The sequence below is a fragment of the Xenopus tropicalis genome, chromosome 3 (assembly GCF_000004195.4).
Source record: "Xenopus tropicalis strain Nigerian chromosome 3, UCB_Xtro_10.0, whole genome shotgun sequence".
Lineage (NCBI taxonomy): Eukaryota > Metazoa > Chordata > Amphibia > Anura > Pipidae > Xenopus > Xenopus tropicalis.
In genome coordinates, this window is record NC_030679.2 from 37,781,061 (window position 1) to 37,850,996 (window position 69,936).

The following is a 69,936-nucleotide window of genomic DNA, read 5'->3' on the forward strand; positions in this document are numbered from 1 at the left end:
TCTATATCATGTAGGGCGGCTCAATAGCAATTAATTTAGTTGCAGAATGTACTGGTTTCTGAGCATTAAAAAACTTTTTTCCAGTTTTGTTATAATAACCCCCTAAAATGTGGAGCTGCCAAGCATCATACCTTTAACATGACAGTCATGCATTCTGTTCTGCCCTCACACTGGTAGGGCTGGAATTACACAGTTCTCAGGTCCCTGCTAGATGACAGTGACATACCTGTAGCAGAGACCTGCACACTGCACGAGGAGAATCAATTCAGCAGGTGTTCGCACAGCAAAGTTTAAGAGATGCTTTGTTCAGTCTGTGTATGGAAGGTCTCCAGGTCTCAGCTACTATTTAAGTCACACTGGTGGAATTTTATGTAGGCATGATTTTACTTTCTGCAGGGTCAGATTGCCTGCCAGAGCAGGGCCAGAATGGGCCATCAGGACATATTTGCTGACTTGTGGCTATGTGTAACATGGCAGCACGTCAGCAAACATGTCTTAGGGCTTATCTCCATAGGAGATTTTGATCAGATTTTGTGTCATATTATATTGCCATGCAACAGCACAAGATTTTGTAGGACCCTACCAAATCTGATATCCGTGGGCCATTATGTAATGTCGGATCAGATAAAGTCGAAAGGTGTGTTTTGTTAATGCAACTACATCCAACAGTCAATGTATTTCAATGAGAATAAAAAAGTCTGTCAGACGCCATTAGATTTTATCTTGTTGAATGAATACGCAGTGTTCACTTCCAACAGATATGTGTTGTGTCAGATAGCAAATCTTTTATGTAGTTTACACATCAGATATTTCAGTCCCATTATATTTTAGTCCATGCAACTACATCTGACTTGTAGGATGCGGTTTGTCAATCCAACATCATCCTAAACAATCTCTTGTGGAGTTTAGGCTTCACTGAGAGGCATTAGAAAGGCTACATCTATTACAGCATCTATTTATTTAAACTTTGAAAAAGTTATAGTTGCTTAAAGGAGAAGGAAAGTTTAAATCACTGGGGTGCCATAATGTTAGGCACCCCCAAAGTGATTAAGATCTCTTACCTGATACCCTGGGCCAGTGTATCTGTTCACTAAAAACTGCACCAGCCCAGGGTATTTCTACAGAAGATCCTCGTCACCATCTTCTTCAAGTGTTCTGTCTTTTTGTTTTGGTTTGTGCAGGTCTGCGCCTCAGTGAAAAGAGGAGAGAAGAGGAAGAAAGATCATGCTGAAAAACTTTTACTCCTGCTAATAGAAGCACCGGCCCCAGGTATCAGGTAAGCTATTACAATCACTGGGGGGTGCCCAACATTTCAACCCCCCCAATAATTTAGCCTTTCCTTCTCCAAAAAGGAAGTGTAATCAGACCGTCTTCTTTCTCTTTCCAAATTGTGGTGCCGTTATGCCTTATGTTAAGTATCTGAGATAACAGGAATTTAGCAAGACAATAGAAACGACTCCAAAGCAGGTTTAAAATATTTAGAATATATTAATATAAACCTACCCAGCACCAAGCAGAAGCGCATCAAATTATTTCATCTATGAAAACTGTGTGGTGATATCCCAGATACAGAAACTCTTATCTGAAAACCTGATATTCATATAAAATCCTTTTTTTTTTAAAAAAAAAACGATTTCCTTTTTCTCTGTAATAATAAAACAGTGCCATGTACCATTTGGTTGCAATACAATTATTTAATGTTTAAATGATTTTTAGCAAACGTAAGGTATGGTGATCCAAAGTATGGAGAACTCCTGGTCTCAAGAATTTCGGATAATAGATCCTATACCTGTATTACACTTTTAAATAGTGACTGAAAAATAATTATGCCAATACAAGACATTAGGTGGTGCTAGTGTTTCTAGCATGTTGCTAACCCTCCATCTTTTAATGGACTAGCTTCATTCAAGTTTCCTGGCTTGATTAAATGATTAAATGGTAGCCTGCGTTCCTTGACCGTGTTCCTAAACCCTTGTTCCTGGCTATTGGATCCTGCTTATTGTCTGTGCTTTTTGAGTTTCTGTTAGGATTTGTCTGTTGTGTATGACACGACCTGCCAGTGTTCCCGCAAGACATACTTGCATAGAATCAAGACTAATTTTATTATCATTCCTGTCTAGCTAATCTCCATCGGAGATGTTGATCACATTTTGTGGGTCAGATTTTAACTGATCTTGTCATGCAACACTATGCGACACCAGGAAATGTTGTAATCTGTACTCCACAGCTGTAATGTAAAGTTGTCAGACAGAATGTTTGGTTCCTGCATCTCCATCCCACAGTCCATGTACAAACCGGATTCCAAAAAAGTTGGGACACTAAACAAATTGTGAATAAAAACTGAACGCAATGATGTGGAGGTGCCAACTTCTAATATTTTATTCATGATAGAACATAAATCACGGAACAAAAGTTTAAACTGAGAAAATGTACCATTTTAAGGGAAAAATATGTTGATTCAGAATTTCATGGTGTCAACAAATCCCAAAAAAGTTGGGACAAGTATCAATAAGAGGCTGGAAAAAGTAAATTTGAGCATAACGAAGAGCTGGAAGACCAAATAACACTAATTAGGTCAATTGGCAACATGATTGGGTATAAAAAGAGCTTCTCAGAGTGGCAGTGTCTCTCAGAAGCCAAGATGGGTAGAGGATCACCAATTCCCACAATGTTTCGCAGAAAGATAGTGGAGCAATATCAGAAAGGTGTTACCCAGCGAAAAATTGCAAAGATTTTGCATCTATCATCATCAACTGTGCATAACATCATCCGAAGATTCAGAGAATCTGGAACAATCTCTGTGCGTAAGGGTCAAGGCCGTAGAACCATACTGGATGCCCGTGATCTCCGGGCCCTTAAACGACACTGCACCACAAACAGGAATGCTACTGTAAAGGAAATCACAGAATGGGCTCAGGAATACTTCCAGAAAACATTGTCAGCAAACACAATCCACCGTGCCATCCGCCATTGCCAGCTGAAACTCTACAGTGCAAAGAAGAAGCCATTTCTAAGCAAGATCCACAAGCTCAGGCGTTTTCACTGGGCCAGGGATCATTTAAAATGGAGTGTGGCAAAATGGAAGACTGTTCTGTGGTCAGACGAGTCACGATTCGAAGTTCTTTTTGGAAATCTGGGACGCCATGTCATCCGGACCAAAGAGGACAAGGACAACCCAAGTTGTTATCAACGCTCAGTTCAGAAGCCTGCATCTCTAATGGTATGGGGTTGCATGAGTGCGTGTGGCATGGGCAGCTTGCATGTCTGGAAAGGCAGCCTCAATGCAGAAAAATTTATTCAGGTTCTAGAACAACATATGCTCCCATCCAGACGTCATCTCTTTCAGGGAAGACCCTGCATTTTTCAACAAGATAATGCCAGACCACATTCTGCATCAATCACAACATCATGGCTGTGTAGGAGAAGGATTCGGGTACTGAAATGGCCAGTCTGCAGTCCAGATCTTTCACCTATAGAGAACATTTGGCGCATCATAAAGAGGAAGGTGCGACAAAGAAGGCCCAAGACGATTGAACAGTTAGAGGCCTGTATTAGACAAGAATGGGAGAGCATTCCTATTCCTAAACTTGAGAAACTGGTCTACTCGGTCCCCAGACGTCTGTTGAGTGTTGTAAGAAGAAGGGGAGATGCCACACAGTGGTGAAAATGGCCTTGTCCCAACTTTTTTGGGATTTGTTGACACCATGAAATTCTGAATCAACATATTTTTCCCTTAAAATGGTACATTTTCTCAGTTTAAACTTTTGTTCCGTGATTTATGTTCTATTCTGAATAGAAATATTAGAAGTTGGCACCTCCACATCATTGCATTCAGTTTTTATTCACAATTTGTTTAGTGTCCCAACTTTTTTGGAATCCGGGTTGTATTTCAATGAGAAAAAAAGTCTGTCAGATACCATCAGATTTAATCTCATGAGATGAAGATGTGTTCTGTTGATCTGACACCGTCCTACAAAGTCTCCCATAGAGTTTAGCCCTTAAGTTACTGCTACATATCTATACTCTGAGCTTGAGTTCTTAGCTTGCCGTGTCTACCAAATCACCAGACTTAAGGCCTCCAAGCCCATGAAATAAAATTTTCCATTGTTATTACATTTTTGCAACCAATTAATCATGTCTTTTAAAATCGATCAAGTGAGTTTGAGCCGCAATAAATCAGAAAGCAGTCTATAGTTGGGAATTTGAATAGAATAACACATTGGCTGTGCTTAAAAACACAGGCATTAAACAGCTACATGCAAGATTTTTAATTCTAACAGAACTGGCTTTAATACAAACACTTTTGAGAAATAAAGATTAATAATCAATTTAAATGTGCACATACTTTACAACCATGCTTTTACAATTGCCTTCATTAATGGCTGTTTATTATTTATGCAGTTAGTGGACTCAAAATAGATTTTATTCTTTTCTGCTGAATATGGCTGTCTTTTAACAAGAAAACAACATTGTTGCGAGGTCACTCCACTTGCAAAACTACATTTTTCTACACTGGCAACTACACTTCAGCAGGTGAGGCCCTCTGTGTACAGCCGTCATGCTCTTTGATACTCTATCAGAGTGACAAGTATTAATAAGTTTGAGACATATTGTCTGAGGCAAGTAAACACCAACAATTAACTTAATTTCTCCATGACTGATATTATACTGTATAACTGGGATTATGGATTCTGCAAATAACTGAATAGTTGTTGTAGTGAATATCTTGCCAATAGCTCTCACTTGCATTCTGGGCAAAGCTGTACCAGGGCAGTGTCCCCATAATAAGTAATACCAAAATGGACTTTCATTTTTTTAACTCCTGATGATTGCTGCCCTTTCAGACCAAGATGGCCCATGTATAGGGCCCAGCTGATATCATTAGGGTTGCCATTTCTTTCAGTGATCTATACCGGACGGTGGGGGGCAGGCACAAAAAGGGGTGTGTCTGTGATGTCACTGGCGGGGTTATGAGCTACATAGTAACATAGTAAGTTAGGTTGAAAAAGGACACACGTGCATCAGTTTCAACCTTAATGGCTATATATAACCTGCCTAACTGCTAGTTGATCCAGAGGAAGGCAAAAACCCCTTCTTGAAGCTATCTAATGTTGACTGATTCGAGGAATTTCACAACTCAGACAAATCCTTTCTGAATATTTAGACAGGACCTCCTTTCTTCTAATCGGAGTGGGTGCCCTTGTGTCAGTTGGAAGGACCTACTGGTAAATAAAGCATAAGAGAGATTAATATATGATCCTCTTATATATTTATACATAGTTATCATATCACCCCTTAAGCGCTTCTTCTCTAACAACCCTAACTTGGTCACTCTTTCTTCATAACTGAGACTTTCCATACCCTTTACCAACTTAGTTGCCCTTCTCTGGACCCTCTCTAACTCAATAATGTCCCGTTTGAGCACTGGAGATCAAAACTGAACAGCATATTCTAGATGGGGCCTTACCAGCTCTCTGTAAAGGGGAAGCATAACACCTTCCTCCTGTGAATCTATACCCCTTTTAATACAGCTCAAAACCTTGTTTGCCCTTGCAGCTGCTGCCTGGCATTGCTTGCTACAGCCAAGTTTATTATCTACAAAGACTCTAAGGTCCTTTTCCATTATGGATTTGCCTAGTGCAGTCCCATTAAGGGTATAAGTGGCTTGCATATTTTTACATCCCAGGTGCATGACCTTAGATTTATCCACATTAAATCTCATCTGCCGCCCAGATTGCAAGTTGGTCAAGATCCTTCTGCAAGGATGCCACATCCTGGATAGAATTGACTTGGCTGTAGAGTTTTGCATCATCTGTAAACACTGATACATTTCTTATAATACCCTCCATTAATGAACAAGTTAAATAAATGCAGACCCAGTACACAGGGGTGGGGCCACAACACTAACGGGACAAGCCTCTTCATCAAATGTGGAAAGGGACAGGCTGGGTGCAGCTAAAATGTAAATCGACCAAAGTCTGCATGTGTTTAAATGTACGGTAAATCTTTCTAGCACTCCACTTAGTTGAGAATTAGAGGCCAGGCAGTAGGTACAGGGCTTGGCTCCATAGTGGCCTACATCCACTAGCACTACCTAACGTATACGTACAACTTGTCACGGTCGGCACCCAATACCAGAGCTAGTGCCAAGCACCCTGGTCTCGGCTCGTGCTTCACCAGTAGCGTGACCGCCTTTGGCTTCGGGAGGAGCCCTCAGCTACTCGGATGCCACCTGGACTTATACGAGAGGTGCAAAGCAGGAGTTCTGGCTAGCAATGGGGCACGACTGTAGAAAGTCAGTTAGGCCAAAGATCACGGTACAAATAGGGTTAAACAAGGTCGTCTTCAGGCAGGCTAGGTCGGGGCGGGCAGCAATCAAGGAGAGTCGGACAGGCAAGGGTCAAACCGGGTAATCAATACAACAGGATGAGACGAAATCGTAGTCAAGGTATAAGCCGAGGTCAGATATGGATGATCAGAATAGTCAGGAACAAGCCGGGTCAAAACAGGAGAAATACTATCAGAATTACAGGAACAAGAATGCACAAGGCTCAGGAAGGCACCAGGAATCGAATCCTATCACGGGCAATGAATGTAAACAAAAGTCCCTTTAAATAGTTTAAATTTCGCGCCATTGCGCGATGACGTCATGACGCCAGCGTGCGTGCGCCTTTAAATTGCGAAAAATGCGCGCGCGCGCACACTAGGAAGGAGCCGGCACAGGGGAAGAACGGCGCGGCGGGCGTCCCCGCCGATGGCAGCGCGGTGGGCGTCCCCGCCGCGCTGGTAAGTGTTTTGTTACACAACTACTGGAATTTTTTATAGTGTAGTGCAGAGTGCTGAAAACATTTGTATCCTGTTCTGCACATAATAAATGACCCCTTACAAGGTACATTACGTATGAATGGTGCATTCTTTAACATTACACAATACACATTAACAATACAATACACAGTAAGTATAATTTATATGAGGAAAATTACATGTAAGAGTACATTTAGTAAAGGTGAACCTTGTGCACCAGAAATACATTGAATCAACAAATGATAAATACCTAAGGATGAAAAACATAAGAAACCTTCCACAACATTTCTCAAGTGCTGGATGGCCCAACAATCCTGATGGATTTCTGAACCATAAAATAGTCATGGCAAGACCAATAGTACTACTGAAAGACATTAAAAGTAAACTGTATATAATTAAGAATAAGAAGTGTGTAACCAGCGGGCCCTCTGCTTGCAAGAACTATAAATACTGTCAGCACAGAACATTCCTTCAGTTGGAACTGCAATATTGTTTGCCTCTGGTGACACAACAAAAAAATAATTATCTTTTTTTTCACTAAAAGATGCTAGAGCTCATTTAAGTTCTGAACTGCACAAGTACAGTTGCCAATAGAAACCAATCAGGTTATTTCTTTCATTTTCTAATTTGGAATATGTTCAAATAAATTGCCGATTTGTTGCTATTGGCAACTGTACCATTGGCAAATTGTGCAATTTAGCACTTATATTCATAATTCAGCCTGCTGCTGTTATGTTTATATTTATGGGCGTTGCACTGGTAAAAGTAAACAACAAATTAAGTCAGCAAGAGCATTAGATGGCCACAAAAGAAATGCCTTTTAATTGCTAATATAATCTTTTCATAAAATACCAGTTTTTTAAAATTGTCAATATTCAAAAATGGTATTTTTTGGAGAAAAAGGATTTAATCTTTTACCATAATCTAGAGATAAGAATAGCTTAGCAAATAAATGTTTCCAAATCTTTCATTTTCTGCATTCCAGTGCCGGGTGAACTAGTATAGCTGTACAAATCTATGCAAAGCTAACATGCCATTAACTGTAATGCTGCTGGGAAAACTAATGTACTTGTTTCTGCATTCTAAACGCCACATTAGCTTAGTTTTACATGTGAAACAGTAGTCACAACAGAACTATTTTGACATATTTGATCTTTCTTAAGCTAAAGGCTAACAATTTTTCTTTTAACTACATCTGGATGTCTGTCAACCATCAATTTTAGACACGACCAGCCCGGTTATGGTATCATTGCTTATATTTGCTAATTGAAATATAACAAAACAGAACTCATCAAACAGACTCATCAAAACAGAGCAGAACTATTGTGGATGACAAAATGGAAGGGAAAAGTCACACAACTGAAAATTACTGATTAGTGTGGGACAGCCATATAGATTCCTTTAGCTGAGGCATGTATTTTATACACAAATAAACATTGCAACTTTAGTAGTCATCAACAGATGAAACTGTATCAATATCCATGCACATCATCCTGGGTTACATCAGCTCAGGCAAGCCATATAGGCAGAGAAGGATTTTTCCATATAATAACACCTTGACCTCTCGCATTACTCTTTTGTGCAAAAATTATAGCTATGTTTCCAAGTCTGGCTTGATATGCAATTGTAATTGAGATTACAGTATCTTTGCTTTCACCTTTTATTATGCATGGAGATTTCTAAATTCATAAAAGCCACAGTTTCTATAAAAGTCCTGAATGAGAAGTTAATTACTTCACATGGTAGGCTACAGTTTGCAAAACACTTTGATATGAAAACTGACTTGTGAAGTTGGGGGTTGTTTATATAGATTATATTGTTGTTCAAGTAGTTTTTCTCTATCCCACACCTAAGCATTAAGCTCTTAATGGAGATATATGTAAATGTCTAAATATTAGCATACATTTAAACCAAATATAGCTATGCATAGGATAAATATATTATGGAGGGTTGTACTAGAATGTCAGCAGAACTCCATTTCTTGCATCCATCTTTAAACTTATACCATATCTGTATATAAAGGTAGCCATTCATGGGCTGATATTGTAGAGTATGCAACTGACAAGCCCATATACTGTACAAGGGTAGATACTAATATCACTATAGCCTTGCATATTATGCTTGTCCAAAAAGGCATTAATAGAACAACCATTTTTGCCGTTTCAAATAAATGTTCAGTTCCCTAAGTATAATGGGGTGGGCTCTAGTTCTCTTCTATGGGAAAATTACCCCCCCCCTTTATCTGTCCATAATGTTCTCTAAAAAATAATCATATCATCTCAAAGATGCCTTTATTCAAGAGAAACCAACTTCAGCAACTGCAACTGAGCCCGCAGCTCCTTGAGACCCATCAGAGATACAACAGCGCCATATTGCGGGTTGGGGGGGGCAGATGTTCAGATGCTGCACCCAACTAATGCAGTTAATGGGTGCAGTTCGGATTTCAAAGTGCCATGGGAAAGTTGTCTGATGTGGTGCTACCCTTAAAGGGAGTTTTTCTTCTTTAATAACACTATTGTGAGACTGCAGAAAGTTCCATACAGCCCTGCACAATGTAGTATTTACAAGCATTACCTATTTGAAGGGGAATGTTGAAAGTCAGTACTCAATCAGTCAGGAATTACATATGCTTAAAGCTATGGAGTTAAATTAGGTAAACTGTATATAATAACCTTTCTTCTAAATACAGAAAGAGAGCAGGCCAGTTCTCACATCCCAGAACACCCACACCCACATCCTGCTGCTTCAGATATCTCATATAAAGTCAATGACCTGATCAACTGAATTAGGCTTTGGGAACAATTTTAGCCTTAAAAGGGAGTATGCACTGGGCATGCTTTAAGCTATTAGGGATATATATGCAAGATTTACTATAGTTATATTAATCCACGTTAATTTTAGTGCCATATTTATCAAAGTGTAAAAATAGTCTATTTTCACCCTTCGATTAACATACCCCTAAATATAATATGAAAGTTAAAAGAGAACAGGGTCTTTATATTTTCACTCTTTTATAAATATCTCCCCAAGTACTAAAAGGTTGTATGTTGACAGACTGTGGCATGGAATTAGAAACAAGAGTTTAAGGGGCAATTATGGCATATATTTAAGCTGAAACTCTTACATTTATTTTGCCTTAGGCAGTAAATACAAGGGTATAGCTTACTGTATTGCTGGGAATGTACATATCCCAGGCTAACCTTTCCAGTTGATCCTGAACTACAACATCATCAGTGTATTGGTCCTATCTACATTTGTTGATCAGATAATAGAAAAGAAGGTGATCTAATTGCTCCTATAAAGTTTACTAGATGGAAGATCTAAAACCCAAAGAACACGGAAGTATTTTCTGGGCTATTAGTTGGAAAACTGTTAAGAAAATATTGCACAAGTTGAATTCCAGCTAGCAAGTTTCAGGCACCGCTCCATAGTTAATCATTCCTAATTTTGTTTTATCTTCTGTATTGTAAGCTCTGAGCTTTCACAGACATCCTGTTAAGCTTTTTCAAAAAGACCAGAGTCCACAAAAAGAATTCTGCTATGTTGCACAGGCAATGTTAAAGTCTGCCTTGTCCATTATCTATATAGACCTACTAAAGTTATTATTATAAACAGATTATAAACTCATAATTCTCATAAAGACCGCTTGTCTTTATGAGAATAAAGAGTAGTAATGGAGAGAAGGCTAGACAACAGTATAGAGATGCATGATAAAGAGAAGTGAATAGGAGTATAAAGGTGCTGAGTGAGGAGAATAGGAAAAATAATACAGAGAGTGGACCCTTGGTCTAAGGCTTTCTGGTGGGCCTCTGGCTTCCCAGTCTGATGCTGTATGTAGGGCCCGAGGAGCATCTGCAATTCAGAAACATTGTAGCCACCATCTATCCCTAATTCTATGAATGGTTCCCTCGCATTGGTACAAATAACCAAGTGTACATACCCTTATTGTATAGAGTCTTCTAGCTGGTATCAGTAAATGATTTTTGCTCATTGCTCTTACTTTTTGCTAGAAATGTTTGCTGCAACCCCTCTGATAAGGAATAAATAAAACATGATTAAAAGATGATAAGTATCAGCACCCTGTTTACTAAATCTTAAGGTGCCCATACATGTTAAGATCCGCTACAGGTGGGCGATATCGGGAGAATCCAGGCTAATTTGATCGATTGAATTATAATGATGGGCATAGGCAAAGTCGGTCCGGGGACCGCATCGGCTCGTTGATGCGGTTCCTGGACCGACTAGATATTCTAACCTGCCCAATCGAGATCTGGCCAATTTCAGGCCAGCTATCGGTCGGGCAGGCCCGTCGGTAGTCCCCATACATGGGCCAATTAGCTGCCGAATCGGTCTAAGGGAACGATATCAGCAGCTAGAATCGGCCCGTGTATGGGGACCTTAAGTTCTTAACCTTATTTTGAAGTTTTGTTAATTGTGGTTACCAAGGATACTTGCCAGTACTTGGAGAACTTTGATATAAAAATATAAAATGTTAAATATAGTTTCCTCTCAAGGCAACTTTGGCAAATCGCGGCGACATGTATGCCATCCCCCGGCGATTTACATTCTAGCCGGTGGGATGGCATTGCTGGGAGATTAGTCGCCTGCGATAACGGAGATTTGTCGTTGCACTACTAGTCTCCCTGTGTACCCCTGCCCTTACACAAACTTACACTTGTACCAAGGCATCCTACATACTGAACAGTCAACAGCAGACCTTTAATAAAGTTGCACTACAAAGCAATGTTCCCTCTAAGGTGTCTGCTCATGCGTCCACACATAAATTTTGATGCCAGCGCACACAACAAATTGTGGTGCACTCAAAGGATTTTGTGGGTAAACACGTTTTGCATTTATTCTGAGCACATAGTTTGAAAATGTGCGCACAAAAATTTTTTTTTGAGCATGCAGCCAAGAAGGAATAAGTGGGAACATTGTGTCTAAGTAGCACTTTCTAGACAGTATACATTGAGGATGCCAAGCCTGGCTATTAATTATATACAACAGTGAGACTGCCTTAGTAGGGGGCACAGAACTGGTTCCCTTTCCTAAAAATCTTTAAAATGTCTCCAGTACAGTTCAGCTGTTCCTTTTTGAGATGTATCTATAAAATATATTAATTTTTATAACAGAACCCCTTACAAACTATGGATATTTTTTTTTTTTTAAATTTGCAATGGTTCTTGTTTAAGTTCATTCCTCTTTATAACATTATGGAGATTCCAGTGACTTCTTGTTACAACCCCAGTGTCGGACTGGCCCACCAGGATACCAGGAAAACTGCCGGTGGGCCCAGGTGTCAGTGGGCCCTCTTGCTTTTAACTATTTCATGGCCATTCCCTATTTCTGTGTGGGAACAATGAAACTTGAAAGATGGTAGTATAGAGTATAGTATGTAGAGAAAAGAGACTAGGATAATAAAGAGTTTGAGGGAGGAATTAAGAGTTCTGAGAGTGGGCCCATGGTTCAGGATTTTTGGTGGGCCCCTTCCATCTCAGTCCGACACAGCCCTGTAAGAACTACTTCATCTTTAGGACCTCACTGACGCTACCAAGCTTACATACATCCATCTTGGGGAGGGTTTCATTATATTTATTTAAATATACTGTACTTTATACCTTAAAAACGTTTTGCAATGAAATGAGTACTTTTGAAAAATTGTAAAAGTAGAGCATTTAGGTAATCGACGTTAATTGTTATTCATTTGTATAAACGTTAAGATTAACCCAAAATATATTTTAAAGTCCGACGTTCTTGTCTCTTCCCTGCTGTACAGGAACTTCAGTAAATACACACCACAAAGCCCCCTTCTCCCTTTAAGACCTGAGCGCACATGGCCCCTTCCTCAGAGATGTTTGGCTCAGGTTAAAATGTTTCCCGTATTACGTCAGAGTTTCAGGTTTTTGCAGCCTGATAACCCCGCCCCCGGCTTGTGATTGGACAGAGTGCCCAAAGCATTCCGGTTACCTACAGCGAGAAAGTAGTCGGTGCCTGAGGGAGAAGCGAGAGCGGCGGATTGTGTGTTTGGAGTGAGGGCGGCTGAAGCGATTCCTTTCATCCCATTGCTACACCGACACTGAACTGCACCACTTAGAACTGGGGGAGGAGCTTTGCTTCAGCTGCCGATGAGTGAAGACAGATATGCAGGTAACGATTTAAGCTGTTGCTAAGATTATTTTGTATATTAACCAGCAGTCACGCTGCTTGTAATGTATTAAGTCCAAATGGCTGACATCTTTGCCTGAGAGCATCTGCTATACGTAGGCTGCTCGCCTTTACCATTTCATTATGTTTCCCGTGTTATATAACTGCAATAAACTGGGAGACACAATGGGACCCGGACACTTTATGGCCACAACAAATATTGTATGTGAAACTAGCTCTGATAGCCACTTAACCCCTTCTGTGCCAAGGCAGGAATTTATAGGCATATGGGACCCAGGCAGTGTATGGCCACAACACATTCTGTATGTGAAACTAGGGTTGCTAGCCACTTTCAACCCCTTCTGTGCCAAGGCAGGAATTTATAGACATATGGGACCCAGGCAGTGTATGGCCACAACACATTCTGTATGTGAAACTAGGGTTGCTAGCCACTTTCAACCCCTTCTGTGCCAAGGCAGGAATTTATAGGCATATGGGACCCAGGCAGTGTATGGCCACAACACATTCTGTATGTGAAACTAGGGTTGCTAGCCACTTTCAACCCCTTCTGTGCCAAGGCAGGAATTTATAGACATATGGGACCCAGGCAGTGTATGGCCACAACACATTCTGTATGTGAAACTAGGGTTGCTAGCTTTAACCCCTTCTGTGCCAGGGCAGGAATTTATAGGTATATAACTTAATATTGTACGCTGGAAAATATTTTCAGTTATAAACTTTGCTTACAAAAATTGCTGTTTCAATGATGATGGTAGAAAAACTGGAGGAACCGATATGTGATTTGCATTGGTGTTACTATCTTACACAGATGTGCTGTGTTTACAGTCATTTCAATTGTAAGCTCTTGTGAGCAGGGCCCCTTTGGTCCAATTTTTATTCTTTAACCCTTGATTAACTATTTTTAAGACTGTTTTTTATGCATTGTTTGTAAGACACTGGGTAACTTGCTGGCGCTATATGAATAAATGATGATCTAGTTGGTCGGCAGCAAAGGGGTGAGGGCTAGAATAGGCAGCTCGGTACAGTGCACCTACCTTGCCTCCTTAAATGTTCAAATGGGTGCTGGCACTGTGATCCTAGTAATGTATGGGCAGATCCTGCCAGCTGCTTTGGTTGTTACTGTCCAAACTGGCCTAATTTTGCTGTGTATGGGTTCCTTGACCCATGCAAAACAGATAATGGGACTAAAGGTTTTGAAAAGTTGCATCTGACAATGTGCATTATAAATGGCATCTGTGAAATTGAGTCAAAATTAGATAGGACTCTAATTTCCACTCAACTAGAGTGATACCAACGTACATGTCAAAGTATCCCATTTATTTTGCTGTATGAAGACGACGGGGAGCTCTGTGTCATTATCAGAACTGCATTAAAATGGCAATTTCTATGGCGAGAAGGATGTTAGACATGTTGTACTCAAGGCCGGTTTGGAAGCCAGCATCTACAAGCAAATTGTACAAGATAGGCAGGTGTATGGTACTTGCAGCTTTGAATGTTAAAACTCTTTGTCCTGTGTACAGCTAGTATACATTATGATAATATAATAATTTGGGTTGAAAATAGCCCATCATGGTTATTATTTTGGTGAAACCTGCCTAACTGCTAATTGACCTTGAGAAAGGTAAAAAAAAAAAACATCTGAAGCCTCAGTTTGCCTCAGAGGGGAAATATACACACTTACACCAAGATGGCAATCAGACTGGTCCCTGGAACAGATATATACTAAGACATATTTTCAGTAACTCTATGTTTTGAATATTCTGATGGAACCACCTTTCTTCTAATATCCATGGGTTTCCTCATGTCTCCTGGAAGGACCTACTGGTAAATAAAACATCAGTGCATTGTGCAGTCCCCTAATATATTTATATATAATTAGCATATTTCCTCCTTCTCCAGTGTTCCAGTGTAAAAAACCCCAACTTGGCCAGTCTTTCTTCATAGCTGAGACCTTCTATACCCATAACCAGTTTTGTTGCTAGTCTTTGGACTCTCTTTAATTCAGTAATATCCTTTGAGCACTGGAGACCAAAGTTGAACGGCATATTCTAGATGGAGCCTTACCAGCACTTTAAGGGGGAAGGATGGCCCTCTCCTCCCACTTATCTATACTTCTATTATAATGTAGGTTAATATCTACAAGAGAACAAACAGTACAAAATAAAACATGCCCTTGGAGCTTTCCTGTATTATACTTGAATTATAGAGTAGTGATGCCAAGTTTTAGTTAGCAGTTCAGACTGTTGTAATATAATTATAGGCCCTGCCTCAGAAACGGAAGTCACCAATATAGTGCCCACATAAACTTGTGTAAATGTTGTTTGACATTTGACGTAGTGAAACTCACCTGTGCAGTTGATCCTTGAGGCAAAAAAAAAAAAATTTCCATTCAGAGTTAGTGGAACAGTGCTCTTAACTGAATTGTATGCCTGCTCAAATGGTCGAGCCCAGTATTGTAGTAGCCCCTTTCATACACAGATAGAAGAGTGTGATGTTTCGAGCCACAGCAGAGTGGTCTTAGCAGCATTCTCCAACTTTTTGTTACAGCAGTTGTACAGTGTGCACACACATTTGCTAATTGTGTCTCAGTGCGATGGTTGACATGCTTGCTAAGTCATGCACAAAAACCTCAAGCCTCCTCATTGTATCTAGTGAATAATTTACTGAAAACATTCAGATCCCATCTCCGCCAGTATGGCAGTCTGTGTTTGTTATGGCCAGACATAAGAGGTGTTACAGTATAATATCTAAACTTTATATTTTTACTATAATATAATAAAATATACTGACACCTGTGCCTAGTATGAAACACTCAGTGCTAAAATATTAGGATTTTACAAGTATCAGTGGCAAGACATAGGGAGAGTATTTCTTTAATGCCACATTATTTCCAATGCAGCTAAATACTGATCTAGATTCAGGTTGCATCACATGGCATATAGGTAATAGTTAGAAATAGGTACAAGACCTCATATAGGCCCTGTTTCCTGATGAAGTAATTCACAGATGCACTTTGCTTTCCTTTTTACTGAGCAAGCGCCTGAGTCATTTCTAGGTTGTTTCCAAGTAACTGCGGTCACTCACGGCATTTCTCATGTGGGAGTGTCACAGATGGCAGGTACAGGTGGAACTAGAAAATGAATTACCTGGAGCAGGGGGTGTGTTTAGTAATTTTTAGTAATTGCTTCACTTTCTTTCGTCCTATACCGTGACATCTGATGACACCCCAGACGAGACATTGTGCTTTTCTTGTAGTGTGGTAGTTCTATATTTTCTGCTTTCTGACGTGCTCCTGCGACCATAACCATTCTGTTTGGGTGCTGAGTCTGAAGGCAATTGTTTGGTTTACACCCTATTTGCAATCGTTGTAGACAGTAGACCTGATGTTGCATTGTAGCATATGGAGCATGTCCTACAAAAGGTAAGCAATAAATTCTAATATATATTTGCACAAAAGGGAAAACTCCGAAGATATTTCCGAGTGCCTTGACCTGTATAGAAGCACCTGAGTTGCGGCCTTGTGGTTTTATATTGACTGAGAACTCTTTTGTGACTTCTAACAAATATATATATAAACTCTGGATATGAAAGACCAACATACTCTGTACTTTTTGTGTTATACTTTATGCTAATGTGTTCACATGGGAGCAAATGCATTTTAAATAATAAAGAACAAGTAACTACAGGTATCGGACCCCTTATCCGGAAAACCGTTATCCAGAAAGCTCCGAATTACGGAATGCCCGTCTCCAATAGACTCCATTTTAATCAAATAATTCAGAATTTTAAAACTGATTTCCTTTTTCTATGTAGAAATAAAACAGAACCTTGTAATTGATCCCAACTAAGATATAATTAATCCTTATTGGATGCAAAACAATCCTATTGGGTTTAATTAATGTTTTATTGATTTTTTAGTAGACTTAAGGTATTGAGATCCAAATTACGGAAAGACCCCTTATCCGGAACACCCTTGGTCCCGAGCATTCTGGATAATGGGTCCTATACCTGTACTAATGAGTTTATATATCACTACTTTATTGTGACTACAGCAAATGTCTGTTTTAACTGATGATAAATATGCATCCGTGTTTTCATTATCTTTGCATTGATTTGATGCTTATCTTTCAGAGAGTATATCTATCCCAGGGTTTTGAGTTGTATAGCTAGGCTTATGGTTTGCTAATACTTTCTTTAATATATCTGGTGTAATTTTAGAAGCTTTAGAATTGGGCTGTCCAACTGGAGGTCCATAGGCTTTGTAAGTTCTATTTATTTCCCCTCTGCCTGTCTGTGGATTCCATAGACCCTTGAGTATGACATCATGATGTTAATATATTTCAGCACCGAAATGTGCAGGTATGGGATCTGTTATCCGGAAACCCATTTCCAGAAAGTTCCAAATTATGGGAATGCCATCTCTCATAGACTCTATTATAAGTAAATCATTTTTTAAAATGATTTCCTTTTTCTCTGTAATAATTAAACAGTACCTAGTACTTGATCCCAACAAAGATTTATTTAATGTTTAACTGATTTTTTTAGTAGACTTATGGTATGGAGATCCAAATTACGGAAAGACCCCTTATCCAGAAAACTCCAGGTCCCGAGCATTCTGGATAACAGGTCCCATACCTGTACTATGTTAAAGGGCAACTTTACCCAAACACAACGTAAGATTTTTTTCCAAAGATAAACATAATTTCAAGCAACTTTGCATTATACATCAATTAAAAAATATGCAGCCTTTTCTTGATTTTTAATGTAATAATATGGTTTGGAACAGTTTCCTAAACCGGGCCCCTGTTCTCCTGCTGATCTGGTTGACTACTTTTTTTTTAAAAAAGAAAAAAAATAATAAAAAGTAATAGTAGTCGACTTTCCTCAGCCTGCCTTCTGCCTGCATCCACCAAATCCTACAATTTCCTGCTCACGTGATGTCTATAAGGAAGGGAACATCACAATGCAATGCATTGTGGGTTATGTAGTTTGTGCATGTTGTCTGTAAGCTGTGAGGAAGTTTTTACAATTTGTAACATCAATGTTTTAGTCCCTCCTCCATCGCCAGGATTTCGTATGATGCAGAAAGAGAATAACCTTTATGCATCCAGATTTTGGCATATAAAATAAGAACAGAATACAGTGATAGGTATATTAGGGGTTTTGTGTTGTGTGGGGAACAAATTTTAACCTTCTAATGTCAGAAACCTGTCCGAAGATGTGATTTTTGTTTGTTGTCTACAGAAATGTAGGATCACTGTGCTAATTTTTATTGTTATAGTCCCATACAGATCTATATCTCTTTATTTCGTTTTCTTATCCTGTCAAGAATAGCTGTTCTTGCTTTTGTTATCACCATTATAGTTGGTAATTGATATGCTTTTATAATAAGATGTCACATGAGATAGAGTCATATATCCTTTACTCCCTGAGGCCATCTCATCTGTAAAAGAATGCTAATAACCCTCAACAATGGTGTTCAAAATTGCACCACACTGGAGCCCTGCAAACCATCAGGGCCTTGACGTTTCCTTCTTTGGTATTACCCAAAAGGTTGCACTGATATCTAGTATCAGTGCTGTTAAAGGGAAATCTACCCCCACCACACTCCTTCTTTTTTTTTTTTTAAGTTTTAGCTTCCTTTCACAGCACATAGCTCCCACTACATAAAACATTGCTGGCCACCCATGTCTGCTCTGTAAATGTAGGGTTAGCAGCCACCATGTTTGCACAGTCAAATCCAGCGTCTTCCTGGGACCAGTTTGTCTTCCATTGCCTGTGCTTTGCAATCACTGCCAGGGAGCCATATGCCAGATATGATGTGGCCAAACATGGTGGGTGCAGATTACCTGTAACTTGTCCTGGGCCCTTTGTTTCATAGGCCCCCAGGGGGAGCTAACATGGAGAGTGTGGGTTTAGTATTCCCTTTAACACACATGGTTTTTATATTGCAGATATCAATAAAAGAATACACCTATATACAAAGTTGATGTGATATTTTCCTAGTTTATAAGGCTAAATAGGAATATGGGAAGCTGCCATGTTTCAAACAATATTTAATTCCATCGCCATTCAGAAGATATTGGCACAGTGGCATATACGCCATCACATGGTAAGCGAGGATAATGAAATCCTTTGTGATGATAAAACAAAATGGGCATCTTCGCTCCGTCGTTTATCTCCATGGCAACAGTAAATAGTCTGCTTGCTTCAAAATGATGGGCTCCTCTCATCTTCTAAGCAATCTATTAAAAGGCTAATAAAAGGGAGGCAAACAAGCATCCAGTTAATTATTTTTGTTCTTTTAGATCATTTATTTCATTGAAAAGCTCTTGATCTAGATGAAGCTGTCGTAGAAGAAATTACAAACTCCACTGACACATTTTATTTCGTTTTTTTTTACCAAAGTGCAGAAATAGAAGACAAGGTGAAATTCTCCCCTCTGCCAAGTTATGTGCCAGGCTTTTAATGGCTTGTTTATAAAGGCCACTTTAAATGCAGTGGTGGCAATAGCACCAGACTTACACAGTTATTCTGGGGTGAAATGTTGCACATTTTATGTAGCCAATTTTCAAGGAAGCTCTATGTGGTAGGACCATACAGTAGGCTTGAAGCACAGTTCTGGGGTGTGCTGACTAAACGCCATCTGTAGACCTGTGTTACCCTTGTTAGGGATCATGGGAAAATGAAAGGAATTTGATCAGATTGCCATATAAAATATCATATATGTCTCGGGTTGAAACTTTTGGAGCAGTTGTTAGCTTTGATCCCATTTGTTCACGCGGCCGGAAAGCTTACATGGTGCTCTGTGGTATGTAACACACAACTTGGTATGTCCCCCTCCCTCGTGCTTTATATTCACCGCACAGCCGCTTTGTGCTGAGCAACATAAAACTTCATTTTTATAGCCGGTCATCAGATTTCATCCCCACCCTTCTTTGGCATGCCTGCCTGGCAACTGCCCGTGTGGTACGGCAAAGCCTCTACATTCTGATGCTCTGATTAGGAATTCCAGAATCTGGAATAATGCGCCTGTTCTTTTGCCCTAAAGAGTTCAGTGTTAATGACCAGTCCAGGCATAGTTCAAATCTCTGAGAGATTTATAGGGCTATGGTCTCCTCAATAAAATCTTCCCAGCTAAATTCCATTGCTGGATACCTCTGTAATGAGAGCAGGACTATTTTGTATTCAGCTATTGTACTAACTTATAGAAAGGCACAGGCTCTCACCATCTTGCATTTTGTTTGCTTAGGGTGCAGAAAGGTGTAGGCTCTTACAAGAACACTGATTTAGAAGAAATCTAAAATGGAAGTATATATTTTTGACAGGAAGAATAGTATTTGTTATATGCAGGAATTTGGAATATTTTTTTTGTACTGATAACTGATTTTTCAGATTAATATACCATACTTATAGTCTTACATTTGCTGGCAAGGGACAATTACTTATGCTTGTTAGCAGGGAAATAAAATGTGCTTTCCCTAACTGAAACTTGTTTAAGTTACAGCGTTTAGGCCTCGTTCATATACGTGGTTTTTTTTGTGATTGCAGTCATAGTAACTGCCTCTATGTAAAGTCATCCTAGTGCTTGTATGTGTTGATTTCTGCTGAAGCACAGTGTTGTATGTATATGTATGTATATCTTTATTTATAAAGCGCTACTTATGTGCGCAGCGCTGTACAGTATAATACATTAATACAAACAGGGTGTTAATAAGATAATAGATAAATACAAAGTATAATAATAAATACAGATAAATACAGCAGCAATAAGTTAAGATTCGAGGACACAAGAGGAAGGAGGTCCCTGCCCCGTAGAGCTTACAATCTATATGGGAGGGGTAACTTACAGACACAAATAGGCAAATATAAGTGCTGTAGATCACAGTGGGTGACATTACAATATAAGTGCCAGTTCCCAGATCAGGTGATGGGTGAGTGCCCCAAAAGGTAGTCTTTAACCTTAGTTTTAAAAAGACTGGGGGAGGATTCTCTCCGGAGGAAATCAGGGAGGGCATTCCAAATGTAGAGGGCAGCCAGGCAGAAAGGTTTAAGGCGGGAAACCGCAGTAGTAGTGGGGGGCGCAACCAAACGATTGCTCTGCGAGGAACGAAGGAGTCGGCCGGGAACATACGGAGACACAAGGGACGAGATGTAGTGAGGAGCAGAGGAATGGAGGGCCTTGAAGGTTAGGAGAAGGATATTAGGAGGATATTCTTTGTTTGATAGGAAGCCACGATAAGGACTTTAGCAGGGGAAGGGCCTGAACTCTCCTGGATGAGAGGAGGAGAATTCTGGCAGCAGTTTTTAATATAGACTGTAGGGGGGAAAGATGGGAGTTAGGGAGGCCGGTTAATAGCAGGTTGCAGTAGTCCAGTCGTGACAGGATGAGAGCATGCATGAGCAGCTTAGCTGTTGCAGGAGAAAGAAAGGGACGAATTTTGGCAATATTGCGTAAGAAAAAGTGACAGGTTTTTACAGTGGTGTTAATGTGGTTAGAAAAGGAGAGACTGGAGTCAAAGATCACCCCCAAACAACGCGCCGAATCGACGGGGTTGATGAGGGTGCCATCAATAGAGATAGAAAAGGGGGGGTAGGACCAGGCTTAGGCGGTGTAACTGGATGTGGTCCTACTCATAATCACAATGGCACAAGATTTGAAGCATGTTCTTAGTATCTGAACCAAAGTTTTAAATATAGCTTCGTAGGAAAGCATGCTTCCTTTAACCCATCATGGGTGGTGAAAGGCTGATAACCTGAATGTATACAATACGTGGCTCTCATTTATGGTATGTGGGCATACTGGCAGGTTTCTAAAACCAGCTTCTTGCAGATTTGTGTCTACAACTAAATGTGTGTGGTTGTTGGATTCATGGGACTAGTCTGCTGAGTACTCTTTAGGCTAATACCACACATGGCGGATTGATAGGCCAATAATCTGCCCTACAGTTCATTCAGTGCTCTTCTGTGTCTGCACTTGGAGCCACTGTGTCGGTGGATGCATATCGACGCTGAAAGCCAATCTTTGTGCCTGCACCCAGGCCCGTGTTGAGGCTCTGGGTGCAGACACAAAAGAGCACTGATTCAAGCGTATGGTTAGATTTTCGGCCTGTGTTTATACTGAGAATCCTCCACTTGTGGTATAAGATTTAGTGCTCATGTTTAGATTTATGCTGTTGGCTCACCCCTCTGTGCTGCCTCGGGCTCACCCCTCTGTGCTGCCCCTTTCTTCCTGGGATGCTCCTAGCAACTTCTCACATTAAGAGAATAAGCACTAGCACCATTTGACCACCCCCTTTTTGTTTTCAGTCTTTGGTGTATCAGCCAGCAAGAATAATATTACAAACAATGAAAGTCAAATAGAAACTAGTCCTAGTGGAAGAAAGTGCCTCACCAATATGTTTGTTTCACTCCCTGCACTACTTTTTTAAAAATGTTTCCCCTTTCTATGTAGCATATACCTTAAAGCCCTATTGCATAAGTTTACAGTGGCATCCAGATTATGTGGGAGTGTCAGCTCCTGCGGGATTCTCAAATATCATCCATGACAATTATACCCGTGGCTGCAGGTGGAAAGGATCATTTCAACACTTGCATCTATTGTTAGAATAAAGCTCCATGGATTATTTAATCCTAGCGAGGTCACTCGATAATGTTATAGCTCCCAACAAGACTTCTTGTTTTATTGGGTAACTAAATCTGCCCTAGAGACAAAGGAGTTTTGCATATTTTTATGTAGAAACATGTTTTCTGTAACTTCGGGGCTTCAATGAATAATGGCTGGATTGATTCTCCCCTCCTTTAATTTTCTGCCTTCCAGTATGTGCAGCTGCAATACAAATAGAGCACTGTAGGTTTTTAGTTTAATTAGCAGCCCCACATGGAGAACAAAGATGGCTGATCATTTTATGTTCCAGTCAGACAGAAATGTATCATTTCACCTATCCCAAGATCCTTTAACTTGGCATCCTTTCAAATTAAAAATGGGTTTAACTATGACAAGGGAATTTGCTCCCTTTCCAATCCGGATTAGAAGACGCCATAACTAGTACATTGGGCTTCTGGTATGAAAGTGAAAAACCAGATTTTAGAATAAAATATCCAAATTTGTGACATAGATTATGTACCCTGCCATGATACATGATACACCCTGCTTTAGCTTTCTGTCACTACTTTAGCTTATGCATCTGCCTTTGTTCCAGTTTGTTTTAGGGAACCTTTAGGGCAGTGGCAGACGGTGAGATTAGTTGCCCCGCGACAAATCTTCCTTACCGCGGGCGACTAATCTCGCCACAATGCCATTCAACCGGCAAGAATGTAAATCGCCGGTGGGATGGCATACGCTTTGCTATGGTTGCCCAAATTTGCCTCTCAAGTTGTCTTACGGTCTGCTTCTTCTGTAACAGTGGGGTTTGTCAGACTCTTGGGTTACTCCCAATTGACCAATTGAAAAATTGTTGAGAAACCTCTTCTTTTCTCTTATGTATCAGCTGTTATGATGCAATAGAATTTTATTTGTATTAACTTTGTCAAATTACTGTTGGCTCTAGGAAAGAGATGATATGACATTTCTTTGTAAGGTAAGGCAGACTTCTTGGGTTAAAGCTCTACTTTCTCAACATTTGATTAATATTTATATATTTATATGTAGGTACATAAAACTTTTAACATCCTGATGCAGTTATGAAGTACCCTTGAAGACAAGACTACTGTAGGTCTTTAGGCTGCCTCTTTCATTGCTCTGGGCTCTCTTGGGGTGAGGGGTTGCCTACCATATTGGAGACCTAAGGGTTTTCTGAGCATTTGTATATAATGTACTGGTAAAACTGTGTATTGCCTTCATAAACGCTACTATGATAAGTATACATAGGCTGCTCTGTAGCCATAGAGGGAAATTGATCAGATAGTAATGTGTGGCCGGCCCGATAACCATGGGACCCGTGGGTTTGGGCTGACCTTGGCACATCACTTGCGGGTCGTGGGCGGGTTCGAGCTTTTCTACTCACCCTCCCTGCCTGCAACCTAACACTGCTGACTTCCTCTTCAGGCTTGTGAATTTATAGATGCGTGCCCAGCATGCCCTGCCCCTTTTGTGACATCCTTGCGGGGCAGACAGGCACGGGTCTATAAATAGAGGGGGGAAACCGGGGCGGGTAGGGTTTTGGTTGGGTGCAGGTTGAGTTTTTCTCAACCCGCACATCACTGATAGCAGATGTAATATGGGGCGGGTGTTCTCAAGAAATACTTTATTTTTAGGAGCTAAACAAACTGATCCAAACTGTAAATGTAAATATGAAAAATCATTTTATGAAATGACTGATCCTGTGATTCAGAAATGTTGATACAGGTTTCCAGGTATTGTGGTGTGTTGCTGTGTGGTTCGGTGCCCGTGGGTTCAGATGCCATTATAAGAGCAGATGTAGTTTCTCCTTGGTTAGCATCAAGTGATCCCCGCACACAATGCCTTGGGATTCTCACCCAGCTGCTACGGAGATGCTCTCGCTTCGCACATGCCAAGCTCAATTTGATACCAGTTATTTTTTTTTTTTTGGTATTTTGTTGACAGGTGCTTTTGTTCCCAAGGCTTCTTTCATGCTGAAATATAACAGAGGTCACTTCTTAGAAAGAACTTTCATAGAGTTCAAAATTAGACTTTTTTTATAATTATTTTTTTTTAATTGTAAAGCATAATAGTATTTAATTAATATTCTAATATGGGCCTCAGGTGTGTCCAACCTAAGGGCTGTTAAACTTCAATTGCCAAATCCTACTGATGGCTGTTGGCAGGGTTGCTGGGAAATATATTATAATATATTTCAAAAGAAGCTGGAATTGTTCACATTTATGCAAATTTTTTCTCCATCCCTGTTAAAAAATGCATTTGTGTAGTGTGCCTTTTTCTCTTCCTCCAAAATACGGTTTCAATGAATGGGGCCTCCATGTCCAAGTGCCATAGGGTGCAACATGGTTCTGAAAAAATTAAGTATTTTCCCTGTAAGTTCCATTCATTTTGATGGCATGGCATGCTGCACAAATAGTGCATATTCTGCAACAGCCTAGGGTGGCACTTGTGGGCGTGAGGGGGCTGTTCTGCATGAATAGCAAGAATGCCTGTCCAACTAGACCAGCCATTATATGGCCAGCTATTCTGTTATTTCACTACGGCAGCAAATGCAGTTATTCTACAATAAATATTGAAAGGCATGTTGAGAACCATGACTTAAAGCCTTTTGAGTAGTGAATGCTTGCGAGTAATGGGGTTTGCAAGAATACTGGGTATTTTAGATTAGTGGCAAAATATTATGTAGTCCTGTGGACATTTCATGTATTCACTATTATGCAGTAGCATTTTATTACTTTATCTATTGAGTAGTCCTGTTAGGTATTTTTCTTGCCTTGTACTTATAGTCAGGCGATGAGATATTGTTCTGTATATTTCATTAGATTATGTTCTACCATATCACTGCACTGTATCCCATTTTATTTATAATATCCAATACCCAAGGACAAATTTTAATTTTAAGATACTTTAGCAAAGAGCCCTGTTCAGTTCCTGCGTCCCCTGCTTATGGAGCGATCTTGTAATTCCATAGAAGGATTCTGTTTATAATATAACTCGATGAACAAGGCAGAAATGTGAAACGTATTAGAAGGCCGTACTGTGCAGTTTTCTTATCGCAGGGGGATTTGGCCAAACAGAACGGCCTCCATAACAGCTATTTTGAATCTTCTCCGTAACTAAATGCCGCTTGCCTTGTTTTATAATTTATTTAAGATGAGCTCACAAAGGCTCCTTTGTCCATTATGTTACGTGTGCAACAGGATCTCTTGTAGGTTCTTTAGCCTCCTGCAGAACCATGGGGGGAAGCATCTGACGAAAGTTAAAGTAGGTTTTGGCCCATTAATAGCATTAGAGACAAACTGCCTCTTTATGGGGCCAGTATTTTATTACAATCCACAAATCAGAATGCAAAGTAGGAAAAATAGCATGTCTTATAGCAGGCCTGCTGGGTATTCTTGTTTCCCTGCCCCTTGATCATCTTGTATAGGGTTTTGTGAAGCATGAAATTGGTGGAACTTTGGTTTCTTTTACCATTTGACCAATGACAGGTGTTATACAAAGTTACAGGGAAGGGAATATTGTTCAGCTGACTTTTTTACAGGCAATGTTCAGTTCAATTTCAAATAAAAACAGATTTTGTATCTTTTGTTTAAGAGAATGATACAGTTTCCTTTATTATTAATTAATTATATCTAAGTTAGGATCAAGCACAAGGTACTGTTTTTTTAATGCAGAAAAAAAGGAAATTATTTTTAATTTTGAATTGTGATCTATGGGAGATGGCCTTCCTGCAATTCAGAGCTTTTTGAATAATGGATCAATTACTTATTTAGTAAATATAAGAGACTTCTGCTGCAAAATCTGCACAACCCTGCCTTCCCTTAGTGCCATGGCTTCTGTATAGGTTAAGGTGGCCATACACTGGCCGATTCTAGTTGCTGATATCAATCCTTTAGATCAGTGCTGTCCAACTGGCGGCCTGCGGGCCGCATGCGACCCCCCTCTGTGTGGCCCCCCACCTGTCTGGCTGCTTTGATGGTTTACTCTTGTGTAAGCTTTAAATGGTATCAGTACTGTGATTAACTGCCCCCCCTGCATGGTTCTCACCTCAGATTCAGGCTGTAATCAGGCTGTATTGTTTAAATATGTAATCCCCTGTGTTGTTCACACCTTTTAATCTCTGCATTGTTCTCCCCCTGCAGTGTTCACACCTCAGGCTCAGGCTGTAATTGCCCCCATTGTTCCCCTGTTCATACCTCAGGAGCAGTAGAAACCCACAAATAATCCCTGCATACTAAAAAAGAACATATACTGAGGTGGTACTGCAATTAAAAAGTTTTTTAATATATAGTTATTGTGCAGACTGTAGGAGCAGTGCCAGCATTGTGTCACTGTAGGCTGCCTGTGTGTGCCATACAGTATGGCACACACAGGCAGGGTAGGGAAGGCTGAGTATGGCACACACAGGCAGAGTATGGCACACAGGCAAAGTTTGGCACAAGCCAGCCAAGAATGGCACACACAGTGAAAGTATGGCACACGCAGGCAGGGTAGGGAAGGCAGAGTATGGCACACACAGGCAGGGTAGGGAAGGCAGAGTATGGCACACACAGGCAGGGTAGGGCAGGTAGAGTATGGCACACACAGGCCAAGTATGGCACAAACCAGCCAAGAATGGCACACACAGTGAAAGTATGGCACGCAGGCAGGGTAGGGCAGGCAGAGTATGGCACACACAGGCAGGGTAGGGAAGGCAGAGTATGGCACACACAAAGGCAGGGTAGGGTAGGCAGAGTATGGCACACACAGGCAGGGTAGGGCAGGCAGAGTATGGCAGGTTTTTGCTGTACTACAACCATTAATATGGGTATGGTCATGTGATAACATGGGTGTGGTTTCAAGTGGGTGCGGTTTCAAAAAGGGGAGTGGTCAAAACTGGCTTCGATTATCGGCCCTCCACCACGTAGGTCGGAAAAATTCCGGCCCTCGGTACAACAGAAGTTGGACAGCACTGCTTTAGACCCATTCAGCAGCTTATCTGCCCATGTATGGGCACCTACGGGCCTGCCCTACCAAAATATGACCTGTAATCAGCCAGATCTTGATTGGACAGGTTTGATTTTTCCGTCAGATTGGGGACCGCATTGGAGCCAAATGACTGAATTAGCTCAATATTGGCCATCCGTAGGTGGGGGTATCGGGAGAAGATCACCAAGTGAGCAGATTTTAGTGTGTATGGCCACCTTTACTCTTGTACAGTACGCTGGAGAACTGAAATAAAGTGTGTCTGTAGGCCTTTTCCCTGCTCAGCATGCATGCAGAATGGACAGCGCAGCCGTGGAAGGGTCAGCGCCCAGAAAAGAAGAGGCCAGCCTGAGCAGTGGGAAGGGGATCAAGGCTATATTTATAAAAATCTCTGTAGTGCATTTTGAGCATACTGATACAATACTAATGTTGCACAGAGATGAAGCAGACTTGGTGCTGCTAGTTCATTCAGCTTAGTATTCATTTCAGTGGGGCTGTGAATTCTTCTGTCAAGTCTGTTTCATCTAGGTAAGTAGCAGTATCATTTCAATTTTGACCAATAGCACATTTTATTGTCTCCTCTTTCTTGTGGACTGCAGAGTCAGCGTGATTGGAAATGGAATCATTTTGTAACAACATCCCTCCAAGTTGCTTTCTTCCAATATCAAGGTCTCCAGTCTGGCTTTGTGCTGAGCTAAAAGAATATTCTATAACAAAACCTAGGGGCAGTTATTTGTGAGTGAGCCAACAGTGACATTCCCTTAAAGCTGTCAATATAAGGAGAACCTAGCTACAACTAAGTATATATTAATTGAAAACCACCTGAAATTTTTTTAGCATCATTCTGAGAGAGGGTTAAAGGGGTCACCCTAAGAAATAATTCAAAATTCTTTTCTGTTGTGTTTGTTAAGCAAAATAAACTTCACTTAAGTAATAAGCAATATAAATCCTGTTTCCTTCAGTCCTGGAATTACACAATCACATCAAATAGGCAGGTGCCATTTTGTGGACACTGTTATTAAGGCAAGTGTTGTATCACCCCAAAATCTTGTGTATGACCAGAATGGAGGACCAGATGCCCATGCCCATGCCCATGCACTGGCTACATAATTAGATGGTTAGGAGGGAGGGGGAAACTGAGAGCTGAATTGAAAGTTAAAGGAAATGTAACATTACATTTTTTCAAGTAAAAAAGCTATTCTACTTTTGATTGATCGAGCCTAGCCTTCTTTCTGTATAGGAAGGAGTCAGGCAAGGCTCGATCAATCGATCGTTGCATAGTGGATGCAACTCCTTCCTTTGCCGTATTGACGTAGTTCAATTGACAGGAAGCCAAGTTTTAGCAGGTATGTTCTATTAAAGCATTTAAAATACTAAGTGGTTTGCAGGATAGGGCAGTTATTGGTGCAGGGTAGAATAGGTAGAATTAGTGTTACTTTTCCTTTAAAGTACTTGTCTGCCTAGAGGCGGGGCAGGCAATGTATGATTGACAGCTGGGATTTTTTTTTTTTTTTTTTGAAAATTCTTTATTTAACATTTTGTAAATATGGGGAGGGGATACAGAAGGAAAGAAGGGAGGGGTAGGGAGGGGAACATTGCAAATGTTAATCTTTACATTGTTTTACAATTTTATTTTCAAGCAAGCTGTCATCAAGCCATTTCTGCATTTTCCAGTAAATATTCAGTTAGCTATACCTTGTGAATCTTACTTGTAGAATGCCCTTTGTAGATGGCTGTCTTTCGATAATGTGTTATAGTGATTTTAGATATTCTATCCAGGGGGTCCATATTTTCCTATAGTGGTGGCTTTTATTTTGTATCATGAAGGTTACTTCCTCCATTTGCCTAATATCCTCTGTGTTGGCTAGCCATTCTATGAATAATGGGGGGTTTATAGATTTCCATTTTCTTGGAATGATTGATTTCGCTGACTGTAGTAAATGTAGCGTAAGAGGGTCTGAGATGGTGGCATTACTGCGTAGGCGGACATTAAGTAGGATTAGTGCGGGGTCTCCAATATCGAGATTGAATTTCGTAATATGATTTATTGAACCCAAAACCTCAAGCCAATATTGTTGTATTTTGGGACAGGTCTGCCATATATGTGTGTGAGTACCTCTGTGACTATTGCATCTCCAACATAGGTCAGAACTGTTGGGGTACATTCTACTTAGTTTCGCCGGTGTGTAATGCCACCTTGTTACCAGCTTAAAGATCGCCTCATTTGTTCTAGAGGCTCTGGATGTTTTATGCATGGTACTAAAGATTCTGTTCCAGGCTTCCTCCGGTATATTGGTGGCAAGTTCCTTGTCCCATGCTTTACAAAATGACCTGGGTGGTAAGGGCATGGCATTTAATTAGTACCAGTATGCTTTAGAGAGTGGTTTATTAATCATCTTTGAGTCTATCATAATTTGTTCCCATGGGGTCAGAGGTCTATTCCATCTCTGGGGCTTATTAGCTTGTAAGAAGTGGTGAATTTGGTTATAATTCCACGTGTCCCTTGGGTGACAGCTGGGATTTTTAAATGCCTTTATAATGGGTTTGGATGTGTTAATATAAGAATGAATTTGGGTTTCTTGTTAAATTTGAAAAGGACTTTTATTATACAGCTTTTTATGTCTGGGTGACAGATCCACTTTAAGTTTTAATGGCACATGACTTATTCTCTGCTACCATTTTTCAGTCTGAAGATGCAGACTTTATTAATACACAAGACAAGCTGCCTGGTGTTTGTGAATCCCTGAGCTGGGAAAAAAATGCATCAAATCACCCCAGTTCACGCCCAGTTCAGTTTCATGCATGTGATTATTCCTTAAAACTCTTGACTGGTAATCTCCCACACTGGTACATTCATCATCTGCACATACTAGTGCTTTCAGGTGAGGGGGTGTGATTTTTTCCCTCCTATCTTGGGGGATACAAAATGCTCTCAATTACCCTGTTTGTTATTGCTCTTACATTACAATTAATTTCCCGGTATATGTAACAACTGCAAGTTTCTATGAAGTATGTTTATATAACATGCACAAGGTGTGTGAGTAGATATACAAATTTTTTTATCATTTCATACCATGTTTTTGGCACTACATGCCGAGATTCCATTTTCATTCTCGTTTTATTATATTTTATTGGTCACAACATAGGTGTGAAAACAACCCTTGTGTATCAAATCCATCCTTTCATGTCATTTGTAAGGTCTAAAGGTGGCCATACATGCACCGACCTTATTGTATGAAACTACGATAATTAGTGTGTGTATGGTGGGAGATGAGGCAACAGAAATCGATAAAAACCTTGGATATCGGTTGCCTCATCGATTGGGCAGGACTGAAAAATTTCAGGCGCTTTGAAGGTTCCCAAACATCATAAACTTAATGCGGAATCATCAGATAAGGGTAAAGAATTCCTTTGTTTTTACTTGCATATCTGCCGATTCAGCCCTTAACGTTAGTAGAGTGGAAGAATGATCTTTACTACAACCAATGGTTGTGGGAAAGATCATAGTTGTTGCATGTACGGCCACCTTAAATCTAACTCTTTTGTGGTCAATAGCAGTTAAACTTTGGTCTGTATTTATCCACCTTATCGGAGGTCTAGAGTTGGGAGGCCATCACCTAGCTTTATATGCACATGTGGCATGGAATGGCACAAGCACAAATGCCAATATGCCAATATACAACTCTGCAGAAAGTGTAGGTTTGCAGACCTCACACAGCTGCTGTCTCACAGACCTAATGCACAGAGGCGTCTGCTCAGCTGTTACTCTTTTGGATTTGTCTGCGTTTCACAAGCTGAACACTATATTAAACTCAAAGCTATAAACTATTAATGGCAATCTTTTAGTGCAGGCTTTTGTGATAAAAGGAGTGTCACAAAACTATAAGCCACTACAAATGAGGGTTCAGTGAGATCTACTTCTCTGCAGTTGGCCCAGGTTCCACATTATTCAGACAAATCCCCTTTTCTCTAGAACAAAGTGACATAGGGTTGAAAAAAGACCTGAGTCCATCAAGTTCAACCTTTCCAAGTATACCCAGCACACACAAACCCATACTTACCTATCTATACACTCACATACATAAACTATATATACAACCACTAATACTAACTGTAGATATTAGTATTACAATAGCCTTGGATACTATGCTTGTTCAACAACTCATCCAGGCCCCTGTTAAAGGCATTCACAGAATCTGCCGTCGCAACACCACTAGGAAGGGGATTCCCCAACCTCACTGCCCTCACAGTAGTGCACTAACTTCATTTATGGGTCATATTACTCCAAGGATGTCTAGTGTGTCATCAGCACAAGAGCTGGTGCCAAAATCTGTTGCCTTGGAAGAAACTGGCTAAGAATCTGGTGAGAATAAAAGAGAAGGCTGAGACTGAGAAGTAAATGGTGTCCCTTTACTACTTGGAATGCCATGCAGCAATGCTGTCAAACATCAATCTTGGGCAGGCATATGGGTTGGATTTATCTTTTAAATCCATAGTAGGCTCTTTTTTGGTTGCCATTCCTGTGTGGTGACACAATGAAATGCAAATCAGTTGCTATCTTTTATTTAAAGTTATTTTTTCGATTTTCCTTTTGATGTGCTATCTGCCACTGTTAAAATAAACCTACCATTGAAATGATACTGTTCTGAGACTTTTCATTTCTTTGTCATTGGACAAACTTACAAAATCAGTGAGGGGTCAAATAATTATTTCCTCCACTGTAGGTACAATTTGTCAGTATGCACAGTATTCAGCCAAATATTTTATGGATGACTTTGCTATATGGTTTAATGAGAAAGTGATGGGTTCAGTGCATCCCTAGTGTATAGCCTTCTGTTGTACAGCATTGTAAATATATTGGCATTTTGTATTTTCTTGTTAATAATCATTAATTCTGCAGTATTGGTGGGGTTTTTGCCTTTTGGGGAAAAAAGCAGGGAAGTGCAGAGTAACCCCACGCCATCAGTTAGTGTAGGATTTTTGGCAGTAATATCCTTGCAGAGTCTTAAAATATATATGGTTTGTTCTGTTCCGTACAGTACATCATGATCAGCAGAGAAATGTAGACAGGATCAGGATGGGAAAACAGGCTCATCTTCAAAATACAGATGTCTCTTTCTATTTTTACATGGGCGTGCATGCTTTCTGATTTCTCCTGCTGCTCTAATGTAAAGCTGTTGATCATGTCCATAAAGGTTTTAGTTACCCTTTGTCTTATGGTAAAATTGTATGTTTAAAAATGACCTTTAATAACATATAGCCCAAAGGTCAAATCTACATAGAGACATGATTTACCTTGCTAGGGTTCTTCTGGTATCCAAGAATGCATATTAGCAGTCAGCCCTAGTCTACAGATACCCTCTCTGTATAATGAACTGCTATTTTATCAGGGCTCAAAGGCTGTAGCTTAAGCTAAATTCCTGCATGGGCCCAATTTTTTAAACCCAGACCCTCATTTTTGCCGTTTGGACAGGCTACCCGACGAGACCCACAGCAGTAATTAAATAAGAGGGGCAAAAAAAAGTGATAAACATTTAGAAATGTTTAAAGGACAAGTCAACCCAGAATACAATTTTTTTGCTTCATAAAAGAAAACCTAATTCTAAGCAACTTTGCAGTATACATTCATTATAAATGTGTTATGGTTTTTGAGTTATTTGTATTTGTTATTAGAAGTAGTATTTGCCTGACTATTGAAACAGTGTAACATAAGGCGGCAGACTGACAGACCTGCCTTGCTGGAGGAGACTGATCTTTGCAACATTGTTTAAAAAGAAACAACCAGGAGTTTAGCAAATGCTGCTTTCAATAGCAATTACATTTACAAATAACTCTTAAAGCACTAAAACGTCACATTGGAAAGTTGCTTAGAATTATGTTTTCTTTTATTAGGCAAAAATTTATTTTTTGAGTTGACATGTCCTTTAAATGAGTAAAAGTTACTATAGGTAAGACCCACAAGCCGACCCATGACTTGCAAACCCACAGAACCACCAAACCGCATCTCTATCCACATCATAAGGTGCCAAACCCTAGCTTTGGCTTTGTTTATACAGAGCTCTTTATCTCCCTTTAAACAGATTAACCTCTTTACTGGGGGTGAGGGGAAGTGAGTTTTAGGAAAACTAAATTTCAACAATTTTCAGTTAGTGCAAAAGTAGTCAGAATATAAGTCCTATGTATTGTGCTCATGTTTACCAAAGGTGTATAGCACTCAAATCATGGGAGAAGATCTGCAAACATGACCCATTGGTCAGCTGTGCATCCACAACTAGCACAAATACCGATACTGTATATCCAAACTCTAAAGAGCAAACAGGAAATGATCAGAACCTGCATGAATGTTGATGCAGTAGTTGCAGGATTATATATAGTAATGCCTTAATTATTTGTTGTGGAAGACTGGTGATTTTGAAAGAAATAACTAAAACAAGGCCACTTTGCCCAGCACGGTTATCTCAGATTGTTGGGGGTTATGGAACTTAATGTCTGATTAAATACATAATACAAATAGTTTCCATTTATCAGAGTAACTAATGCTAATCTGTTGTGCTGTTAATTGGACTTCTACATTCCCATCTGGCTGTGGTTACTTTTTTTTTTCTAAACATATTTTTACTCATTAGAGAGAAGTCTTTGTTTTGTGTGTTGACATTTGCTCTGTTTGGCTGACAAGATTTACAGTAGATGTTTGGCTTCTACAGGCATTTCATTGTTTCGAGGGCGTTCTAATGCCAACCCTAACCACAAAGTACCCGGCATTCTCCTGGCAGGTCAGTAAATGCTTGATATCTGTTTCAGAGCTAAAAATGTGCACACAGCAAAACACCTTTTGTTATGACTTTGGTAAAATATTAACCACGTTATCGCAGAGTTTCTGCTATGGATGGGGCAAAATATGCATTATCAGGACATACCGTATATACTTGAGTATAAGTCGATCCGAATATAAGCCGAGGTACCTAATTTTACCTAAGAAAACTGGATAACCTTATTGACTCGAGTATAAGCCTAGGGTGGGAAATGCAGCAGCTACTGCTAAGTTTCAATAATCAAAATATCACCAATAAAATTACATTAAATGAAGCATCAGTGGGGTATATGTTTTTAAATATTTATTTTAAAGAAAAACAGTAAACTAGCTCTGTTGGTGGAGAAGAGGGTCAACAAAAACAATATGGTATCAACAATGATGCCTTAAGAGTACTACCCCCTTAGCTCAATGAGCAACCAAGCTAAAACAAAGAGATAAATCCTTCAAAACTATATATAGTTTATATAGAATATAAAGTGTAATGTCTAGTGAAGAATGGGACAGGTGAGGATGGGAGATGAAGATGAATTTGGGAGCGGCCAGGGCACTGGAGGGTCTGGTTGCGGTTGGCCTCATTTGCACACAAAGGACAGAGGGTGCCAGTCTGGAGGGCCCATGGCACCCAACTCGAGAATAAGCCGGGGGTGAATTTTTCAGCACATTTTGGGTGCTGAAAAACTAGGCTTATACTTGAGTATATACAGTATACAGCCCTGAGGCATGCACATAAAAAAATGCAGCTAGATGAGATATCTCTCACAGAATTAAAATGGTACTTTTCTACTATCCACTTAGCGCATGATAGTTGGGGTTTTGCTATTTGTTAGCCTCTTCCCATTCTTTGTTGGCCATGACATTCTCAGGGATATTACATCTAGGGGTGCACTGGTCAGGGCTGTATTTTTGTCCAGTGCTACCCTAGACACTGGATGGGATTGGACAACCACCCTTTGGTGACCATTGGGCAGTGGCAGTGCATGTCAAGCATTAAGCATTTTATGCCCACCATTTATCTGGCAGGACATGGTCATCCAATTGGACCCTAGCACTCTGTGCCTTGAGCACAAACCAAGAGAACTGCTACAGAGTGGATGAGAACTCCTTTACTGGAGAGCAGGTCAGCATTGGTGCTATTTTTATAAGTTTTATGGGCTATAGCCAGATTAGAGCAACACAGTGGATTTCTCTACATTTTGTTCCTAGAAAATCCTTAAGGTTGATGAAGGCAAAGTTGAAAGATATGTAGGTGGGACACTCAAGCTGGTTCAAGAACCATTTTTGAGATTTTTTGTGAGGTTTTAAATGGTGTGAAACAGGCCAGGACTAGGATTCAAAATATGCCCTGCCATTTTAAGTACCCTGAGGCCCAAACAGCCCCCACCAGCCCAATATATAGGGACTGGCATCTTACAGCAGCCTTTTGCAAAAATTCACAGATTGCCACTCCGTGCCTGGTGTTAAATGTCCATTGTGAGTAGTGTGTGCATTTGCCATGTATGATTAATGTGAATTAGTCACTTACATCAGTTTGTACATTGTTTGACAATGTGTTGAAAGTCCCTCCGATGCAGTGGACAGGGCCTGCTGATATAGACTGTGTGCCAGCAGGCATCTCAGGAATTTGGCCCAATATTTACCTATGGTGTTTGTACTTTGATAAGAAATAAGTAACTCATGACCATGTACATGACATAATGTTCCTGAGCAGGTAACACTCTCTGCTTTGTATTTCACACAATTATAAATCTTAACGTACGGATCAAATTTACAGGGTTCCCAAGGGCAGTGACCTAAAATACTGTCATGTTTTGCAGCAATTTTTTTTTATGTTGTATTGTGAATTGAACAGATAGAAATTCAGGTGAAATGCGACCCTCGTACATGCTGGGAACCTGGCTTTAGAGCTTCTCCTGTGAAATTCCTAGGTTCAATCAAACAAGTCCCCATTGCAATGCCATGATAGGGGGTGCTGAAGATTTACTAAGAGTTTAGCTGGCCATATATGTAAAGTTCCACTCTCCCCAAATGAGCAGATTTTTTACCAATATGCCAACCATGAGGTAGGTGATATTGGATCCCAGTGCAGTACAAGCATGCTTTGGGGCAAGGACCGCTCCAACAAGCTGATGTGTTTCTCGCCCGATGGGATTTGTAAACCTGCCTGATCTACATCTGTCTGATTTGTGCCAGATATTGGTCAAAGAGGCCCCATGGAGGTCTCCATACATTGGCCAATAAGCTGGTCTGTGTTACCAAACGAGCAGATCTTTCCCCAATATGCCCACCTTGAGGAGGGCAATATTGCCTGATCCAGATGTTTGGCACTCGGGCCAAACAGTTGGATCATTATTACCACCATACAGGCCGTCGGCTGTGGTTCTCACTGGGAAAACCAAACCTCTCTGATTGACATCTGGATGATTTTCAGCCAGACATCGGTCAGATAGGCCTGTCGGAGGGCCCCATATATGGGGTGGATAAGCTGCTGAATTGGTCCATTGGCAGCTTTTATCAGCCCTAGTATGAGCCCACCTTAAGATCCATTGCTGGCAGAAATGCATTAGCCTACAGATTACTGTCCGGTGTGTTTTCCTGATTTTGGATTGTTTGTTTGCTATATGATATGATTCCAAGGCAGAATTAGCCTGTGATGTCAGTGATACAGTACATTATATGAAATATAAACGTTTTTGGGAGATCCAAGTACAGGTATAGGGCCCGTTATCCAGAATACTCGGACCAAGGGTATTCCGGATAAGGGGTCTTTCCGTAATTTGGATCTCTATGCCTTAAGTCTACTAAAATATCAATAAAACATTAATTAAACCCAATAGGATTGGTTTGCATCCAGTAAGGATTATTTATATCTTAGTTGGGATCAATTACAAGGTCCAGTTTTATTACTACAGAGAAAAAGGGAAATCAGTTTTAAAATTCTGAATCATTTTGGTTAAAATGGAGTCTATGGGAGACGGGCTTTCCGTAATTTGGAACTTTCTGGATAACGGGTTTCCAAATATGGGGTCCGATACCTGTACCTTATATGATGTTACAAGATGAGTATAGACTTGGTATGTGGGCCTGCCCTGGCCTTAAAGAATAGCTGTGGTCACACCCCATGATATCATATAATGGGTGTAAACAAACAGTATGAAAACCGTGCAAATACAGGAGCAGCCCTTGTTCAGTCCATATCATTGTATATGAGCTTTACCTGTCATGTTGGTATCAAACACTTAGGGCGAAGACACACACGGTGATTAGTAGCCGCGACTAATCTGCGCAACGATAATGGCCCGCAATTTGTCCCAGCAACTTGAATAGCGACCTATGGCGGGTAAGTCGCCATGATCAGTCACTAATCGCCCCATGTGCCTTCACCCTTACTGTTGATATTTATAAATCTACTTACTGTGAAAAATGGTTGTATATGGGAGATGCAACATTATGTGTATTCCCGAACACAGATGGGAATAATGTCTATAAGCTATTTTTTATTCATTTAGTCACAATGAATGACACGTGTCATATATCAAGTAAGATGTAACTACATAGGTATGAAATTTCTACATTGCATTTCATTAACATAACAGGTTTTTTTTTTTTATCTAGAGGATCAGTTACAGTTTGCTGCGTTTTAGAATACATCAGAATCCCTTAAATATTTTGGCAGGATCAGTTTTAATATTGAAAGCTCTGGCAGCTCTGGTGTATGTGGGTATATGAATTGCAAGTCAGACTTGCAGAGAAATATATGAGTTGACACATATAAATGGAATGTCATTTGTCCTGTTCCTCTAGAAATACAACTTTCACCTGATGTAGAAGCAGTGAAATGGTTAAAAAGTGTAATGTGGCTTCTTCTGGTCAGTTTTGCTAATTTTTAACCAGGTTTGTGTTTGTTTTGCTGGCTGAACAACTAATCCCAGGCACATCACTCCCACATGTAGCGGCAGAGAGGAAAGGATTTTTCTTTAGTGTCTAGTTAAGATTGTTTGTTAGTTTAAAAATCAACTTGAATATGGTGAGCGGAAACCTGGCCGAAGATCAAGTGAGGTACTGTTGGTATTATTTCCTTGTATAGATGTGCTTATTAGTTTTTCCAGTTCAGTTCTTCTGTGGGTTTGGACTGCTTATACACATGAGGTGTCATTTATAAATCCCGGGGGCACAAGTGGAAGAGCGCTTAGATACACTCTTGTCCTTACCGCCTGCCTGAAGCTGGCCATTCACTATAAGATCTGCTTGTTTGGCAAAGTCACCAAACAAGCGGATCTTACTTCCCAATATGGGAAAAGGATAGGCTATTTTGGGCTAATTTGATCATTTTGTCCCTAAATGTTTCCTTACAAAGTAAATTTGAAACAAAGAAGGTATAGTAGACCATTGATTCAGCATCACCATTTCATTAGCTCTGCATCCTTAAGCAGAATCGTCCTTCACTCCAAATTTGCCTTTATACATAGTGATACTATGGTAACGTCAACCCCTGAGCAGCCGAGAGGGCCGAGATAGCCATACACAGGATGATTTTAGCTGCCGGTTTGGCTCCTTCAGTTGATAGCTTATCTGCCCTTGTATGGCGGGTATCTGGGGCAATCTGCTTGTTTGCAGCTTAACTGACCTCTTAGTAAATTGTCCTGGGAGCAGAATTTGCTTCAGGTGTCACCTTTGTCTTTTGAGCTTGTCACTTTAGAATGTATTGTAAAAATGTGTCCCCTAATTCAGCTGATATGCTCCTCAGATGGCACGTTTCTTACAGTGACAATGTGGGTTCCATATTCACACATAAATGTTATTAAGGTATTTTCATTTTAAACATGGGGGCAGGAATAAAGGACCTCATTGTTTAGACTAATTGTGCTGTATCATATTTTGTAATAAGAAAAAAATGCCTTGTTCTGACCACTAGGATGAATTTAATAATCACGTATCCCATTTTTATTTCTGGAGAAGGATACATAAGAAAATATGTCTTTAATTTTCCCACACGTTTGCGAGACTCAGTTGGAATGTATAAGTTGTCCCTGATCTCTGCATACCAATAGAGCCGGAACATTTTTCACATTTTTGAGTGACAGATTTTCACGAGGTAACTAAACCACTCAACAGATTAGAAAACAATACCATCATTTTATGTAAGTCGAGTCTTACAGGAAAGCAGCAGAATATCCTCTTGGCACAGGTAAACATGAAGCAGAGACGAGAAAGCATTTTTTGCATTTAGCGGTTATTTAGTTTCTATTCAAGCTACCAATTTTAAAAAGTGGGCAGAATAATCTTAGTTTTGTTGTATCAGAACCAATTGCTAATTCTGATCACAGCTGGTTTCCTCTATTACCAGCCCAAGGCAACCATAGCCCTTTAGGCACTTTGATTTTAAATGGAAGAATAAAGATCGCCTTTTAGCCGACTCCTGTGTCCGGTCGTTCTTGAAGTTCTATTTATAGCTTTGTGACTTTCTCTCCCCTTCGGTTACGGGTTCGGGGCTTTGAGCACCCGGACCACTCCTGGATTTGGGTGAGCTTTTTGTATTTAAATGGATTTTTCCTGACTTGTTAACCTTCTACGATTGATTGGGATTGTTTGCACTTGAGACGGGCTCAGGGTCTCTACACCCGAGTCTCTATCATTATTTGGTACGCTACACTATTATCCCTTTACATGGAGATATTTAATTTGTAATATAGTTTTTACCCTGTTGTGGGTTTCGTTTTGTGCCTCCAAATTGCCCCATAAGCCCCCCATCTTCCTTTCTGTTGATTCCCTGCCCATGCTCTGCACTGCTATCAGTTACTGAGCTTAGGGACCGTCTTACAATATACTGTATATACAGAATATAAATGTCATGATATAAGGCTGTTTAGCTTCTCAGCAGCTGGTTAGAGCACACTGTGTCACCAACACTTTCCAAGATGGGGAGCTCCTGTGACAACTGTAAAGACCTGAAACATTGCTGCTATTGAGATGCTGAACCTTTAGGCTGGTGCAATAAGTTCATTATATAAAATATGGCATTTTAAGTTTTATTCATTTTAGGATATAGTTCTCCTTTAAAGCACAGTTAATTTACAATTAGAGTGTACTAACCCATATGTTCATGAATAATAATAATTAAATTCTGCTTTCTTTTAGGTCTTTGTGTTTGAGCTACGCAGAAGAAAATGCTCATTTTCCAGGAACATTTTGAGGAATTTTAAGTAAATATCTAAAGTTTCCAAGGGCTTTGATTAGTGATGTCATCATTTGGTAATGCAATTGAGAGATGGAACATAAAAAGTACAGGAGTCGTTGCAGGTCTGGGACATTCTGAAAGAATATCCCCCATAAGATCTATGACCACATTGGTGGATTCGGCCTATAGCTCATTTTCTGGCAGTTCGTATGTTCCAGAATACCAAAACTCATTTCAGCATGACAGCTGTCACTTTAATGATGAACAGCTTTCTTACATGGACTCTGAATATGTAAGAGCAATCTATAATCCTAGTGTAGTAGACATGGATGGTGTATATCATGATATATTGTCAGGACATAGATGCTCGAATGTAGCACTATCTGGAAGAACTAGCAGTGCCAGCTGTGACCACCCATCACAAGTGCATCAAACTTCACCAGCAAAACTGGATAACTATCTTACTAACCTTGGTTCTGACCAGTTCAGTGGGACTTATGGGGAATCCATAAATATGAAGCATAAGCAGAATCACTCTAATAGTATATATATGCCTAACCACAAAGCATATGGCCTCCAACGTAACAGTCCTACAGGAGTAAGCAGTTTGCAGGAAAAAGAAAACCAAATGTATAATCAATCAAATTATATGGAAATAAAACATTATTTTAGTAGATCCTTAGATGTTCTTCAAACAGAAGGAGAGCTCAAGACACAAACCTCATGTACTCAGAATCTGCCGGATGAGGTCAGCTGCAAGTTCAGAAACACACATTCTACAAATAGAACGAGCAAAGACCTTTCCAAGGGAAACGATCTACAAAAAAGCAATGAAGAAAACACAGAGAGAGACAGCCCATATCTGACAAAAGAGGGTCCAGTTTCTCAAGGTCAATATGCATCAGATGTAAGGACAAGTTTTAAAAACATAAGACGCTCCCTTAAAAAGTCTGTGTCTGAAAAAATTGGTGCTCATGACAATAAAGGGGGTTGCTGGATTATGAAGCCAGGTCAAGACCCTCATTGTTATAATTCTGAGGGAACAGTTAAGGACGCAGAGTATGATGACGTCGAGCAGTGGGATATCAGGAAATCAAGACTTAATACAAGGGCAAGCCAGACTTTATATTGTGAGTCTAATAAAGATGCCTCTTGCCCTCCCTTGAATGCTTTGAATTCTAAGAATGAAGTTCTCGAAGCTGATAATACACTCTGTTTTCAAAAGGATGCAACTGTAAAGTCTATTCCCCTATTATCTCAGCATATTCAACAGGAAAAATCTAAAAGCCATCCCCTGTCTGATTTAAACTGTGAGAAGATTACCAAGGCAACAACACCTATGCTGTATCATCTTGCTGGAGGAAGGCATAGTGCCTTTATAGCCCCTGTACACAATACAAATCCAGCTAAACAGGAAAAACTCAAGCTTGAGTCAAAGACATTTGAAAGAACGAATAACTTCTCTATACTACAACAAACCGAGCCAAGACCAGATAACCATAAATTCCCCAAGAATAAAAGCCTAACACAACTTGCTGATCTCCATGACTCTGCAGAGGGTGGGAATTCTGGGAATTTAAATTCTTCAGCAGAAGAGTGCCTAATGAATGACTACATTGAGAAACTGAAGGTTGCCCAGAAGAAAGTATTGAGGGAAACCTCTTTTAAAAGAAAGGACTTGCAGATGAGTTTGCCTTGCAGATTCAAGTTGAATCCACCCAAAAGGCCTACCATTGATCATTTTCGATCCTATTCTTCATCCAGTGCAAATGAGGAGACGGCATTTCTCCAAACAAAAAACTCTGTTGACAGCACCTACAACAAAGATGATGCTGAAAAGGTCGCAGTTACTCGAATAGGAGGTCGGAAACGGATTACAAAGGAACAAAAGAAGCTGTGTTATTCAGAACCAGAGAAATTAGATCACCTTGGGATTCAAAAATCTAACTTTGCATGGAAGGAGGAACCTGCTATCGCAAATAAAAGGGAGATGAGTGATTCTGATGTTGCTGCAAATAAGATAAAGTATCTGGAGAGCAAAGAACGAACTGCCTCATCTTCAAACCTTTCTAAGACAGAACTCAAACAGATCCAGCATAATGCGCTTGTTGAATATATGGAAAGGAAAACAAACCAAAGGCCCAGCAGCAATCCACAATTCCAGATGGAAAGGACATCGGGATTGCCAAATTATAGTGAGTGGAATATCTACTCATCTGAAACCAGTTCTGGTGATGGTTCACAAAAGTACCTACGGAGGAGATCAGCTGGAGCTTCATCTTCCTATGATGCCACAGTAACATGGAATGATAGATTTGGAAAGACTTCACCTCTTGGGCGGCGCTCTGCTGTGGAACCAACTGCTGGTGTGCAACGCAGGAGTTTTTTTGATCAACGCACTTTAGATGGCAGTCAAGAACGTCTTGAAGGTTCTTCCCCATCTCTCAGTCAAAAAACATCAAAGTCAAGTCATCGTGAACAGGTACAGTAAATATATAGGCTATGCAGGTAAAGGAAATATTCCCTATGTTTAATGGAGGTAGTCTTACAATGTTTTCATTTATATTACACATATTTCTATACATAAGAAGCTACCTCATTGTTGGTCTTGCCTGAGGTAAGCATGTAACTGCAGGACCACTATTGATGACAGTAATTGCTGGGGGGTGGGGTGGGGGTGATGGAAGGATTATCAGGCTTTTAGACTAATCTGACCAACACCTTTCAGTAGTTTTCAACTTTAGATTAGTAGAGTAATATCACTGGGTCCTTGTTAAAGGCTGGCTGCGATACAAAAGCTAGGAGGGGGAAAATGGCTTTTTTTTGTTCTGAAATAGGTCAGTTAGGGGCAGATTTATCAAAATGTGAGATTAGCGCTCATCACAAGTTTGCCCACTTTTTGTTCATTCCTATGGGATTTTTAGAAGCATATTTATCAATGGTTGAAACATAGAGTTCACCATTTGGTAAATACACTTTTATAAATTCCACAGGAATTAATAGAAAGTTGGAGAATTTTTCTGTTGTAAGTTCTAACCTCACATTTTTTTTTTTTTTTTTTTTTTGAATTTGCAAGTTTTTCAATTATATCTGTTACAACGTTGATAAATGTGTCATCTTGCCTTTGCATCTTGTTAGTAGTAAAATTCTGAAAAATTGTAACATTTGAATTTGAACATTAATAACAAAACTAAAAACTTTCAGCTCATACTTAGTTTTCCTGGGCCTTGTGAGAATTAACTTTCATTGTTGAAGTGTGGCCAACATTCTGTTTATTGGTTGACTCCTGGGGGTCCACAATTTTGCTGGTCGGTTTCTTGATGTTGTAAGTTTTGAAAGTACTGGGATGTTTCTATTAAAAGTGGGTGTTCCTTAAGTATTTCCGTGTCGTACCATGTAGTTGTCTAAATGTATAGACTGTAAGGTATCTGATTGTTTGGGGTAAGACAGACATGAAACCTAAATTCTTTATGGGTTTATTAACCCAATCATACCCATTTTAAAGGCATTTAAAAATCCCAGGTGTCAATCATATATTGGTGGGGCAGACAGTCACTTTCACTTTCCATTCAGCACTCGCTTTTTCCCTCCCTCCTCACCATCTTATTGTGTAGCCACTGCATCAGGCCCCCCATTCTGGTGCATATGCAAGATTTTGGGGTGATACAAAGCTTGCCTTAGTAAGTGTCCACAAAATGGCAGCTCCCAGCTTGCTGTGATTGTGTAATTGCAAGACTGAAGGAAACAGAATTTATATTATTTCTATAGTGTAAGTGAACTTGTTTTTTAAGGTTACAGGTCCTCTTTAAAGTCAAACAAGGGGTACTGAACCTATGGCCGTGAGGTGAAAGGTGCTCTTTCATTTTTGGGGTTTGAACACCTGTTTTGCAAGAAGCTCGAAACCATAGCATAAAAACTGCTAGGGGCCACTGGTTAAAATATAGAATAGCTCTAAATACAAATGCAACCTGTACAAAACCAGTGTGACATTTACTTTTACTTTAATTCATTTCAGGTCTCGTATGTAAATATGGAATTTCTTCCCTCCGCACTTTCCAAGAATCACATTTATAATGACCGGTAAGAGAATTAAAGTGTGTTTTCTATTCACATGAGCTATACCATTTTGCTAGCTGCTGGGAGGCTTTCAAAGCATTACTGGATAAAACAGTTTATGGGGTTGGATGAGGTTAGTCCAATCCGCTTTCAGCAAATATCATAAATTCCTAGCCAGTAGATTCCACTTGTCATAGTTCTGTTGGCTTGCAAAACTCAAACAAGGGATAACACTTTGCTCTCTATTGGGGTAATGTGATAAAAGAGGCAAAGTTAGTCACTGGTCTGGTAACCTAGAGATGGGGAAAACTAGGTGGAGACATACTGGTGCAGATAAGCCAAAAAGTATGGACATATTGTAAGCCTGCAGTGCCACCTGCTGGGCAGTTTGGATTTACACCATAATTATACTCTATTAAAATCAAAGGACAAGCTGAGTAAAAAGCATCATTTTTACATCAGTTTTTACATTGAAATTTTACTCTTAGCTTCACATTCAATACATAGCTTGATAAATGCACATTATTATTCACACAGTATAGCATGGGGTTAGTAAGCGGCATATACTTGTACACAGCTTGCTATATAGGTTATCAAGGTTATCATCGATTCTGCCCTGTCCTTCACTCCTCATAACCAGTTACCAAATCATATCACTTTCACCTAACAAATATTTCCAAAATACGATCATTTATCACCCAAGATGCTGCCAAAATTCTTATTCACTCTCTTATAATATCTCGCCTGGACTACTGTAACTCCCTATTAATTGGCCCCTCCAAAGACTGTCCCCTCTCCAGTCCGTAATGAATACTGCTGCCAGGCTCATACACCTCTCCAACCGCTCCTCCTCTGCCATGCCACTCTGCACTGGCCTCCCCTACCATCCAGGAATCGAGGATAAAATTCAAACTAATGACTCTGGCATTCAAAGCAGTTCATAACTCTGCCCCACCCTACATCTCTGAACTTATCTCTAGGTACCATTCAACCCGCTTGTTACGCTCCTCATTCCAACTAGCAGCCCAAGTGTTCTCAATAAAAGGCCAATGCAGGAAAGCAATGTTACCACCAGCACAAATTAACTGTATTCTTCTGACAGGCTGACTGTACCCGGGGACAACACCAGCGCCGACACTGAGAGAATTCGTGCTTCCAAAAGCAGAGGGAAGTCTATGGAAGAAATAGGGACTGCAGACATTGTAACGCTTGCAGAGCTGAGCCATAGCTCAGATCAACTTTACCACATTAAAGGGCCTGTGATATCGCCAAGGCTGGAAAACACAAGGACTGCAGCTGTGTCCCATCAAGACAACGTCTTGGCTAGCACTCAGAACGAAACAGGAAATCTGCCCAGACAAACACATCAAGAAAGTGTTCTGGGGCCCCGCAGATCAGACTTAGCAAATTTGGGACAAGAGGCACATTCCTGGCCCTTGAGAGCTAGTGCTGCTTCCTCAGGCATAGATAATCCCTGCTCTTCTCCTCCTTCGGCAAAGGTTCACCCCTGGGCTCCTGAGCCATTGCATTGCTTGGACACAGAAGATGAGGTCTTTACACAAGCCAGCACTGCCAGAAATGAAGATCCCAGCTCCACTGCCCTTAGCCATCTGCACGATATTGGAAACCCTGTGTGTGAAGAGGAAGATACTGCATTATGCTTTTCTTTCTTACCTGAGCAGGGTCATCTAGAACGGCTGATTGTCAATGAGGCTGCACCAAGGTAACTGATGTAATGACTTCAGTCCTTTGGACAGTAATACACCAGATAGCAAAGCAGAGGCCAACATATCTACATCCTTTATCAAAGTCTAACTGCTCGGATTCCTGGGTGTTAGTGGGCTGGTTTCAAGCATTTTTAATTAAATGTTCAGCAGTCTGTGTGTTAGACACAAGGCATAAGTCCAGTTTTATATTTAACAAAGACATTGTTAATGATCAAGTCTTTTAAATACTCAGACATGAACAGCCCATCATCAGATGTATGTACTAGCAGGGTTAAGTGATCATAATAATGATATGTGGTGAAAGGAGAGCAGTTGTTATGTTTGAGAGAGCGGTTATGTCTGGTTCATAGTCTATTCATCAGAGTTCCAATGTTACATAGTTACATAGTTACATAGGGTTGAAAAAAGACCTGTGTCCATCAAGTTCAACCCATCCAAGTAAACCCAGCACACCTAACCCACACCTACCAATCTATACTCACATACATAAACTATAAATACAACCACTAGTACTAACTGTAGATATTAGTATCACAATAGCCTTGGATATTCTGATTGATCAAGAACTCATCCAGGCCCCTCTTAAAGGCATTAACAGAATCTGCCATTACCACATCACTAGGAAGGGCATTCCATAACCTCACTGCCCTCACCGTGAAAAACCACCTACGCTGCTTCAAATGGAAGCTCCGTTCCTCTAATCTAAAGGGGTGACCTCTGGTGCGTTGATTGTTTTTATGGGAAAAAAGAACATCCCCCAACTGCCTATAATCCCCTCTAATGTACTTGTACAGAGTAATCATGTACATTATACCGCTTCCACATATTTTATTTTAGTACTTAGCAGGGATCCCTGTATTTGTTAGAACATTACTAATACCTTCAGTAAGCTTCCAGTTGGTAATAGTGTTGGCTGGAGCCCCAACTTTTAGGTTATGGGGATGCATCCAACAACTGATTATTTTCACCCAAGGTGAATGGGTTGTTTACTTTAAAGCATGTTTTGAATCACTGGCACATTCTATAATACATAATGTTGATGCCTACACCAAGGTTATTATACAACCATATACATGGATTCTCCTATAGTACAGTGCTTATGAGATAAAGAACACATCAAGGAAAGTGAATAAGATTACCTCGGACAGGTAGTCTTCTGTTCTATTTCTGTCCAACTAAATATACCTTATGCAGAAGCACTCTCTTGTTTCTTATGGATTATTGCTGCCCAGTATGTCCTGTTTTCATGATATATATATAGATATAGATATATATCTATATATAGATATAGAAACAACAACAAGAGATCCTCTGCACTCACCCATTATCAATATATATAGGACATTAAGACATTCGGTGCATTAAGCTACTAAGAAATGCCCTTCCCTGTAAGCAAAACAGGGATTGTTTGTCCATATATTGCAATATACTTCAAGCTGGCCAACTGCGTCAAAGTCATCCCTTCTGACCAGTCCTACAATGACTTATGCGATTCATTAAGAATTCTACTGCTTCAATATACATTTAGCCAAGGGACTAAGTTTTACCTGCAACTTTCTTGCTTTCAAGGTTAAAACCCCCATATGGTTGCCCTTTTATTGGCTCCACTGGGATCACCTGACTGCAGTTGGGAAGGGTGGGAGCTACAACATGGAGCTGGCCACTGCTCCTGTATAAGCTATAGCAAAAAAAGGGAAAGTTGTGCTCAACCACTAAATTTTAAACCATTAGGCGGGGGTGCAATGAGGCTGTGAGCACAAAATACATAGAAACAACAACAAGAGATCCTCTGCACTCACCCATTATCAATATATATAGGACATTAAGACATTCGGTGCATTAAGCTACTAAGAAATGCCCTTCCCTGTAAGCAAAACAGGGATTGTTTGTCCGTACATTGCAATATACTTCAAGCTGGCCATCTGCGTCAAAGTCATCCCTTCTGACCAGTTCCTACACTGACTTATGCGATTCATTAAGAATTCTACTGCTTCAATATACATTTAGCCAAGGGACTAAGTTTTACCTGCAACTTTCTTGCTTTCAAGGTTAAAACCCCCATATGGTTGCTCTTTTATTGGCTCCACTGGGATCACCTGACTGCAGCTGGGAAGGGTGGGAGATATATATAGATAGATAGATAACACATTAATGTCCCTCATTGCACTCATGCAAGCCACTCTTTTGTTACTCAAGCCTCAGTGGTTTACCCAAGCTTTATATTTCATTTTAGCTCCGAGACTGATGAAGGTGTTTTGGACACTGCTGCTGTGAATGCGACGACAACGCAACCTCCTGAGACTTCAGAAGACAACAAGCCACATGGCTTTAGTGCTGAGAATCAAGAAGTTGAAGAAGGCAGAGAACCTATGCTAGCAGAGTTTGTAGACAGCTCACAGCAGCTAGAGTTGAGGTCCCTTCCTTCTAGCCAGGTTAACGTAATGCAGACTACAGAGCCATATGTCGGTGATGACAAGAGCAGTGGAAATGAAGATTCCATGGAGCAAAAATCACAGGACATTGAGCAGAAAAGTAAGGAACCAGAAGAGGAAGATTTACCCAAGGTGAAGTTAAAATCTCCAGAAGATGAAAGACGAGAGGAACTGGTTAAAGACATAGTTGCCAAGGATAAATCTCTGATGAATTGTCTCCAGCCGATTTCTGTCAGAGAATCTGCTATGGATCTCATGAAAAGCCTCTTCCCTATGGACTTCACTGAAGCGGAAAAATCTAGAACTAGAGGACTTCTTAGAAAAGACAACAGTGAAACATTAAGGAAAAACAAGTAAGTACAAAAAAAATCTGTTATCAACAATTTGTTTTATTCTCATCATAAAAGTTTGCCATTCATGTGTAAGGGATGCTTAGTACATACTTATAAATACTCATTTAAATGGGTGCAAGTACCACTAAAATCTGAGGTGACCCTAATGTTAATTCTTAGGTTATCCCAATTTTTCATGTATTATTTGGTTCTATGTACTAAATGTTGTTTTAACCTTAAAGTAACTGCTCATACATGAGGTCTTGTTTACAAAGGTGGGGTCAGGGTGCAAAGTGCCCTGTTTTTTTTGGAACCTGGACTCATGGTTTGTGCCCAAAGTGCAGTACTTTTCACTCCTAGAACAGAGCACAAAGAGCTTGGCTTATAAATACAGCACTGTCTGTACTCAGGGTGAACATAAATGTACACTAAGGGTAAATTAAAGTAAAGTAGAAGTAAAGTAGTAACGGACCCCCTGTATAATATAATATACCCCCCATATAATATAATAACATTAGACTTCACTTTGGATTATATAGAAGCACCTGGCCTGCTGCACCCTTAAACGGATTCTCTATTTATTTTTTTCACTAATTATTCTCTTTATGCCCTTTAGAAGTATTTTTATTCATTTTTATTATTTTACCCACTCCATAAAGGTTGTGGATTATGGAGTTGGGCTACAACAATAAGCAAATGTAATTATTTGCAACTTTCCAATATACATTCATTAAAAACTTATTTGTAATTTCTCTGACAAATTGTCTAGACAACTTCTCCTATAGACAATAAGAGGAGGCAGTTTTCTCTGCAGCCTGTAAGTGCACAATGAGCTTATAGGTAACAGTGTCCTGAAGGGATAGGATATTACTGTGCTTTTCAGCCAAACTAAGTAAGGATATAGATTTTACTTTCACGTGTATTAATTACAGGTATTTATAAAGTGGGTACATATTGTGTGAAAAGGGAGTATACTGTACATCAAATGTACAAAGTTCACGCAAATGTAGATTCAAACAAGAGGTAATAATGGCCCTGCTCAATAGAGCTTATGGTATAAATATCAGACCATGCCCATTTTTGCGACCACACCCCCTAAATACCACTCCCATTTTACTAAATTTGGCAGGTTATTTTAAGTTTGAACACATTTCTGGGGGTTGTGGGGTCTTGTTATATGTGTGAAATTGCCCTTTAAGCTGCAAGTCTTAGTTCCCCTAAGAGACTTGTTTAGCTTATTACTTAGGATTGTATCTAAGTACAGGTGTTGAGTATTCTGCGCTCCCTGCCAAAAGCCTGCTTATCTAATTAAGTTTGAGAAACTTTGTATCTTTTTCGGTTAAGCTGTTAAAATCGGGACTGTCCCACGAAAATCGGGACAGTTGTGAGGTATGCTGTGATAAGTAGGGTTCTAGTCACTTTCTCGAATCATATTCCCTCCTGCTCGTTACACCCACCCCCCTATGGCGAGAGCACACATTTGGCCAATATGGGTGAGTCCAGTCTTACCTCAGGTGCGCTTTCCCTCTTGGCCTGGCACTGCTAAGCCCGAAAGGCAAATAAGATTCATAAACTTAGCGGTAACTGACATTGTTTGAGTAAAATATTAACTTCATTTTATTGTTCTGTAGTTCAGACCTTGAAAGTTCTTCTAAACTTCCTTCAAAAATAACCGTGATGCTTCAGAAGAGTTCTGCGCGGAGGCCAGATGGGGAAAGCCTAGATGACATCACTTCAAAGAAGGTATGTGGCCTTTACGTTAGTTATGTGTAAAGTATCTTCCTTGTATTGTAATGGAGGCTGAAATGAGACATGTCTATCAAGCCCAGCCTTTTGTACAAGCAAATTCTTCCTAAACACCTGAGAAAGGTGAATAAAATCCATCTAAAGTTGTCTCAAATTCTGTCGAAGGATCTACTAGTGTAAAAAGCAGCTCGGAGTTTATAATGTTTGTATTTGACTGTAATTTATAATATGAGGGCTGTGGCTCTAAAATAATTTATAGTACAGATATAGGACCTGTTATCCAGAATTCTCAGGACCTGGGGCTTTCTGGATAAGGGATCTTTCTGTAATTTGGATCTCCATAACTTAAATTAAAAATCATTTAAACATTAAATAAACTCTGTAGGATTGTTTTTTTCTCCAATAAGGATTAATTATATCTTAGTTGGGATCAAGTACAAACAACAGTTTTATTATTAAAATCGGAATTATTTGATTAAAATATAGTCAATGAGCTTTCTGGATAATGAGTTTCCGGATAATGGATCCCTTACCTGTAATACTTTGTAAACTGCAGTGACATGTCCTGCGTGTGGTACAAGCACAATTTGTGCAGATAAATCTGATAATTGATGATATTAATGAGAGTTGTTTGTAAGGAGTTTTTAATAAGGCATTTGCTTTCCAGTTACGGAGCATAAAAAATTACTTTTTAGATTCTCTTCCGTTTTTCAAGATGTTTTTACCTTTGAGGGCAGTATTTTATCAGAGTGGATATTCTATTAGGAGAGGGAACAAAAGGCTGCTCCTATTTTCATATATCTCATATACATCAACACAAATATACAAAGTTCTAACATGTTGTTAAGACTTATGTTTCCTTTTTGCGGTCTTGGTGAGAAAGCCAGGCTGGCACAGAAATTCAGTTGATCCCAGCATGTGTAGGAGATGGCACAATCTTTATTCTGCACTCTATTTCAATGAATCATTATCAAGCCTTTCTTCACTAAAATGCATGCTGTGACATAATGTGCAGGCATTTAAGGTTCTTGGCACACAGGGCGATTTTCTAGCATTTTGTCACCCACTGTGTAGCTCCATGGGCAGGAGACATAATACTCAAAATACTCCCACATTCACTCTGAAAGCAACTGCTGCAAGTAGTCAAGTAACAGGCACTCAGCACTAAAAGATGTGCCACTGAGAGTTTTTAAACAATAAATTACTTGACCGGACCGGGCACTTGCAGGCGATTGGATAGTGGATAGGAGCTGGGGTTTAAGCATTTGATCTCTTGCCCAAGGAACTACAAAAAAAACCCACTTAAGATGACAGAATGCTGAAAGCTGCCTTGTGTGCCATTACTGTTAAGAAGCTTCATGCAGAAAAACATCATTAAACAAACTGGGCCCCACAACAAAGCTTTAGGAAACTTCTCCATTTTACCAGTGTGCATTTCAAAATCAGGACTCCCACTTGTCCCTCCTTTGTGTGTCTCTTATTGTTTGTCTGTAGTTAGACATCAAGCCATTCTGTTGTGAGGGAACATTTACACTTTGATGTAGGTTAAAAGCAGAGCTTTAGGAGATTTATTTAGCAGATATACAAGTAAATCCAGTAACACCTTTATAGAAGCCAGTAATGCTCCAACATGGTTTATATATATTTCCATGAATAAAAATGATGGTCTTAAGATTCTTTGTTGTTGATGCTCCCCTATACTCAAAAACATTGATACAGCTTGTCTGCTCATTATCTGATGCACTCATAATTTTGTTTTTACATCGCATTGTCGTCTCTTTCAGATGGAACTTCTTTCTAACATCGGTTCCAAGCTAGAGGACCTTTGTGAGCAAAAAGAAATCCTTTTGGCTGATAATAGTAAGAACACGACGCACGGCAATAATATTCAGGCACTAGTGAAAGAGTTGTGTAAGCCCAATGAGTTTGAGCGCTACATGATGTTCATTGGGGATCTGGAGAAAGTGGTGAGCCTGCTATTTTCCCTGTCGACAAGGCTGACTCGGGTTGAAAATGCTTTAAGCAAGGTTGATGAAAATACAGATGCAGAAGAGATGGTAAGTAAGCATTCTGTGCTTTGCCCCTGGGTCAGATTGGACCTCTTAGGGCTCACCAAAAAGTCCGACACCAGGACCCACCTGTAAAACATTAAAATGGAGACAGTGCCATATGATATAAGTGTTTATTTATGTCTGTGCTGCAAATAAGAAAGGGCGCAGGAGAATTGACTTAGGCTGGACCCACCAGGAGATGCTCTGGCCATCTGGTGGGCCTGTCTAACTTTACTCCCCCTCCAAATGTATTCCCTGAAACTGTCACTTACTGAGCAGGTAGCAGTATAAATAGAATTAACATGCCAACCACTAAAACAGGTTAATGTTTGGGAGCCTGCTTGCTAATTTCAGTGTTTGGTGTGTCAATACTCTTTATACTCCCTCTGCTAAGCAGTTTCTGTTAATTTTTTAACAAAGTTTTTGTTATTTTCCTAACTGGCTTTTACAATGTGATGTCTGTTTAGGATGAGAAAATAACTGGACCTGGACACTTTCATTTTTTGGTGTGACTGTTCCTTTAAGGAAATATTTTGATAGTAACAAAAGTCTAATGATAAAGTGAACACTAGAGGGAACTATTTGAGCAGCTATAGAATACACAATCCGTGGAACTGCTAGAGGCAGAGAAATGCTGAGTACAGATATACATTCTGTGTTTAGAATTCTGCAGAAATCTTCAAAAGGAAAATGTATCTTAATATATACTTTGAGTTGTATGTTTCAGAAAGGATAACAGAAATATTGTACAGAATATGTGGGCAATATTTAAAGGATAACTAATATTTTTACAAGTCAAAATAATTATGGTAAGATAATATATAAAGTAAAACAAAAACGAAAAACAAAAGTAAATTTCTCTGCATGTGATAATAAATGCTCCAACTCAGAAAATACAATCCGTACCAATCTAAACAGTGAGGTCCGGGTGTAAAAACCCCGGACGTATCGCAAATGCTGTTCAAGGAACACAATGGTCAAGCATAGTCAGTACAAGTCAAAATAGCTCACCGGTATCCCTGGCTGGTCCGGGTGCTCAGGGCCCCGAACCCGTAGCTGAAGGGGAAAAAAAGCCGATTTCAAACGTAGTGGACACCAAGCGCTCCGGACTCCGGGGTCTCTCAAAATCAAATCTTTATTGTAGCATTAAAAGAAGGAACGCCTAACGCGTTTCATATGCCAAGCACACTTACTCATAGGCTTAAATCTTAAGCCTATTAGTAAGTGTGCTTGGCATACGAAACGCATTAGGCGTTCCTTCTTTTAATGCTACAATAAAGATTTGATTTTATGAGAGACCCCGGAGTCCGGAGCGCTTGGTGTCCACTATGTTTGAAATCAAAATAATTATGCTCTAATATGTCATAAGGGTTTTAACTGTCAGCAACATACAAAATTAGAGGTTATTTAAACTCTGACAACAAATGAATGTAGAATTTCTCAGAGCACACTTCTAAGCACAAAAAACCTTTCTTTTCTGAGAGTTAAGGTGGCCATACATGAGCAGATCCGCTCGCTTGGCGATGTCGCCAAGCGAGCGGATCTTCCCCCGATATCGCCACCTACGGGTGGGCGATATCGGGGAGCATTTAGGGGCCAAATGATCGGATTATGTGGGCGGCAATGGGGCAGTCGGATCGGGGACCGCATCAACGAGCCGATGCGGTCCCCGATCCGACCGGATTTTCTAACCTGGCCGATCGAGATCTGGCCAATTTCAGGCCAGATATTGGTCGGCCAGGCCGCTCTGCTCTCCCCATACACGGGCCGATTAGCTGCCGAATCGGTCCAAGGGACCGATATCGGCAGCTATAGTCGGCCCGTGTATGGGGACCTTTAGTCTTTTCTTGTCTGTATACAGTTGGCCACAACAACCAGTAGGCGGCACTGTTGTTACATAAGTTATAGCACTAAGGCAAATGTGCCCACTGTTAGTAAATGAGCCCAACTGGCTCGCGCAGAAAGCAGTCATTTTCAGTCCCCCAGTCTCTCTGACTCTAGGAGGCCAGAGGTGGAACTGATGTACAACTTTCCTTTGCTGGGTGTTGTTCCTAATGCTAGCTCCATTCAACTGGGGTCGCTAAAAATAAAGTGTTGTCACTTTGCATATGTTGAGGTTATTCTTGTCCCTTGGCTCTCAGTAATCGCTAATTGTTAGCTGCACGGCTCTGAGATGCACAGGGATTAGTCAGGTGACGTGACATTCCACTCTGAATCATCTATAAGCCAATTAAATGGATTGCCCCACTGCCGGTGCTTGGGGCTGATGGGTAATGGTTGCTTAGTGCTGCTAACGATAAGTTACAGCCCAAGGCATAAGAACTCCTGAATGCCAACTGCAATACATGCAAACCCTTCACCTACTGACCTGGGATTTTTAGCAGGGACAACACACGACTCCTAGCATTAAGAAGAGTAAATATACCAGCACACTCAGTAGCCACAGACTTCTTTTCTCTTTTCTTGGGGGTTGGAGACATAAGAGGAAAGTAACCATTATGAAGGCGACAATGGAGTAGTTATGAAAACAGAATAGAGTAGGGGAAAACACAGGGGGAAGGAAACAACAGCAGAAAAGGAAGGACTGGAATGAAAGGGAATAGAGGGTGAAGTATAGGGGAAAGGTAGAAAAATGCATTGGAAGGGGGCGAGAAACAGCAGAGAATGAGGAAATGGAGAGAGAAGCTGAATGGTGGAAGAAGCACAAGGAAGAAGAAGAAAAAAAAAAAGAATAGGTAGGTAGAAAAAGGCATACAAAAAGGAAGGTAGGGAACATTTAAAAAAGAAGAAATGTAAAAGTAAATAAAAACAGGGGAGAAGTGCAGAAGTACAGCAAATAACAGGAGAAGGGATCTAGGGAGTGAATACAGAAGGGAAGGTAGGTCCATAGGTGCCATGGGATATGTTTCTGTGCCCCAGGTTCTGTGATACCCTTTTCTATTCAGTATAATGGGCATTATTAGAAATATTCAAAAGCTGCCATAAAAATTAGTTTGATTTAGCATATCATGTGGGGAAATACATGCTTCCAAATGACTGATGACTGACTCTGTTCTTCACTCACTGAGTGCCATTAATGCAAATGAAACAGCAGCTCACAACCAATCACATCTTTGCTTTTGTTTACTAACTTGTAGGTGACCTTTCAAATCTATTTGCTGATTGGTTGCTATGAGATGTTTGTCTCCGATGTTAATAAATACACCCCTTATTTGCTTCATAACTGCGAATTTGCTTCAAACATCAAGAGCCCCAGTCATTCTTTACACCGGGGGTCCCCAACCACCGGGCCGTGGGCTGTGCTGAATCGGCCCACCTCTGGTCCCAATTACCGATCCGAACTCTCTGATGTGTTACACAGTCATGACAATGCACAATTTTTTCTTTTGCCACACGCCTATTTTTGGCGCTACCGTACCAGTTGTGACGTGACCATGCCCATTTTGATTCAGCTGCACCCATTTTGACTTGACTTTTTTTTTTAAGGGCGACAAATTTTTCACAATGAATTTTCACAGAAGTTTCGCCAATGGGAAAATGCGGAAATTTGCTGCAAATCCATGCCTGCCGAAAAATTTGCTTATGACTAATAGTGACAAGGACCAAAGTGCTTAAAGCTCCATACTAAGCAGCAGGGGATGTAACCACTTAGGTGGGAGTAAGAAAAACAAGGGGGCTGGGCGCATCTAGTTGCAGGGAAACAAGCTCAGGTCTCCCACTGATTTTGTATTATGATAAGCTGTATTATATTTTATAATAATAGAAATAAAGTGCATAATATAAAATTATATACTATGCACTAGTTTTGCCACCCCCCCGGTCCTTGGAAAAATTGACTTGCTTGAGACCGGTCCGTGGTGCAAAAAAGGTTGGGGACCACTGCTTTACAATATTTGCACAAAGGCTAAAACTAAACTAGCGCCCATGCCACACCATTCCTAATGCCAAGCTCTAACTGTAACAGGAAGTAGTGTGGGAGCAAAAGGCAGAACTCTGTCCATTCATTGGCTGATGGGGCCTAGCATGTATGTGTGCCTTGGCTTGTTTGTGTGCACTGTGAATTTAGGAGTACCCAATGGCATAAACTGCTAAATAAAAGGTATATTTTTATATTGTTTATTTAGATGAAGCAGGACAAGCTTGTTCATGCAATATATTTTAATAGGGACCTGCAATGTTCAGAGGCATAGTTTTCCTTTAACTGTTATTTGTTTGATTCCTTCTGCTAGCAATCCCTAAAGGAGCGCCACAATCTCCTGTCCAGTCAAAGAGAAGATGCCAAAGACTTAAAGGCAAACTTAGACCGCAGAGAACAAGTTGTCACGGGAATCCTTGTAAAATACCTGAATGAGGAGCAGCTGCAGGACTACAAGCACTTTGTCAGACTGAAGACCTCCCTCCTAATTGAACAAAAGAACCTGGAGGAGAAGATAAAACTGTACGAGGAGCAGTTAGAGAGCATCCACGATAGCATCCCACCTTAATCATCAGCCAACGCAACATCAGCCCTTATCCCTTCCCACCGGCCGCTGCCGCCGCTACATATGAAAATTCTCTCTGGGTTCCGTGTCATTGAAATTTCTCGGTGTTGATTAAACTGCTGCTAAAACTTACCAAGGTTAATTCTGGTTATCCCGTGTTTAGGCGGGACTTGCTAAAGGCCACTCCGTGACCGTGTTAATTGGGCTTCTTGGCAAGAAAGAGACAGGATGGATGCTACACAAGATGGACAGTGCTTAGCTATAAATTGTGTGCCTTTTATTTTGCATAAGTTATCAATGTTTTGTCTTTTTTCAATGTTATCGACGACTAACAAGTGTGTCCTTGTCATTTGGATTCCTGACAGAATGATTTAAATAAAAATGTTTGTTTTTGCCCAGGAATTTTTGGAGATGCCTCGGCTTGAGAATTGACGCTAGGGTATATAGAAAGCCTTCGGTATGGGTGCTCCTGCTGTAATACTAGAATAGGGTATTACTTAGCAGGTGTAGCTCCCTAATAGTCAGGGCAGGCCAGATGCAGCCCTATGGGGGGCATTTGGTGGCCCCAAGACTTCTCAAAGGCTCTGTAGATTTTTTTATTTTTTTTTTGTATGGCATGATTTTGATATAGTTTGCCCCTGGGTCAGTGAGTTTGATATTTTGCCTGTTAAAGAGGTGGTTCACCTTCAGGTTACGTTTTAGTACTTTATAGAATAGCCTATTCTTATTTTCAGTTTCCTTCCTCTCTCAGGCTTTCAAATGGGCATTTTCTATTCATATGTCTGTCTGCCTGGTTGCTAGGTTAAATTGGACCCTAGCAACCAGATAGCTACTGAAATTCCAAACTGGAGAACTGCTGAACAAAAAGCTAAACAATTCAAATAAAAAGAAATGAAGACCAATTGTCTGAGATCAGTACTCTCTACATCATACTAAAAGATAATTTGAAAGTGAACAACCCCTTAAATGAGAAGGAAAGGCTAAATGACTGGGGGCTGCCAAACCTTAGGGGTGCCTGTTAGGTTACTAACACTGGCACCTTCCACTGATGAAGCCTTTCCTTCTCCTTGCATCAGCCAAGGTTTTTACCATAACCATTTCCATATGTCAGCAAGAGGTGATAGGAAGGGTTGGGCAGCCTGAGAGGCCATTGGCAGTGCCAACATGGCAGAGTGTCAAGCCATAGAGCAATTTTGGCAGTTTTGATAACTAGCTGGACACTATAAGCTACAGCCTGGGATTTTCCCCTATGACATTATCATTAATATGCATTTTGCTATCCATCAGTCACAACTTGGCTTCGCCTCAATACTTCATTTTTAACCTTGATTCCTCAAAAAGGTTTTTCCTCCTTCCACCAGTGATGGGAAGTTCAGCAAAGTGTAAAGCTTTTAATCACAATCCTCCATGCACACCAGATTGTATGGTGAAAATGTCACTTTCCTGCTTATCTAGAGGTTCCAGACATGGGCTGCGGGGAGGCGACTGTTTAGTCTTTCTATAGAAGACAAATGGCATTGCTTACATTTCTGCAGGCTTGTGCTGATTTTATACTGAGGTTTTTCCCTTCATATTGAACATTATACAAGCCTTTAATAACACCAACCCCCATATGCAATAAAAGGCACTAAGTTTGCCCAGGAGCAGTAACCTGTAGCAACCGGTAAATGCTACCTGCTGATTGATTGCTATGGGTTACTGCTTCTCAGCAGACATATTGCCTTTTATTACATAACCCTGAATTGAGTATTATCCCGGGTTCTGTTGTAGCATAGGGAAACTTTGTCCTGAGTTTAAAATAGACCTTATTTTCTAGATAAATAGATCGACCCAGGCAGCCACAGACATCTGCTCATGTTAATGCTAAGGTATGAAAGTCGCTTGTATGTTCTGCTCATTTATCCCTGACCTGCTTGCTCATTGTGTTTGACCCCCAGGGGTGTAAGTACAGGGGGTGCACAAACTCACGTGCATTTCTGAGGGCCATAGGTGAATTGAAGGAGTGAGATAAACTGGGTGTGTGACAAGGAAGAGGGCCCAGGACAACAATCTTCACTGTGGCCAAAGGTTCTCTAGTTACAATACTGTTGGCTCCATTGTTGCATCAAAATTGTTGCCTCACACAGAGTTGTGCTGGCCCCTCTACTCGTATTGACTACTAAATAAATGAACAACAGCATTGATTATGTACAAGTTTCCCCATTAAAACAAGCATAAAAAATTTACCTGGGGGTACCAAATAAGGGCTGTGATTGGCTATTTGGTAGCCCCTATGTTGACTGGCAGCTTACAGAAGGCTCTGTCAGTGCACCTGGTTTTTATACAACCAAAACTTGCCTCCAAGTCAGGAATTCTAAAATAAGCACCTTTCTTGATGCCTCTGTGAGCAACATGTTACTCATGAGTCGCTGGCTGGGGATCACTGCTTCATATCATAAAACATGGTAGAAATAACTGAGGAATTCCATGACCATAGAAAGGCACAAAGCCACAGGCCAAGTCATGGAACTCCTAGGTGGTTCTAATGTCCTTATCCTGTATCAGTTGTGCATGGAACCAGCTGACAACAAATCATACTCCTAATGTAACCTGGTTGGTTAGTACAACGCATGCTGCTGTTGTGTTTTATTGATAACCCTACAGAAAGTAGTGCAAATATGGTATCTTACAGCCAGAAGTCTTTTTCCGAAAGCTCTGATTTACGGGAAGACCATCTCCCATAGATTTTGTTTTAAACTGTTAGAAGAAAATGCTGTTCTAGGACAATTTGTAGTTTGTTTTTATCTTTCTAATTACTTAAAATTCAGTTGTACAGTTCTCACTGGCTGCATCTTTGATGTAATTTAAAGGCAGGCCGGAATGGGTTATAAAAGCAAAATGTCACTGCTTGCGTATGTCCATGCACTGACTGGCAGTGACCGGAGGCAGTTGTGGCGGTTTGCATGATGTTCCCAGGGACTTCTTATGCTAAGACTTGTCTATGATTAACAGAGCACTGCCTTCATGGGGTGTTGCTATTCATCATTCTCCGGTTTCCCTTTAATCAGAGAGGGACTGCCTCTTGTTTCTGAGTTGACTCTGCTCCTTTACAAAGCTCTCACACCTGCAGACTGCCAGTGTACAATTCACGTTGCCACATTATATTACTATAAGGTCTCTTACACACAGGCATTTCGCTCTGTGTTCTGCGTTCCACTGCGGGGGTGTGCAGGACAAAACGCAGCCCATTCTTCCCTATTGGTCCATACCCATTCATGCTAGTCCTGGGCTACTAATCTGTACATTCTGGCAAATGCCAGAGAGGCTGCGGTAAGATGCCATAGACCGTCACTATTTATTGGCCTGGTGGGGGCTGTTTGGGCCTCTGTGTGCTTAATATGCCAGGGCCCATTTTAAATTCTAGTCTAGACCTGATTCAGAGGCATGCAAGCACCAAATACAGGTGGGACGCAGGAGAGATCCACTGCAGGAGAAAGCAGGGCCTTAGTAATACAACTGCCCCCAGGGAACAGCAATAAATAGGAGCCATAGGGTAATGTCACACGTTTGTGTTAAAGATGCCAGAATTGGCTCATTATCTCCCTGCAACCATGCTGCAGCACTGAAAGAAGAAAAAAAAACCAAAACATTAACAGACGTTGAAAAGGGCCAATTGCAAATCTTAACCACTGGACAGGAGTCATTATTTCTCATGGATCCCTGGGGTGATCGGGCCCTTTAAGCAAAGCAAACAATACTGTAAAAAAAAAAACCACTGGAATGCTGCCTGTGCATGAGTTCCCACGGCTATGACTGCTCATACCGGTCACTATATTCTCGCTGTGCAAGAAATATTTTGCAGATACATTTAGGAGGCCCACAGAACTATTTGGCCAGACTTCTCACAGAGGCCAAAAGAACCCTGACATTCCTGAGCAGAGCAGCCAATCTCCCAGGCTCCCTGTGCTGCATGGGTTAAGGCTGCACAACGGACAAGACAGCAGCCTGTTTCAATCCACGCTGATTACAAAGACTGACCCATTTGGCTTAGAGGAAAGAGATATTTTTGGAGCCAGCTCCTAATGCAGCCAAAAACACAAAATAAACCGTTATGCTTCTCCAAGGGATCAGAAGCTGAGGCCCTTTCCCGGACTAAAACAAATTAAACCCATATGAAAAAATTCTTTCTATTTTCAGAGATAATATCTTTGCAAAAAAAAGAAAAAAAAAGTAACGATTTCTGCAGATCCACGGTGAAAACGTTTCTGTAATGAACTTTGAAAAGTCTAAAATTTCCCGCTGTCTGCTTTCTGGCTAAGGGGCATGGGATTGTGTTCTGCTGAACTTTGAAGTCTTTCCATCTATAAAGCATTTCATTCTTCAGCATGTGAGGCTGTCTGTCTCTACCAGCGTCTACAATCTCCCCTAATATCCATATGCACGTTGTGACTTGACCTTGTTTCATTCATTCTGCCTTTTGCATGTTTTTTAATCAGCCCTATATTATGTATTTATGTATACCCTTTACCAGCTTGTGCTTGATTGGCCAGTGAAGCCACCCAACCACAATTTAACATCCTGTCTGAGAGTGAATGAAGCATGTTGTATTTAGGTTCACTGGATAAATTAGGGACACTTCTAGAAAATAATAGTAGGGATGCAAACCCCCACTCGCTGTACTTAGCTGCTGAAATACCCCGGGTTGTGACTGCTGCTACATTCCCATGTCTATAGATGCTCTGCTGTTAGAGTGCTACAGTAAGGTGTTTCAGCGCAATTAAATGCTGGCAGAGAACAGATCTGGCTGTGCTGAGATGGAAAATAATCAATGCATGCAATTCCCTTTGCTTCCTTACACCCACTCACAGGCAGCATATGGGCTTTTCTGAAATGAGAATGTTTTTGTAGCATCTGATATCCAGAGAGATGTCATTTATAGAGAATTTTGCTGGATAATGGTTGCAGGGCCTATATGCATAGAGTCTGCAAGCACTGAATTGCATTTCATATTGTACTTTTCTCCGTAGTGTATAGTAAGGATACTGCATCACCTGCTACATATTCTTCCTTCGGGCAAGTGATTCCATTTGTGTGTCTATATATTTTAAGCCTAGGACACAGTCCTTACCCTCAGCCCCATCAGATCTTTTGGCCATATATCGGTGAGAAAGTGAAGAAGGAATGGATTGGAGTCCACAGGGAAATATGTCGGAGGGCAACATAAGGGCTATGGCTTTTCACGTATGAAGTCACACTAGGCAGGTTTAAAAACATAAGGACAGTCAGTTAAAAAATCTCATAATAATAAGCAAATTCCAGAATATAGAGACCTACTCACAGGATTGCGACCCCCCAAATTACACCATCCTATATTCCCTTTACATACCTATGATCAATGGCTGATATTACATTAATCTCCTGGAATATTCGGGGTCTAAACGACAAATTTAAGAGAGCTCAAATGTTTACCTCAAGAGGCACCCCCCATCTATACTCCTGTTACAAGAAACCCACCTGACAGGACAAAAAATGTTAGCATTAAAGAGACGATGGGTGGGCTATGCCTTCCACTCTACATACTCTACATATTCCAGAGGGGTCTCAATCCTAGTGAAGAGGTCAATCCCGTTTAACCTGATAACACTCAAAATGGACTATTATGGAAGGTTCATCATTGTACATTGCACTACAGCTAATTTTCCTCTAATTATAGTTAACCTATATATGCCACCTCCATTTACCATAACCACACTAGATACTATCAGTAAAAAATTAGCTGACCTCCCTACAGCTCCCACCTGCTATATGGGTGACTTTAATGCCTTAATGAACCCACAAATAGATAAATTAAATCCTCCCTTTCCCACTGGGAACAAACTAATGTGGACAAAAGCGCTAGGACTCACAGATGCGTGGAGATGGAAAAATCCTGACCAGAAAGTTTACTCCTGCCACTCCACTACCCATCACTCTCTCACAAGAATCGATCTAGCTCTAGTAACATCTGAACTCTTACCTAGGATAACAAAGATACAATACCTCCCTCGAGCCCTGTCCGATCACTCTCCCCTCTCCCTCACCCTAAACATAATAGGTACCCCTCAAACTAATCTCAGGAGACTCAGTCCAATTTGGCTCAAGAACAACACTGTGCTAGAAAGTGCAACCGTAGCTGTAACTGAATATTGGGAGACAAATGAAGGATCAGCCTCTCCACAGATTGTATGGGATGCATCAAAGGCATATATTAGAGGGCAACTCATTAGTGCTATTAAGAAAGCCAGAATAGAATCCAAAGCTCAAGTGGTAGAAGCTGAAAAAGACCAGGAAGAGGCAGAGTCAGCATACGCAGCCAATCCAAATCCAACCAACTACAGCAAATTGGTAAACTCCCACCACACTCTCGCTAGGGAACAAACTCTCCTCACACGTAAAGCTCAACTATATACACACCAACACATATTTGAAACCGGGGACAGGAGTGGCAGGACACTAGCCTATCTAGCCAAATTACAAGCTCCCTCAACCGCAATTCCTTTGATAATAGACTCAGATGGCACCCACCACTCTACAACTCAAGAAATAGCAGAAGTCTTTGCGACATACTTTAAAACATTGTATACTACTAGAGCCACCTACAATGAGGCAGAACTACAGCAACACCTTAGCAACATTCCCATACCCGCATTAACAGCAACCCAAAGAAGTACTCTAGACTCTCCCATTACCAAACAAGAACTACAGCAGGCTATTAATGGCCTAGCCCCCGGCAAGACTCCCAGGCCCGATGGCCTACCAGCAGACCTATATAAGAGTCTTACGGATGAAATAACCCCCCACTTACTAAACACACTCACAACAGCGACTCAGAACTTCTCTCTCCCACCTTCCTTTATGGAAGCCATTATTGTACTGATACTGAAACCACAAAAAGACCCACACACCTGTAATTCCTATAGACCAATCTCTTTACTTAATACGGACGCTAAGATACTAGCTAAGATTCTCGCAAGTAGACTAGCTCAGGTCATGCCAGACCTCATTCACCCTGACCAAACTGGGTTCATGTCTGGCAAGACAACAGATATTAACCTAAGGAGATTGTTCTTTAATCTACAAACGATACATGACAATGCAGGCTCACGGGTAGTACTCTCACTAGACTCTGCCAAGGCGTTTGACTCGGTAGAGTGGACCTACCTGTGGGCGGTGCTTTCCAAATTTGGCTTTGGGCCCAATTTTATAAAATGGATTCGCATGCTATATCTGAAACCTACAGCTAAGGTTAAGGCAAATGGAATAACATCAAACCCCTTTCCACTCACACGAGGCACTAGACAGGGATGCCCACTTTCACCCCTATTGTTCGCCCTGGCTATTGAACCCCTGGCCATCCTAATTAGGCAAACCACAGAACTGGAAGGTTGGCGCTTGGGACCAATTGAGGAAAGAGTCTCCTTATATGCAGATGACCTTCTGGTCTACTTGGCGGATGCAGGCCCCTCATTAACTACATTAGCCAATATCATAACACATTTTGGGAAACTCTCTGGATTGCAAGTTTATTGGGATAAATCTGCCCTGATGCGTGTAGACCCGACCCCCCTCCCTCCTCTACCACAAGACATCCCCTTAATGACAGTAGACTCATTTAAGTACTTGGGAATCCAAATCCACCCAGACCTAAACACCTATATGACAAGAAACCTCGACCTAATCATATCCTCCCTAAATAACATCCTACCCATGTGGTCCAAACTTCCCCTAACACTTTGGGGAAAAGTCAACATTTTTAAGATGGTTTACCTGCCACGTTTTTTATATGCATTCCACAACTCTCCTATTCACATTCCAAAAAGCTTTTTCAAAGCCGTTAACCAGACCCTTATACACTTTATATGGGGAGGCAAAACCCCTAGAATTGCTTGGAAGAAACTAACCCCCCCCCCACCAAAGAAGGGGGACTGGGATTACCAGACCTATACCTTTACTACCTAGCTAGTCAGTTGCACTATACCAAATGGTGGTTTGATCCCGATCCATACAACCAAATATGACTCTGCAAGCAGTAACAGTAGGGTCAGTGGAGGGCCTCAGGCATCTCCCATCTCCCACTACAGACTACAAAAACCTTCCAGCGGTAATGATAACTCCGAGGACAGCCTGGAACCTAGCACTCAAGATGTATCCACAACACTCCCCAACCCTAACACCCAATATACCCTTACGGGCAAACTCTAGGCTCCCCCACTTTTATAAGTTCCCTGATTTTTTGTACTGGCCATGCAAACAGATCAGGCGTCTGCAGGACACACTTGATGGCTCTGCACTGGGAACATATGAGTTCTTTAAAGAGAAACTTGCAGAACCCACTCTCTCCCAATTCCGATACTTTCAATTTAGGCAGGTATTCCAAGCACAGTTTGGTGGAATTGACATACAAACCTCCCAACCACAGTTTGAAACTGCACTATGGTCCCCCACTTTAACCAAACCTACATCGACACTGTATAAAACTCTACTACAAACAACTCCCTCCCCGTTCAAAACAGCACACCGTAAATGGTTGTCCAATGTCCCAGATCTTACAGAGGAAGACTGGGAGGAAGCAACAGATAGAGGGTATTACTACTTATTTTCAGTAAGAGATAAACTTGTCCAATTTAAATGGCTGCACCAATTCTATCTCACGCCTATACGATTGAGGTCCATGGGACGCAACCCCAATGCACGATGCCATAGATGTGGAATGGAGGAGGCAAATTTCCTACACATGGCCTGGTCGTGCCCGCACGTAGCCAAATTCTGGTCCGAAGTTATATGTGTCCTAGCAGACAAACTAGAATTCACCAAAATTCTGACACCCCAGGTGTGTATACTGGGAATACTGGATGAATTAATAACTACCAACCACGCTAGAACCACATATAGAACACTCCTATACTACGCGAGGAAAACTATTGCAATGGCTTGGATGGGACCTGAACCTCCTACAGTTCAAAACTGGATTACCCTGGTAAATCAAGTCTTGCCACTCATTAAACTAACTTTGATAGCCAGAGGTTCCAAAAAGAAATTTGAGAAAATTTGGAGCCCATGGTGGGAGGCAGGCCTAGGTGGACAAGGCTCCTTGACATAAAACACAGCACCCCAATCTGCACACACAGATGACCTTAAATTCCTAATTAGACCTTTCATGCAACAGTCACTTACCCAAAACATCCGCACTACATGCAAGACCTAGTATGATATAATTGAATGGACCGACGCTGTACAATTGAGATCTTCGTCATGCCAAGCGAACCAATTTTATTATACTACTTTTGCTATAACAGAACTGTAACATGTTTAATATGCTACCGCAATACTGTAATCAATTATACATAATCTCCATTCCCTATTTTTTTTTTCTCTTCCTTTTTTGTTTTATTGTTGTATTGTCTCTATGTATGTTGTTAAAACAATAAAAAAGTTAATCTATAAAAAAAAAAAAAATCTCGTAATAGCTGTTACTTTGCAGTAGCATTGAAATGTATTTATTTATAGGATTGCTGCAAAATCTGACCCTCTGTACCCTAATGGAATATCAGAGTATATACAGTGGCTTGCAAAAGTATTCGGCCCCCTTGAACTTTTCCACATTTTGTCACATTACAGCCACAAACATGAATCAATTTTATTGGAATTCCACGTGAAAGACCAATACAAAGTGGTGTACACGTGAGAAGTGGAACGAAAATCATACATGATTCCAAACTTTTTTTTACAAATAAATAACTGCAAAGTGGGGTGTGCGTAATTATTCAGCCCCCTGAGTCAATACTTTGTAGAACCACCTTTAGCTGCAATTCCAGCTGCCAGGCTTTTAGGGTATGTCTCTACCAGCTTTGCACATCTACAGACTGAAATCCTTGCCCATTCTTCTTTGCAAAACAGCTCCAGCTCAGTCAGATTAGATGGACAGCGTTTGGGAACAGCAGTTTTCAGATCTTGCCACAGATTCTCAATTGGATTTAGATCTGGACTGTGACTGGGCCATTCTAACACATGGATATGTTTTGTTTTAAACCATTCCATTGTTGCCCTGGCTTTATGTTTAGGGTGGTTGTCCTGCTGGAAGGTGAACCTCTGCCCCAGTCTCAAGTCTTTTGCAGACTCCAAAAGGTTTTCTTCCTGTATTTGGCTCCATCCATCTTCCAATCAACTCTGACCAGCTTCCCTGTCCCTGCTGAAGAGAAGCACCCCCAGAGCATGATGCTGCCACCACCATATTTGACAGTGGGGATGGTGTGTTCAGAGTGATGTGCAGTGTTAGTTTTCCGCCACACATAGCGTTTTGCATTTTGGCCAAAAAGTTCCATTTTGGTCTCATCTGACCAGAGCACCTTCTTCCACATGTTTGCTGTGTCCCCCACATGGCTTGTGGCAAACTGCAAACGGGACTTCTTATGGTTTTCTGTTAACAATGGCTTTCTTCTTGCCACTCTTCCATAAAGGCCAACTTTGTGCAGTGCACGACTAATAGTTGTCCTATGGACAGATTCCCCCACCTGAGCTGTAGATCTCTGCAGCTCCCCCAGAGTCACCATGGGCCTCTTGGCTGCATTTCTGATCAGCGCTCTCCTTGTTCGGCCTGTGAGTTTAGGTGGACGGCCTTGTCTTGGTAGGTTTACAGTTGTGCCATACTCCTTCCATTTCTGAATGATCGCTTGAACAGTGCTCCGTGGGATGTTCAAGGCTTTGGAAATCTTTTTGTAGCCTAAGCCTGCTTTAAATTTCTCAATAACTTTATCCTTCACCTGTCTGGTGTGTTCTTTGGACTTCATGGTGTTGTTGCTCCCAATATTCTCTTAGACAACCTCTGAGGCCGTCACAGAGCAGCTGTATTTGTACTGACATTAGATTACACACAGGTGCACTCTATTTAGTCATTAGCACTCATCAGGCAATGTCTATGGGCAACTGACTGCACTCAGACCAAAGGGGGCTGAATAATTACGCACACCCCACTTTGCAGTTATTTATTTGTAAAAAATGTTTGGAATCATGTATGATTTTCGTTCCACTTCTCACGTGTACACCACTTTGTATTGGTCTTTTACGTGGAATTCCAATAAAATTGATTAATGTTTGTGGCTGTAATGTGACAAAATGTGGAAAAGTTCAAGGGGGCCGAATACTTTTGCAAGCCACTGTATATATATATATATATGTAGATGGTGTCTTCTTTCCATGCTACTACATGTGACAGTGAGTGTGTAGGTATGTAGGCAAGCTCCCAGAGCCCTGCTATATTCACTCAGTAACTCATACACTGAATATATTAATTGCTGGGATTTATTTGATAATGCTGAGAAATGTATCAGGGAGTAAAGGGTTTCTCAAGCATACTGAATATAACCCAGATATAATCTGGGATTCCATCTTAAAAAAAACACAAGATTTGTTACAGAATTAATTACCTATCTCTTTTTAATTCCTACTGTCTATTGCATAACGACGTTTCACTGTAGTAAAAGAGAAATCCACTCTGAACACTCTGCCCCCAATCTGGCGTTAAAAATGCTCCAGTTATTATTGTGTATATAAAGTTTTACATGCTGTGATTTCCATTCTTCTAGATCAAATAATATTTGGGGGCACTTTGTTTCCCACTAGGGGTGCCCCACCTGTCCTTTCCCATTCTACACACAGGGATTCCTTAAACTAAGTACAGTTTAGCAGGAGACATGTAGGATGCAGCAGCACACTAAATCAATTCAATTCATTTGCCCTAATATGTCTGTTTAATGTACATGCCATTTGATTCACATATCACATTATGTACAAGGTATGCTTTATTTTTCATATTTACCAAGGTATTTCCTTTTTTTTTTTTAACAATATGGGTCTTTTTATTTTATTTACATATTATTTTTCTCAGGAACCAGCAGTGGGGTTTTTACTGGCTTGGTTTAACACATTCCATTAAAATTGTAACCACAGATATGTAGAGAACGCAGTTTTCTTTTAGCGAACCTTTAGCCATTTGTGCAACAGAGTATGAACAAGGTCAGATCCTGTAAGTACTTCCAACACTGATACACCGTACAGTTTTCAACTTAAGTTGGTTATTAGAGTGATTACAGTGATACAGCAAAGATAATTAATAGTTATTAAATACTTTGAAGCAGGCACATTTTTACCAAGCAGGATTGCCCCTATTCACAGTCAGTTCCCACCACTCTGTATCTTCCACAGTTTTTCTACACTCTCTCTCTCTACACTCTCAAGACTTTTTTTCCAATTTGAGAAAATTCATTCAATTTCAGATATAGGACCAGTGTTGGACTGGGTTGTGCAGGGCCCAAGCTGCCACTTCAGGGGCCCCCACCCCAGTCACAAACTTCCTAACCCACAGGCGAACATCCTCCACCCCCAGCGTGCAGGCTGCGTCAGTGCATTACAAGCTGCGTCAGTGCATTACAAGCTGCGTCGTGTTGTTTAGCTTGAATCACATTCTTAGGGGGTGAGGGTGGAGGCTGAAGGGCTAAATTGCTGGCAGGGTTCGGGCCTGGGTCATCGGGCCTACAAGGGCCAGGGTTTTT

The 69,936-nt window shown here is 40.6% G+C and overlaps 1 protein-coding gene across 3 annotated transcripts; it reads left to right on the forward strand.

Annotated features, from left to right (window-relative positions):
• Positions 1–12,728: 12,728 nt before the first annotated feature.
• On the forward strand, positions 12,729–57,772 carry shroom1 (shroom family member 1). Of its 3 annotated transcripts, XM_004912831.4 has the most exons (9): positions 12,729–12,951; positions 34,261–34,329; positions 40,506–43,027; positions 44,561–44,625; positions 45,704–46,324; positions 48,562–49,113; positions 50,724–50,835; positions 52,623–52,895; positions 57,119–57,772. In XM_004912831.4, the coding sequence occupies exons 3-9, from the start codon at positions 40,607–40,609 to the stop codon at positions 57,371–57,373; spliced, it is 4,299 nt and encodes a 1,432-aa protein (XP_004912888.2). In that variant the 5' UTR covers positions 12,729–12,951; positions 34,261–34,329; positions 40,506–40,606; the 3' UTR covers positions 57,374–57,772. The 3 variants fall into 3 exon arrangements, with proteins under 3 accessions (XP_004912888.2, XP_002935306.3, XP_004912889.2); XM_002935260.5 differs by lacking the exon at positions 34,261–34,329; XM_004912832.4 differs by lacking the exons at positions 12,729–12,951; positions 34,261–34,329 and adding an exon at positions 38,305–38,426.
• The last annotated feature ends 12,164 nt before the right edge of the window (positions 57,773–69,936 follow it).

Bases quoted from the DNA above. Each gene is read 5' to 3' on its own strand.
- shroom1 (XM_004912831.4), top strand. From the start codon at position 40,607: ATGTCATCATTTGGTAATGCAATTGAGAGATGGAACATAAAAAGTACA. The intron at 49,114-50,723 runs GTAAGTACAAAA...ATTGTTCTGTAG, and splicing joins GAAACATTAAGGAAAAACAA to TTCAGACCTTGAAAGTTCTT. The intron at 52,896-57,118 runs GTAAGTAAGCAT...TCCTTCTGCTAG, and splicing joins ATACAGATGCAGAAGAGATG to CAATCCCTAAAGGAGCGCCA.